Genomic DNA, 72,089 nt, shown 5'->3' with positions numbered 1-72,089 from the left:
TGTGACAGGCCCTGCCTGAGAATACAGCTGAATAATGAAACTGTGCACTCGTCCAGCAGAGAAGAGACTGATCTCTCTGTGAGAGGCCCACAGAATACAGCTGAAGGATGAGACTGTGCACACATCCACCAGAAGAGAGACTGATCTCTCTGTAAGAGGACCACAGAGTACAGCTGAAGGATGAGACTGTGCACACATCCACCAGAGAGGAGACTGATCTCTCTGTGAGAGGCCATGAGAATACAGCTGAAGGATGAGACTGTGCACACATCCACCAGATGAGAGACTGATCTCTCTGAGAGGCACACAGAGTACAGCTGACGGATGAGACTGTGCAAATATACACGAGAGTGGAGACTGATCTCTCTGTGAGAGGCCCTGATAATACAGCTGAAGGATGAGACTGTCTACACATTCACCAGAAAAGAGACTCATCTCTGTGAGAGGCCCTGAGAATACAGCTGAAGGATGAGACTGTGCACACGTCCACCAGAGTAGAGACTGGTCTCTCTGTGAGAGGCCCACAGAATACAGCTGAACGATGAGACTGTGCACAAGTCCACCATAGAAGATATGGATCTCTCCGTGAGAGGCACAAAGGGTACAGCTGAAGGATGAGACTGTCCACATATACACCAGAGAGAAGACTGATCTCTCTGTGATAGGCCCTGAGAATATAGCTGAAGGATGAGACTTTGCACACATTCAACATAGAAGAGACTGATCTCTGTGAGAGGCCCTGAGAATAAAGCTGAAGGATGAGACTGTGCACATATCCACCAGAGGAGAGACTGATCTCTCTGTGAGAGGCCCTGCCTGAGAATACAGCTGAAGGATGAAACTGTGCAATCGTCCCCCAGAGGAGAGACTGATCTCTCTTTGAGAGGCCCTGAGAATACAGCTGAAGGATGAGACTGTGCACACATCCACCAGAGGAGAGACAGATCTCAGTGTGAGAGGCCCACAGAGTACAGCTGCAGGATAAGACTGTGCACACATCCACCAGAGGAGAGACTGATCTCTCTGTGAGAGGCCCACATAGTACAGCTGAAGGCTGAGACTGTGCACACATCCACCAGAGAGGAGACTGATCTCTCTGTGAGAGACCCTGAGAATACAGCTGAAGGATGAGACTGTGTACACATTCACCAGAGAAGAGACTGATCTCTGTGAGAGGCACACAGAGTACAGATGAAGGATGAGACTGTGCACATATACACCAGAGAAGAGATTGATCTCTGTGAGAGGCCCTGAGAATACAGCTGAAGGATGCGACTGTGCACACGTCCAACAGAGAAGAGATTGATCTCTCTGTGATAGGCCCACAGAATTGAGCTGGAGGATGAGATTGTGCACACATCCACCAGAGGAGAGACTGTTCTCTCTGTGGGAGGCCCTGAGAATACAGCTAAAGGGTCAGACTGTGCAAACATCCACCAGAAGAGAGATTGATCTCTCTGTGAGAGGCTCTGAGAATACAGCTGAAGGATGAGACTGGGCACACGTCCACCAGAGAAGAGACTGATTTCTCTGTGAGAGGCCCACAGAGTACAGCTGAAGGATGAGACTGTGCACACATCCACCAGAGGAGAGACTGATCTCTCTGTGAGAGGCCCACAGAGTACAGCTGAAGGATGAGACTGTGCACACATCCACCAGTGGAGAGACTGATCTCTCTGTGAGAGGCCCTGAGAATACAGCTGAAGGATGAGTCTGTGCACACATCCACCAGAGGAGAGACTGATCTCTCTGTGAGAGGCCCATAGAAAACAGCTGAAGGATGGGACTGTGCACACGTCCAAAAAAGAAGAGACTGATCTCTCTGTGAGAGGCACACAGAGTACAGATGAAGGATGAGACTGTGCACATATACACCAGAGAAGAGATTGATCTCTGTGAGAGGCCCTGAGAATACAGCTAAAGGATGCCACTGTGCACACTTCCAACAGAGAAGAGACTGATCTCTCTGTGAGAGGCCCACAGAATACAGCTGGAGAATGAGACTGTGCACACATCCACCAGAGGAGAGACTGATCTCTCTGTGAGAGGCCGTGAGAATACAGATGAAGAATGAGACTGTGCACACATCCACCAGAGGAGAGACTTATCTCTCTGTGAGAGGCCGTGAGAATACAGCTGAAGGATGAGACTGTGCACACATCCACGAGAGAAGAGACTCTTCTCTCTGTGAGAGGCCATGGGAATACAGCTGAAGGATGAGAGTGTGCACACATCCACCAGAGGAGAGACTGATCTCTCTGTGACAGGCTCTGCATGAGAATACAGCTGAACGATGAAACTGTGCATTCGTCCACCAGAGAAGAGACTGATCTCTCTGTGAGAGGCACACAGAGTACAGCTGAAGGATGAGACTGTGCACATATCCACTAGAGGAGAGACTGATCTCTCTGTGAGAGCCCCACAGAATACAGCTGAAGGATGAGACTGTGCACACATCCACCAGAAGAGAGAATGATCTCTCTGTAAGAGGACCACACAGTACAGCTGAAGGATGAGACTGTGCACACATCCACCAGAGAGGAGACTGATCTCTCTGTGAGAGGCCATGAGAATACAGCTGAAGGATGAGACTGTGCACACATCCACCAGATGAGAGACTGATCTCTCTGAGAGGCACACAGAGTACAGCTGACGGATGGGACTGTGCAAATATACACGACAGTGGAGACTGATCTCTCTGTGAGAGGCCCTGATAATACAGCTGAAGGATGAGACTGTGTACACATTCACCAGAAAAGAGACTCATCTCTGTGAGAGGCCCTGAGAATACAGCTGAAGGATGAGACTGTGCACACGTCCACCAGAGAAGAGACTGATCTCTCTGTGAGAGGCCCATAGAAAACAGCTGAAGGATGGGAGTGTGCACACGTCCACAAAAGAAGAGACTGATCTCTCTGTGAGAGGCACACAGAGTACAGATGAAGGATGAGACTGTGCACATATACACCAGAGAAGAGATTGATCTCTGTGAGAGGCCCTGAGAATACAGCTGAAGGATGCGACTGTGCACACTTCCAACAGAGAAGAGACTGATCTCTCTGTGAGAGGCCCACAGAATACAGCTGGAGAATGAGACTGTGCACACATCCACCAGAGGAGAGACTGATCTCTCTGTGAGAGGCCGTGAGAATACAGCTGAAGGATGAGACTGTGCACACATCCACCAGAGGAGAGACTTATCTCTCTGTGAGAGGCCGTGAGAATACAGCTGAAGGATGAGACTGTGCACACATCCACGAGAGAAGAGACTCTTCTCTCTGTGAGAGGCCCTGGAAATACAGATGAAGGATGAGACTGTGCAAACACCCACCAGAGGAGAGACTGATCTCTCTGTGACAGGGCCTGCATTAGAATACAGCTGAACGATGAAACTGTGCATTCGTCCACCAGAGAAGAGACTGATCTCTCTGTGAGAGGCACACAGAGTACAGCTGAAGGATGAGATTGTGCACATATCCACCAGAGGAGAGACTGATCTCTCTGTGAGAGCCCCACAGAATACAGCTGAAGGATGAGACTGTGCACACATCCACCAGAAGAGAGACTGATCTCGCTGTAAGAGGACCACAGAGTACAGCTGAAGGATGAGACTGTGCACACATCCACCAGAGAGGAGACAGATCTCTCTGTGAGAGGCCATGAGAATACAGCTGAAGGATGAGACTGTGCACACATCCACCAGAGGAGAGACTGATCTCTCTGTGAGAGGCCCACATAGAACAGCTGAAGGCTGAGACTGTGCACACATCCACCAGAGAGGAGACTGATCTCTCTGTGAGAGACCCTGAGAATACAGCTGAAGGATGAGACTGTGTACACATTCACCAGAGAAGAGACTGATCTCTGTGAGAGGCCCTGAGAATACAGCTGAAGGATGAGACTGTGCACACGTCCACCAGAGAAGAGACTAATCTCTCTGTGAGAGGCCCATAGAAAACAGCTGAAGGATGGGACTGTGCACACATCCACCAGAGAAGAGACTGATTTCTCTGTGAGAGGCCCACAGAGTACAGCTGAAGGATGAGACTGTGCACACATCCACCAGAGGAGAGACTGATCTCTCTGTGAGAGGCCGTGAGAATACAGCTGAAGGATGAGACTGTGCACACATCCACCAGAGAAGAGACTGATCTCTGTGAGAGGCCCTGAGAATACAGTTGAGGAATGCGACTCTGAACACGTCCAACAGAGAAGAGACTGATCCCTCTGTGAGAGGCCCACAGAATACAGCTGGAGGATGAGACTGTGTACACATCCACGAGAGGAGAGACTGATCTCTCTGTAAGAGGCCCACAGAGTACAGCTGAAGGATGAGACTGTGCACACATCCACTAGAGGAGAGACTGATCCCTCTGTGAGAGGCCCACACAGTACAGCTGAAGGCTGTGACTGTGCACACATCCACCAGAGAGGAGACTGATCTCTCTGTGAGAGACCCTGAGAATACAGCTGAAGGATGAGACTGTATACACATTCACCAGAGAAGAGACTGATCTCTGTGAGAGGCCCTGAGAATACAGCTGAAGGATGAGACTGTGCACACGTCCACCAGAGAAGAGACTGATCTCTCTGTGAAGGCCCATAGAAAACAGCTGAAGGATGGGACTGTGCACACGTCCAAAAAAGAAGAGACTGATCTCTCTGTGAGAGGCACACAGAGTACAGATGAAGGATGAGACTGTGCACATATACACCAGAGAAGAGATTGATCTCTGTGAGAGGCCCTGAGAATACAGCTGAAGGATGCGACTGTGCACACTTCCAACAGAGAAGAGACTGATCTCTCTGTGAGAGGCCCACAGAATACAGCTGGAGGATGAGACTGTGCACATATCCACCAGAGGAGAGACTGATCTCTCTGTGAGAGGCCGTGAGAATACAGCTGAAGGATGAGACTGTGCACACATCCACCAGAGGAGAGACTTATCTCTCTGTGAGAGGCCGTGAGAATACAGCTGAAGGATGAGACTGTGCACACATCCACGAGAGAAGAGACTCTTCTCTCTGTCAGAGGCCCTGGGAATACAGCTGAAGGATGAGACTGTGCACACATCCACCAGAAGAGAGACTGATCTCTCTTTGAGAGGTCCTGAGAATACAGCTGAACGATGAGACTGTGCACACATCCACCAGAGGACTGATCTCTCTATGACAGGCCCTGTCTGAGAATACAGCTGAAGGATGAAATGTGCACTCGTCCACCAGAGAAGATACTGTGCTCTCTGTAAGAGGCCCACGGAGTACAGCTGAAGGATGAGACTGTGCACACATCCACCAGAGAGGAGACTGATCTCTCTGTGAGAAGCCCTGAAAATACAGCTGAAGGATGAGACTGTGCACATAACCACCAGAAGAGAGACTGATCTCTCTGTGAGAGGCCCATAGAGTACAGCTGAAGGTTGAGACTGTGCACACATCGACCAGCGGAGAGACTGATCTCTCTGTGAGAGGGCCACAGAGCACAGCTGAAGATTGAGACTGTGTACACATCCACCAGAGAAGAGACTGATCTCTCTGTGAGAGGCCCTGAGAATACAGCTGACGGATGAGACTCTGCACACATCCACCAGAGGAGAGACTGATCTCTCTGTGACAGGCACTGTCTGAGAATACAGCTGAAGGATGAAACTGTGCACTCGTCCACCAAAGAAGAAAATGATCTCACTGTGAGAGACCCTGAGAATACAGCTGAAGGATGAGACTGTGCACACATCCATCAGAGGAGAGACTGACCTCTCTGTGAGAGGCACACAGAGTAAAGCTGAATGATCAGACTGTGCACGTATACTCCAGGGAGGAGACTGACTCTCTGTGAGAGGCCCTGAGAATACAGCTGAAGGATGAGACTGTGTACACATTCACCAGAGAAGAGACTGATCTCTGTGAGAGTCCCTGAGAATACAGCAGAAGGATGAGACTGTGCACCCATCCACCAGAGGAGAGACAGATGTCACTGTGAGAGGCCCTGAGAATACAGCTGAAGGATTAGACTGTGCACACATCCACCAGAGGAGAGACGGATCTCTCTGTGACAGGCCCTGCCTGAGAATACAGCTGAATAATGAAACTGTGCACTCGTCCAGCAGAGAAGAGACTGATCTCTCTGTGAGAGGCCCTGAGAATGCAGCTGAAGGATGAGACTGTGCACCCATCCACAAAAGGAGAGACAGATGTCACTCTGAGAGGCCCACAGAGTACAGCTGAAGGATGAGACTGTGCACATATCCACCAGAGAGGAGACCGATCTCTCTGTGAGAGGCCCACGGAGTACAGCTGAAGGGTGAGACTGTGCACACATTCACTAGAGAGGAGACTGATCTCTCTGTGAGATGCCCTGAGAATACAGCTGAAGGATGAAACTGTGCAATCGTCCACCAGAGGAGAGAATGATCTCTGTGTGAGAGGCCCTGAGAATACAGCTGAAGGATGAGACTGTGCACACATCCACCAGAGGAGAGACTGATCTCAGTGTGAGAGGCCCACCGAGTACAGCTGAAGGATAAGACTGTGCACACATCCACCAGAGGAGAGACTGATCTCTTTGTGAGAGGACCACAGAGTACCGCTGAAGGATGAGACTGTGCACACATCCACCAGAGGAGAGACTGATCTCTCTGTAAGAGGCCCACAGAGTACAGCTGAAGAATGAGACTGTGCACACATCCACCAGAGGAGAGACTGATCTCTCTGTAAGAGGCTCACAGAGTACAGCTGAAGAATAAGACTGTGCACACATCCACCGAGAGGAGACTGATCTCTCTGTGAGAGGCCCTGAGAATACAGCTGAAGGATGAGACTGTGTACACATTAACCAGAGAAGAGACTGATCTCTGTGAGAGGCCCTGAGAATACAGCTGATGGATGAGACTGTGCACACGTCCACCAGAGAAGAGACTGATTTCTCTGTGAGAGGCGCCCAAAATACAGCTGAAGGATGAGACTGTGCACACATCCACCAGAGTAGAGACTGATCTCTCTGTGGGAGGGCCTGGGAATACAGCTGAAGGATGAGACTGTGCACACATCCACCAGAGGAGAGACTGATCTCTCTGTGACAGACCCTGTCTGAGAATACAACTGAAGGATGAAACTGTGCACTCGTCCCCCAGAGAATAGACTGATTTCTCTGTGAGAGGCCCTGCCAGAGAATACTGCTGAAGGATGAAACTGTGCACTCGTCCACCAGAGAAGAGACTGATCTCTCTGTGAGAGGCCGTGAGAATACAGCTGAAGGATGAGACTGTGCACACATGCACCAGAGGAGAGACTGATCTCTCTGAGAGGCACACAGAGTACAGGTGACGGATGAGACTGTGCAAATATACACGAGAGTGGAGACTGATCTCTCTGTGAGAGGCCCTGATAATACAGCTGAAGGATGAGACTGTCTACACATTCACCAGAAAAGAGACTCACCTCTGTGAGAGGCCCTGAGAATACAGCTGAACGATGAGACTGTGCACACGTCCACCAAAGAAGAGACGGATCTCACTGTGAGAGGCACACAGAGTACAGCTGAAGGATGAGACTTTCCACATATACACCAGAGAGAAGACTGATCTCTCTGTGATAGGCCCTAAGAATATAGCTGAAGGATGAGACTTTGCACACATTCAACATAGAAGAGACTGATCTCTGTGAGAAGCCCTGAGAATAAAGCTGAAGGATGAGACTGTGCACATATCCACCAGAGAAGAGACTGATCTCTCTGTGAGAGGCCCTGCCTGAGAATACAGCTGAAGGATGAAACTGTGCAATCGTCCCCCAGAGGAGAGACTGATCTCTCTGTGAGAGGCCCTGAGAATACAGCTGAAGGATGAGACTGTGCACACATCCACCAGAGGAGAGACAGATCTCAGTGTGAGAGGCCCACAGAGTACAGCTGAAGGATAAGACTATGCACACATCCACCAGAGGAGAGACTGATCTCTCTGTGAGAGGCCACAGAGTACAGCCGAAGGATGAGACTGTGCACACATCCACCAGAGGAGAGACTGATCTCTCTGTGAGAGGCCCACATAGTACAGCTGAAGGGTGAAACTGTGCACACATCCACCAGAGAGGAGACTGATCTCTCTGTGAGAGACCCTGAGAATACAGCTGAAGGATGAGACTGTGTACACATTCACCAGAGAAGAGACTGATCTCTGTGAGAGGCCCTGAGAATACAGCTGAAGGATGAGACTGTGCACACGTCCACCAGAGAAGAGACTAATCTCTCTGTGAGAGGCCCATAGAAAACAGTTAATGATGGGACTGTGCACACGTCCACAAGAGAAGAGACTGATCTCTCTGTGAGAGGCACACAGAGTACAGATGAAGGATGAGACTGTGCACATATACACCAGAGAAGAGATTGATCTCTGTGAGAGGCCCTGAGAATACAGCTGAAGGATGCGACTGTGCACACGTCCAACAGAGAAGAGACTGATCTCTCTGTGAGAGGCCCACAGAATACAGCTGGAGGATGAGACTGTGCACACATCCACCAGAGGAGAGACTGATCTCTCTGTGAGAGGCACACAGAGTACAGATGAAGGATGAGACTGTGCACATATACACCAGAGAAGAGATTGATCTCTGTGAGAGGCCCTGAGAATACAGCTGAAGGATGCGACTGTGCACACTTCCAACAGAGAAGAGACTGATCTCTCTGTGAGAGGCCCACAGAATACAGCTGGAGATTGAGACTGTGCACACATCCACCAGAGGAGAGACTCATCTCTCTGTTAGAGGCCGTGAGAATACAGCTGAAGGATGAGACTGTGCACACATCCACCAGAGGAGAGACTTATCTCTCTGTGAGAGGCCGTGAGAATACAGCTGAAGGATGAGACTGTGCACACATCCACGAGAGAAGAGACTCTTCTCTCTGTGAGAGGCCCTGGGAATACAGCTGAAGGATGAGACTGTGCAAACATCCCCCAGAGGAGAGACTGATCTCTCTGTGACAGGACCTGCATTAGAATACAGCTGAACGATGAAACTGTGCATTCGTCCACCAGAGAAGAGACTGATCTCTCTGTGAGAGGCACACAGAGTACAGCTGAAGGATGAGACTGTGCACATATCCACCAGAGGAGAGACTGATCTCTCTGTGAGAGCCCCACAGAATACAGCTGAAGGATGAGACTGTGCACACATCCACCAGAAGAGAGACTGATCTCTCTGTAAGAGGACCACAGAGTACAGCTGAAGGATGAGACTGTGCACACATCCACCAGAGAGGAGACAGATCTCTCTGTGAGAGGCCATGAGAATACAGCTGAAGGATGAGACTGTGCACACATCCACCAGATGAGAGACTGATCTCTCTGTGAGAGGCGCTGATAATACAGCTGAAGGATGAGACTGTCTACACATTCACCAGAGAAGAGACTCATCTCTGTGAGAGGCCCTGAGAATACAGCTGAAGGATGAGACTGTGCCCACGTCCACCAGAGTAGAGACTGGTCTCTCTGTGAGAGGCCCACAGAATACAGCTGAACGATGAGACTGTGCACACGTCCACCATAGAAGATATGGATCTCTCCGTGAGAGGCACAAAGGGTACAGCTGAAGGATGAGACTGTCAACATATACACCAGAGAGAAGACTGATCTCTCTGTGATAGGCCCTGAGAATATAGCTGAAGGATGAGACTTTGCACACATTCAACATAGAAGAGACTGATCTCTGTGAGAGGCCCTGAGAATAAAGCTGAAGGATGAGACTGTGCACATATCCACCAGAGGAGAGACTGATCTCTCTGTGAGAGGCCCTGCCTGAGAATACAGCTGAAGGATGAAACTGTGCAATCGTCCCCCAAAGGAGAGACTGATCTCTCTTTGAGAGGCCCTGAGAATACAGCTGAAGGATGAGACTGTGCACACATCCACCAGAGGAGAGACAGATCTCAGTGTGAGAGGCCCACAGAGTACAGCTGCAGGATAAGACTGTGCACACATCCAGCAGAAGAGAGACTGATCTCTCTGTGAGAGGCCCACAGAGTACAGCCGAAGGATGAGACTGTGCACACATCCACCAGAGGAGAGACTGATCTCTCTGTGAGAGGCCCACATAGTACAGCTGAAGGCTAAGACTGTGCACACATCCACCAGAGAGGAGACTGATCTCTCTGTGAGAGACCCTGAGAATACAGCTGAAGGATGAGACTGTGTACACATTCACCAGAGAAGAGACTGATCTCTGTGAGAGGCACACAGAGTGCAGATGAAGGATGAGACTGTGCACATATACACCAGAGAAGAGATTGATCTCTGTGAGAGGCCCTGAGAATACAGCTGAAGGATGCGACTGTGCACACGTCCAACAGAGAAGAGATTGATCTCTCTGTGATAGGCCCACAGAATTGAGCTGGAGGATGAGATTGTGCACACATCCACCAGAGGAGAGACTGATCTCTCTGTGGGAGGCCCTGAGAATACAGCTAAAGGGTCAGACTGTGCAAACATCCACCAGAGGAGAGACTGATCTCTCTGTGAGAGGCTCTGAGAATACAGCTGAAGGATGAGACTGTGCACACGTCCACCAGAGAAGAGACTGATTTCTCTGTGAGAGGCCCACAGAGTACAGCTGAAGGATGAGACTGTGCACACATCCACCAGTGGAGAGACTGATCTCTCTGTGAGAGGCCCTGAGAATACAGCTGAAGGATGAGTCTGTGCACACATCCACCAGAGGAGAGACTGATCTCTCTGTGAGAGGCCGTGAGAATACAGCTGAAGGATGAGACTGTGCACACATCCACCAGAGAAGAGACTGATCTCTGTGAGAGGCCCTGAGAATACAGCTGAAGAATGCGACTGTGCACACGTCCAAGAGAGAAGAGACTGACCTCTCTGTGAGAGGCCCACAGAATACAGCTGGAGGATGAGACTGTGCACACATCCACAAGAGGAGAGACTGATCTGTCTGTGGGAGGCCCTGAGAATACAGCTGAAGGGTGAGACTGTGCAAACATCCACCAGAGGAGAGACTGATCTCTCTGTGAGAGGCTCTGAGAATACAGCTGAAGGATGAGACTGTGCACACGTCCACCAGAGAAGAGACTGATTTCTCTGTGAGAGGCCCACAGAGTACAGCTGAAGGATGAGACTGTGCACACATCCACCAGAGGAGAGACTGATCTCTCTGTGAGAGGCCCACAGAGTACAGGTGAAGGATGAGACTGTGCACACATCCACCAGAGGAGAGACTGATCTCTCTGTGAGAGGCCCTGAGAATACAGCTGAAGGATGAGTCTGTGCACACATCCACCAGAGGAGAGACTGATCTCTCTGTGAGAGTCCGTGAGAATACAGCTGAAGGATGAGAGTGTGCACACATCCACCAGAGAAGAGACTGATCTCTGTGAGAGGCCCTGAGAATACAGTTGAGGAATGCGACTCTGAACACGTCCAACAGAGAAGAGACTGATCTCTCTGTGAGAGGCCCACAGAATACAGCTGGAGGATGAGACTGTGTACACATCCACGAGAGGAGAGACTGATCTCTCTGTAAGAGGCCCACAGAGTACAGCTGAAGGATGAGACTGTGCACACATCCACTAGAGGAGAGACTGATCCCTCTGTGAGAGGCCCACATAGTACAGCTGAAGGCTGTGACTGTGCACACATCCACCAGAGAGGAGACTGATCTCTCTGTGAGACACCCTGAGAATACAGCTGAAGGATGAGACTGTATACACATTCCCCAGAGAAGAGACTGATCTCTGTGAGAGGCCATGAGAATACAGCTGAAGGATGAGACTGTGCACACGTCCACCAGAGAAGAGACTGATCTCTCTGTGAGAGGCCCATAGAAAACAGCTGAAGGATTGGACTGTGCACACGTCCAAAAAAGAAGAGACTGATCTCTCTGTGAGAGGCACACAGAGTACAGATGAAGGATGAGACTGTGCACATATACACCAGAGAAGAGATTGATCTCTGTGAGAGGCCCTGAGAATACAGCTGAAGGATGCGACTGTGCACACTTCCAACAGAGAAGAGACTGATCTCTCTGTGAGAGGCCCACAGAATACAGGTGGAGGATGAGACTGTGCACACATCCACCAGAGGAGAGACTGATCTCTCTGTGAGAGGCCGTGAGAATACAGCTGAAGGATGAGACTGTGCACACATCCACCAGAGGAGAGACTTATCTCTCTGTGAGAGGCCGTGAGAATACAGCTGAAGGATGAGACTGTGCACACATCCACGAGAGAAGAGACTCTTCTCTCTGTCAGAGGCCCTGGGAATACAGCTGAAGGATGAGACTGTGCACACATCCACCAGAGGAGAGAGTGATCTCTCTGTGAGAGGTCCTGAGAATACAGCTGAACGATGAGACTGTGCACACATCCACCAGAGGAGAGACTGATCTCTCTATGACAGGCCCTGTCTGAGAATACGGCTGAAGGATGAAATGTGCACTCGTCCACCAGAGAAGATACTGCCCTCTCTGTGAGAGGCCCACGGAGTACAGCTGAAGGATGAGACTGTGCACACATCCACCAGAGAGGAGACTGATCTCTCTGTGAGAGGCCCTGAAAATACAGCTGAAGGATGAGCCTGTGCACATAACCACCAGAAGAGAGACTGATCTCTCTGTGAGAGGCCCATAGAGTACAGCTGAAGGTTGAGACTGTGCACAAATCGACCAGTGGAGAGACTGATCTCTCTGTGAGAGGGCTACAGAGCACAGCTGAAGAGTGAGACTGTGTACACATCCACCAGAGAAGAGACTGATCTCTCTGTGATAGGCCCTGCGAATATAGCTTTAGGATGAGACTGTGCACACATCTACCGGAGGAGAGACTGATCTCTCTGTGACAGGCACTGTCTGAGAATACAGCTGAAGGATGAAACTGTGCACTCGTCCACCAGAGAAGAAAATGATCTCACTGTGAGAGACCCTGAGAATACAGCTGAAGGATGAGACTGTGCACACATCTATCAGAGGAGAGACTGATCTCTCTGTGAGAGGCACACAGAGTACAGCTGAATGATCAGACTGTGCACGTATACTCCAGGGAGGAGACTGACTCTCTGTGAGAGGCCCTGAGAATACAGCTGAAGGATGAGACTGTGTACACATCCACCAGAGAAGGGACTGATCTCTGTGAGAGGCCCTGAGAATACAGCTGAAGAATGCGACTGTGCACACGTCCAAAAGAGAAGAGACTGATCTCTCTGTGAGAGGCCCACAGAATACAGCTGGAGGATGAGACTGTGCACACATCCACGAGAGGAGAGACTGATCTCTCTGTAAGAGGCCCACAGAGTACAGCTGAAGGATGAGACTGTGCACACATCCACCAGAGGAGAGACTGACCTCTCTGGGAGAGGCCAACATAGTACAGCTGAAGGCTGAGACTGTGCACACATCCACCAGAGAGGAGACTGATCTCTCTGTGAGAGACCCTGAGAATACAGCTGAAGGATGAGACTGTATATACATTCACTAGAGAAGAGACTGTTCTCTGTGAGAGGCCCTGAGAATACAGCTGAAGGATGAGACTGTGCACACTTCCACCAGAGAAGAGACTGATCTCTCTGTGAGAGGCCCATAGAAAACAGCTGAAGGATGGGACTGTGCACACGTCCAAAAAAGAAGAGACTGATCTCTCTGTGAGAGGCACACAGAGTACAGCCGAAGGATGAGACTGTGCACACATCCACCAGAGGAGAGACTGATCTCTCTGTGAGAGGCCCACATAGTACAGCTGAAGGGTGAAACTGTGCACACATCCACCAGAGAGGAGACTGATCTCTCTGTGAGAGACCCTGAGAATACAGCTGAAGGATGAGACTGTGTACACATTCACCAGAGAAGAGACTGATCTCTGTGAGAGGCCCTGAGAATACAGCTGAAGGATGAGACTGTGCACACGTCCACCAGAGAAGAGACTAATCTCTCTGTGAGAGGCCCATAGAAAACAGTTAATGATGGGACTGTGCACACGTCCACAAGAGAAGAGACTGATCTCTCTATGAGAGGCACACAGAGTACAGATGAAGGATGAGACTGTGCAAATATACACCAGAGAAGAGATTGATCTCTGTGAGAGGCCCTGAGAATACAGCTGAAGGATGCGACTGTGCACACGTCCAACAGAGAAGAGACTGATCTCTCTGTGAGAGGCCCACAGAATACAGCTGGAGGATGAGACTGTGCACACATCCACCAGAGGAGAGACTGATCTCTCTGTGAGAGGCACACAGAGTACAGATGAAGGATGAGACTGTGCACATATACACCAGAGAAGAGATTGATCTCTGTGAGAGGCCCTGAGAATACAGCTGAAGGATGCGACTGTGCACACTTCCAACAGAGAAGAGACTGATCTCTCTGTGAGAGGCCCACAGAATACAGCTGGAGATTGAGACTGTGCACACATCCACCAGAGGAGAGACTCATCTCTCTGTTAGAGGCCGTGAGAATACAGCTGAAGGATGAGACTGTGCACACATCCACCAGAGGAGAGACTTATCTCTCTGTGAGAGGCCGTGAGAATACAGCTGAAGGATGAGACTGTGCACACATCCACGAGAGAAGAGACTCTTCTCTCTGTGAGAGGCCCTGGGAATACAGCTGAAGGATGAGACTGTGCAAACATCCACCAGAGGAGAGACTGATCTCTCTGTGACAGGACCTGCATTAGAATACAGCTGAACGATGAAACTGTGCATTCGTCCACCAGAGAAGAGACTGATCTCTCTGTGAGAGGCACACAGAGTACAGCTGAAGGATGAGACTGTGCACATATCCACCAGAGGAGAGACTGATCTCTCTGTGAGAGCCCCACAGAATACAGCTGAAGGATGAGACTGTGCACACATCCACCAGAAGAGAGACTGATCTCTCTGTAAGAGGACCACAGAGTACAGCTGAAGGATGAGACTGTGCACACATCCACCAGAGAGGAGACAGATCTCTCTGTGAGAGGCCATGAGAATACAGCTGAAGGATGAGACTGTGCACACATCCACCAGATGAGAGACTGATCTCTCTGTGAGAGGCGCTGATAATACAGCTGAAGGATGAGACTGTCTACACATTCACCAGAGAAGAGACTCATCTCTGTGAGAGGCCCTGAGAATACAGCTGAAGGATGAGACTGTGCCCACGTCCACCAGAGTAGAGACTGGTCTCTCTGTGAGAGGCCCACAGAATACAGCTGAACGATGAGACTGTGCACACGTCCACCATAGAAGATATGGATCTCTCCGTGAGAGGCACAAAGGGTACAGCTGAAGGATGAGACTGTCAACATATACACCAGAGAGAAGACTGATCTCTCTGTGATAGGCCCTGAGAATATAGCTGAAGGATGGGACTTTGCACACATTCAACATAGAAGAGACTGATCTCTGTGAGAGGCCCTGAGAATAAAGCTGAAGGATGAGACTGTGCACATATCCACCAGAGGAGAGACTGATCTCTCTGTGAGAGGCCCTGCCTGAGAATACAGCTGAAGGATGAAACTGTGCAATCGTCCCCCAAAGGAGAGACTGATCTCTCTTTGAGAGGCCCTGGGAATACAGCTGAAGGATGAGACTGTGCACACATCCACCAGAGGAGAGACAGATCTCAGTGTGAGAGGCCCACAGAGTACAGCTGCAGGATAAGACTGTGCACACATCCAGCAGAAGAGAGACTGATCTCTCTGTGAGAGGCCCACAGAGTACAGCCGAAGGATGAGACTGTGCACACATCCACCAGAGGAGAGACTGATCTCTCTGTGAGAGGCCCACATAGTACAGCTGAAGGCTAAGACTGTGCACACATCCACCAGAGAGGAGACTGATCTCTCTGTGAGAGACCCTGAGAATACAGCTGAAGGATGAGACTGTGTACACATTCACCAGAGAAGAGACTGATCTCTGTGAGAGGCACACAGAGTGCAGATGAAGGATGAGACTGTGCACATATACACCAGAGAAGAGATTGATCTCTGTGAGAGGCCCTGAGAATACAGCTGAAGGATGCGACTGTGCACACGTCCAACAGAGAAGAGATTGATCTCTCTGTGATAGGCCCACAGAATTGAGCTGGAGGATGAGATTGTGCACACATCCACCAGAGGAGAGACTGATCTCTCTGTGGGAGGCCCTGAGAATACAGCTAAAGGGTCAGACTGTGCAAACATCCACCAGAGGAGAGACTGATCTCTCTGTGAGAGGCTCTGAGAATACAGCTGAAGGATGAGACTGTGCACACGTCCACCAGAGAAGAGACTGATTTCTCTGTGAGAGGCCCACAGAGTACAGCTGAAGGATGAGACTGTGCACACATCCACCAGAGGAGATACTGATCTCTCTGTGAGAGGCCCACAGAGTACAGCTGAAGGATGAGACTGTGCACACATCCACCAGTGGAGAGACTGATCTCTCTGTGAGAGGCCCTGAGAATACAGCTGAAGGATGAGTCTGTGCACACATCCACCAGAGGAGAGACTGATCTCTCTGTGAGAGGCCGTGAGAATACAGCTGAAGGATGAGACTGTGCACACATCCACCAGAGAAGAGACTGATCTCTGTGAGAGGCCCTGAGAATACAGCTGAAGAATGCGACTGTGCACACGTCCAAGAGAGAAGAGACTGACCTCTCTGTGAGAGGCCCACAGAATACAGCTGGAGGATGAGACTGTGCACACATCCACAAGAGGAGAGACTGATCTCTCTGTGGGAGGCCCTGAGAATACAGCTGAAGGGTGAGACTGTGCAAACATCCACCAGAGGAGAGACTGATCTCTCTGTGAGAGGCTCTGAGAATACAGCTGAAGGATGAGACTGTGCACACGTCCACCAGAGAAGAGACTGATTTCTCTGTGAGAGGCCCACAGAGTACAGCTGAAGGATGAGACTGTGCACACATCCACCAGAGGAGAGACTGATCTCTCTGTGAGAGGCCCACAGAGTACAGGTGAAGGATGAGACTGTGCACACATCCACCAGAGGAGAGACTGATCTCTCTGTGAGAGGCCCTGAGAATACAGCTGAAGGATGAGTCTGTGCACACATCCACCAGAGGAGAGACTGATCTCTCTGTGAGAGTCCGTGAGAATACAGCTGAAGGATGAGAGTGTGCACACATCCACCAGAGAAGAGACTGATCTCTGTGAGAGGCCCTGAGAATACAGTTGAGGAATGCGACTCTGAACACGTCCAACAGAGAAGAGACTGATCTCTCTGTGAGAGGCCCACAGAATACAGCTGGAGGATGAGACTGTGTACACATCCACGAGAGGAGAGACTGATCTCTCTGTAAGAGGCCCACAGAGTACAGCTGAAGGATGAGACTGTGCACACATCCACTAGAGGAGAGACTGATCCCTCTGTGAGAGGCCCACATAGTACAGCTGAAGGCTGTGACTGTGCACACATCCACCAGAGAGGAGACTGATCTCTCTGTGAGACACCCTGAGAATACAGCTGAAGGATGAGACTGTATACACATTCCCCAGAGAAGAGACTGATCTCTGTGAGAGGCCATGAGAATACAGCTGAAGGATGAGACTGTGCACACGTCCACCAGAGAAGAGACTGATCTCTCTGTGAGAGGCCCATAGAAAACAGCTGAAGGATTGGACTGTGCACACGTCCAAAAAAGAAGAGACTGATCTCTCTGTGAGAGGCACACAGAGTACAGATGAAGGATGAGACTGTGCACATATACACCAGAGAAGAGATTGATCTCTGTGAGAGGCCCTGAGAATACAGCTGAAGGATGCGACTGTGCACACTTCCAACAGAGAAGAGACTGATCTCTCTGTGAGAGGCCCACAGAATACAGCTGGAGGATGAGACTGTGCACACATCCACCAGAGGAGAGACTGATCTCTCTGTGAGAGGCCGTGAGAATACAGCTGAAGGATGAGACTGTGCACACATCCACCAGAGGAGAGACTTATCTCTCTGTGAGAGGCCGTGAGAATACAGCTGAAGGATGAGACTGTGCACACATCCACGAGAGAAGAGACTCTTCTCTCTGTCAGAGGCCCTGGGAATACAGCTGAAGGATGAGACTGTGCACACATCCACCAGAGGAGAGAGTGATCTCTCTGTGAGAGGTCCTGAGAATACAGCTGAACGATGAGACTGTGCACACATCCACCAGAGGAGAGACTGATCTCTCTATGACAGGCCCTGTCTGAGAATACGGCTGAAGGATGAAATGTGCACTCGTCCACCAGAGAAGATACTGCCCTCTCTGTGAGAGGCCCACGGAGTACAGCTGAAGGATGAGACTGTGCACACATCCACCAGAGAGGAGACTGATCTCTCTGTGAGAGGCCCTGAAAATACAGCTGAAGGATGAGCCTGTGCACATAACCACCAGAAGAGAGACTGATCTCTCTGTGAGAGGCCCATAGAGTACAGCTGAAGGTTGAGACTGTGCACAAATCGACCAGTGGAGAGACTGATCTCTCTGTGAGAGGGCTACAGAGCACAGCTGAAGAGTGAGACTGTGTACACATCCACCAGAGAAGAGACTGATCTCTCTGTGATAGGCCCTGCGAATATAGCTTTAGGATGAGACTGTGCACACATCTACCGGAGGAGAGACTGATCTCTCTGTGACAGGCACTGTCTGAGAATACAGCTGAAGGATGAAACTGTGCACTCGTCCACCAGAGAAGAAAATGATCTCACTGTGAGAGACCCTGAGAATACAGCTGAAGGATGAGACTGTGCACACATCTATCAGAGGAGAGACTGATCTCTCTGTGAGAGGCACACAGAGTACAGCTGAATGATCAGACTGTGCACGTATACTCCAGGGAGGAGACTGACTCTCTGTGAGAGGCCCTGAGAATACAGCTGAAGGATGAGACTGTGTACACATCCACCAGAGAAGGGACTGATCTCTGTGAGAGGCCCTGAGAATACAGCTGAAGAATGCGACTGTGCACACGTCCAAAAGAGAAGAGACTGATCTCTCTGTGAGAGGCCCACAGAATACAGCTGGAGGATGAGACTGTGCACACATCCACGAGAGGAGAGACTGATCTCTCTGTAAGAGGCCCACAGAGTACAGCTGAAGGATGAGACTGTGCACACATCCACCAGAGGAGAGACTGACCTCTCTGGGAGAGGCCAACATAGTACAGCTGAAGGCTGAGACTGTGCACACATCCACCAGAGAGGAGACTGATCTCTCTGTGAGAGACCCTGAGAATACAGCTGAAGGATGAGACTGTATATACATTCACTAGAGAAGAGACTGTTCTCTGTGAGAGGCCCTGAGAATACAGCTGAAGGATGAGACTGTGCACACTTCCACCAGAGAAGAGACTGATCTCTCTGTGAGAGGCCCATAGAAAACAGCTGAAGGATGGGACTGTGCACACGTCCAAAAAAGAAGAGACTGATCTCTCTGTGAGAGGCACACAGAGTACAGCCGAAGGATGAGACTGTGCACACATCCACCAGAGGAGAGACTGATCTCTCTGTGAGAGGCCCACATAGTACAGCTGAAGGGTGAAACTGTGCACACATCCACCAGAGAGGAGACTGATCTCTCTGTGAGAGACCCTGAGAATACAGCTGAAGGATGAGACTGTGTACACATTCACCAGAGAAGAGACTGATCTCTGTGAGAGGCCCTGAGAATACAGCTGAAGGATGAGACTGTGCACACGTCCACCAGAGAAGAGACTAATCTCTCTGTGAGAGGCCCATAGAAAACAGTTAATGATGGGACTGTGCACACGTCCACAAGAGAAGAGACTGATCTCTCTATGAGAGGCACACAGAGTACAGATGAAGGATGAGACTGTGCAAATATACACCAGAGAAGAGATTGATCTCTGTGAGAGGCCCTGAGAATACAGCTGAAGGATGCGACTGTGCACACGTCCAACAGAGAAGAGACTGATCTCTCTGTGAGAGGCCCACAGAATACAGCTGGAGGATGAGACTGTGCACACATCCACCAGAGGAGAGACTGATCTCTCTGTGAGAGGCACACAGAGTACAGATGAAGGATGAGACTGTGCACATATACACCAGAGAAGAGATTGATCTCTGTGAGAGGCCCTGAGAATACAGCTGAAGGATGCGACTGTGCACACTTCCAACAGAGAAGAGACTGATCTCTCTGTGAGAGGCCCACAGAATACAGCTGGAGATTGAGACTGTGCACACATCCACCAGAGGAGAGACTCATCTCTCTGTTAGAGGCCGTGAGAATACAGCTGAAGGATGAGACTGTGCACACATCCACCAGAGGAGAGACTTATCTCTCTGTGAGAGGCCGTGAGAATACAGCTGAAGGATGAGACTGTGCACACATCCACGAGAGAAGAGACTCTTCTCTCTGTGAGAGGCCCTGGGAATACAGCTGAAGGATGAGACTGTGCAAACATCCACCAGAGGAGAGACTGATCTCTCTGTGACAGGACCTGCATTAGAATACAGCTGAACGATGAAACTGTGCATTCGTCCACCAGAGAAGAGACTGATCTCTCTGTGAGAGGCACACAGAGTACAGCTGAAGGATGAGACTGTGCACATATCCACCAGAGGAGAGACTGATCTCTCTGTGAGAGCCCCACAGAATACAGCTGAAGGATGAGACTGTGCACACATCCACCAGAAGAGAGACTGATCTCTCTGTAAGAGGACCACAGAGTACAGCTGAAGGATGAGACTGTGCACACATCCACCAGAGAGGAGACAGATCTCTCTGTGAGAGGCCATGAGAATACAGCTGAAGGATGAGACTGTGCACACATCCACCAGATGAGAGACTGATCTCTCTGTGAGAGGCGCTGATAATACAGCTGAAGGATGAGACTGTCTACACATTCACCAGAGAAGAGACTCATCTCTGTGAGAGGCCCTGAGAATACAGCTGAAGGATGAGACTGTGCCCACGTCCACCAGAGTAGAGACTGGTCTCTCTGTGAGAGGCCCACAGAATACAGCTGAACGATGAGACTGTGCACACGTCCACCATAGAAGATATGGATCTCTCCGTGAGAGGCACAAAGGGTACAGCTGAAGGATGAGACTGTCAACATATACACCAGAGAGAAGACTGATCTCTCTGTGATAGGCCCTGAGAATATAGCTGAAGGATGGGACTTTGCACACATTCAACATAGAAGAGACTGATCTCTGTGAGAGGCCCTGAGAATAAAGCTGAAGGATGAGACTGTGCACATATCCACCAGAGGAGAGACTGATCTCTCTGTGAGAGGCCCTGCCTGAGAATACAGCTGAAGGATGAAACTGTGCAATCGTCCCCCAAAGGAGAGACTGATCTCTCTTTGAGAGGCCCTGGGAATACAGCTGAAGGATGAGACTGTGCACACATCCACCAGAGGAGAGACAGATCTCAGTGTGAGAGGCCCACAGAGTACAGCTGCAGGATAAGACTGTGCACACATCCAGCAGAAGAGAGACTGATCTCTCTGTGAGAGGCCCACAGAGTACAGCCGAAGGATGAGACTGTGCACACATCCACCAGAGGAGAGACTGATCTCTCTGTGAGAGGCCCACATAGTACAGCTGAAGGCTAAGACTGTGCACACATCCACCAGAGAGGAGACTGATCTCTCTGTGAGAGACCCTGAGAATACAGCTGAAGGATGAGACTGTGTACACATTCACCAGAGAAGAGACTGATCTCTGTGAGAGGCACACAGAGTGCAGATGAAGGATGAGACTGTGCACATATACACCAGAGAAGAGATTGATCTCTGTGAGAGGCCCTGAGAATACAGCTGAAGGATGCGACTGTGCACACGTCCAACAGAGAAGAGATTGATCTCTCTGTGATAGGCCCACAGAATTGAGCTGGAGGATGAGATTGTGCACACATCCACCAGAGGAGAGACTGATCTCTCTGTGGGAGGCCCTGAGAATACAGCTAAAGGGTCAGACTGTGCAAACATCCACCAGAGGAGAGACTGATCTCTCTGTGAGAGGCTCTGAGAATACAGCTGAAGGATGAGACTGTGCACACGTCCACCAGAGAAGAGACTGATTTCTCTGTGAGAGGCCCACAGAGTACAGCTGAAGGATGAGACTGTGCACACATCCACCAGAGGAGATACTGATCTCTCTGTGAGAGGCCCACAGAGTACAGCTGAAGGATGAGACTGTGCACACATCCACCAGTGGAGAGACTGATCTCTCTGTGAGAGGCCCTGAGAATACAGCTGAAGGATGAGTCTGTGCACACATCCACCAGAGGAGAGACTGATCTCTCTGTGAGAGGCCGTGAGAATACAGCTGAAGGATGAGACTGTGCACACATCCACCAGAGAAGAGACTGATCTCTGTGAGAGGCCCTGAGAATACAGCTGAAGAATGCGACTGTGCACACGTCCAAGAGAGAAGAGACTGACCTCTCTGTGAGAGGCCCACAGAATACAGCTGGAGGATGAGACTGTGCACACATCCACAAGAGGAGAGACTGATCTCTCTGTGGGAGGCCCTGAGAATACAGCTGAAGGGTGAGACTGTGCAAACATCCACCAGAGGAGAGACTGATCTCTCTGTGAGAGGCTCTGAGAATACAGCTGAAGGATGAGACTGTGCACACGTCCACCAGAGAAGAGACTGATTTCTCTGTGAGAGGCCCACAGAGTACAGCTGAAGGATGAGACTGTGCACACATCCACCAGAGGAGAGACTGATCTCTCTGTGAGAGGCCCACAGAGTACAGGTGAAGGATGAGACTGTGCACACATCCACCAGAGGAGAGACTGATCTCTCTGTGAGAGGCCCTGAGAATACAGCTGAAGGATGAGTCTGTGCACACATCCACCAGAGGAGAGACTGATCTCTCTGTGAGAGTCCGTGAGAATACAGCTGAAGGATGAGAGTGTGCACACATCCACCAGAGAAGAGACTGATCTCTGTGAGAGGCCCTGAGAATACAGTTGAGGAATGCGACTCTGAACACGTCCAACAGAGAAGAGACTGATCTCTCTGTGAGAGGCCCACAGAATACAGCTGGAGGATGAGACTGTGTACACATCCACGAGAGGAGAGACTGATCTCTCTGTAAGAGGCCCACAGAGTACAGCTGAAGGATGAGACTGTGCACACATCCACTAGAGGAGAGACTGATCCCTCTGTGAGAGGCCCACATAGTACAGCTGAAGGCTGTGACTGTGCACACATCCACCAGAGAGGAGACTGATCTCTCTGTGAGACACCCTGAGAATACAGCTGAAGGATGAGACTGTATACACATTCCCCAGAGAAGAGACTGATCTCTGTGAGAGGCCATGAGAATACAGCTGAAGGATGAGACTGTGCACACGTCCACCAGAGAAGAGACTGATCTCTCTGTGAGAGGCCCATAGAAAACAGCTGAAGGATTGGACTGTGCACACGTCCAAAAAAGAAGAGACTGATCTCTCTGTGAGAGGCACACAGAGTACAGATGAAGGATGAGACTGTGCACATATACACCAGAGAAGAGATTGATCTCTGTGAGAGGCCCTGAGAATACAGCTGAAGGATGCGACTGTGCACACTTCCAACAGAGAAGAGACTGATCTCTCTGTGAGAGGCCCACAGAATACAGCTGGAGGATGAGACTGTGCACACATCCACCAGAGGAGAGACTGATCTCTCTGTGAGAGGCCGTGAGAATACAGCTGAAGGATGAGACTGTGCACACATCCACCAGAGGAGAGACTTATCTCTCTGTGAGAGGCCGTGAGAATACAGCTGAAGGATGAGACTGTGCACACATCCACGAGAGAAGAGACTCTTCTCTCTGTCAGAGGCCCTGGGAATACAGCTGAAGGATGAGACTGTGCACACATCCACCAGAGGAGAGAGTGATCTCTCTGTGAGAGGTCCTGAGAATACAGCTGAACGATGAGACTGTGCACACATCCACCAGAGGAGAGACTGATCTCTCTATGACAGGCCCTGTCTGAGAATACGGCTGAAGGATGAAATGTGCACTCGTCCACCAGAGAAGATACTGCCCTCTCTGTGAGAGGCCCACGGAGTACAGCTGAAGGATGAGACTGTGCACACATCCACCAGAGAGGAGACTGATCTCTCTGTGAGAGGCCCTGAAAATACAGCTGAAGGATGAGCCTGTGCACATAACCACCAGAAGAGAGACTGATCTCTCTGTGAGAGGCCCATAGAGTACAGCTGAAGGTTGAGACTGTGCACAAATCGACCAGCGGAGAGACTGATCTCTCTGTGAGAGGGCTACAGAGCACAGCTGAAGAGTGAGACTGTGTACACATCCACCAGAGAAGAGACTGATCTCTCTGTGATAGGCCCTGCGAATATAGCTTTAGGATGAGACTGTGCACACATCTACCGGAGGAGAGACTGATCTCTCTGTGACAGGCACTGTCTGAGAATACAGCTGAAGGATGAAACTGTGCACTCGTCCACCAGAGAAGAAAATGATCTCACTGTGAGAGACCCTGAGAATACAGCTGAAGGATGAGACTGTGCACACATCTATCAGAGGAGAGACTGATCTCTCTGTGAGAGGCACACAGAGTACAGCTGAATGATCAGACTGTGCACGTATACTCCAGGGAGGAGACTGACTCTCTGTGAGAGGCCCTGAGAATACAGCTGAAGGATGAGACTGTGTACACATCCACCAGAGAAGGGACTGATCTCTGTGAGAGGCCCTGAGAATACAGCTGAAGAATGCGACTGTGCACACGTCCAAAAGAGAAGAGACTGATCTCTCTGTGAGAGGCCCACAGAATACAGCTGGAGGATGAGACTGTGCACACATCCACGAGAGGAGAGACTGATCTCTCTGTAAGAGGCCCACAGAGTACAGCTGAAGGATGAGACTGTGCACACATCCACCAGAGGAGAGACTGACCTCTCTGGGAGAGGCCAACATAGTACAGCTGAAGGCTGAGACTGTGCACACATCCACCAGAGAGGAGACTGATCTCTCTGTGAGAGACCCTGAGAATACAGCTGAAGGATGAGACTGTATATACATTCACTAGAGAAGAGACTGTTCTCTGTGAGAGGCCCTGAGAATACAGCTGAAGGATGAGACTGTGCACACGTCCACCAGAGAAGAGACTGATCTCTCTGTGAGAGGCCCATAGAAAACAGCTGAAGGATGGGACTGTGCACACGTCCAAAAAAGAAGAGACTGATCTCTCTGTGAGAGGCACACAGAGTACAGATGAAGGATGAGACTGTGCACATATACACCAGAGAAGAGATTGATCTCTGTGAGAGGCCCTGAGAATACAGCTGAAGGATGCGACTGTGCACACTTCCAACAGAGAAGAGACTGATCTCTCTGTGAGAGGCCGTGAGAATACAGATGAAGAATAAGACTGTGCACACATCCACCAGAGGAGAGACTTATCTCTCTGTGAGAGGCCGTGAGAATACAGCTGAAGGATGAGACTGTGCACACATCCACGAGAGAAGAGACTCTTCTCTCTGTGAGAGGCCCTGGGAATACAGCTGAAGGATGAGACTGTGCACACATCCACCAGAGGAGAGACTGATCTCTCTGTGACAGGCCCTGCATGAGAATACAGCTGAACGATGAAACTGTGCATTCGTCCACCAGAGAAGAGACTGATCTCTCTGTGAGAGGCACACAGAGTACAGCTGAAGGATGAGACTGTGCACATATCCACTAGAGGAGAGACTGATCTCTCTGTGAGAGCCCCACAGAATACAGCTGAAGGATGAGACTGTGCACACATCCACCAGAAGAGAGACTGATCTCTCTGTAAGAGGACCACACAGTACAGCTGAAGGATGAGACTGTGCACACATCCACCAGAGAGGAGACTGATCTCTCTGTGAGAGGCCATGAGAATACAGCTGAAGGATGAGACTGTGCACACATCCACCAGATGAGAGACTGATCTCTCTGAGAGGCACACAGAGTACAGCTGACGGATGGGACTGTGCAAATATACACGACAGTGGAGACTGATCTCTCTGTGAGAGGCCCTGATAATACAGCTGAAGGATGAGACTGTGTACACATTCACCAGAAAAGAGACTCATCTCTGTGAGAGGCACTGAGAATACAGCTGAAGGATGAGACTGTGCACACGTCCACCAGAGAAGAGACTGATCTCTCTGTGAGAGGCCCATAGAAAACAGCTGAAGGATGGGACTGTGCACACGTCCACAAAAGAAGAGACTGATCTCTCTGTGAGAGGCACACAGAGTACAGATGAAGGATGAGACTGTGCACATATACACCAGAGAAGAGACTGATCTCTCTGTGAGAGGCCGTGAGAATACAGCTGAAGGATGAGACTGTGCACATATCCACCAGAGAAGAGACTGATCTCTGTGAGAGGCCGTGAGAATACAGCTGAAGGATGAGACTGTGCACATATCCACCAGAGAAGAGACTGATCTCTGTGAGAGGCCCTGAGAATACAGTTGAGGAATGCGACTCTGAACACGTCCAACAGAGAAGAGACTGATCCCTCTGTGAGAGGCCCACAGAATACAGCTGGAGGATGAGACTGTGTACACATCCACGAGAGGAGAGACTGATCTCTCTGTAAGAGGCCCACAGAGTACAGCTGAAGCATGAGACTGTGCACACATCCACTAGAGGAGAGACTGATCCCTCTGTGAGAGGCCCACATAGTACAGCTGAAGGCTGTGACTGTGCACACATCCACCAGAGAGGAGACTGATCTCTCTGTGAGAGACCCTGAGAATACAGCTGAAGGATGAGACTGTATACACATTCACCAGAGAAGAGACTGATCTCTGTGAGAGGCCCTGAGAATACAGCTGAAGGATGAGACTGTGCACACGTCCACCAGAGAAGAGACTGATCTCTCTGTGAGAGGCCCATAGAAAACAGCTGAAGGATGGGACTGTGCACACGTCCAAAAAAGAAGAGACTGATCTCTCTGTGAGAGGCACACAGAGTACAGATGAAGGATGAGGCTGTGCACATATACACCAGACGAGAGATTGATCTCTGTGAGAGGCCCTGAGAATACAGCTGAAGGATGCGACTGTGCACACTTCCAACAGAGAAGAGACTGATCTCTCTGTGAGAGGCCCACAGAATACAGCTGGAGGATGAGACTGTGCACACATCCACCAGAGGAGAGACTGATCTCTCTGTGAGAGGCCGTGAGAATAAGCTGAAGGATGAGACTGTGCACACATCCACCAGAGGAGAGACTTATTTCTCTGTGAGAGGCCGTGAGAATACAGCTGAAGGATGAGACTGTGCACACATCCACGAGAGAAGAGACTCTTCTCTCTGTCAGAGGCCCTGGGAATACAGCTGAAGGATGAGACTGTGCACACATCCACCAGAAGAGAGACTGATCTCTCTTTGAGAGGTCCTGAGAATACAGCTGAACGATGAGACTGTGCACACATCCACCAGAGGAGAGACTGATCTCTCTATGACAGGCCCTGTCTGAGAATACAGCTGAAGGATGAAATGTGCACTCATCCACCAGAGAAGATACTGCCCTCTCTGTGAGAGGCCCACGGAATACAGGTGAAGGATGAGACTGTGCACACATCCACCAGAGAGGAGACTGATCTCTCTGTGAGAGGCCCTGAAAATACAGCGGAAGGATGAGACTGTGCACATAACCACCAGAAGAGAGACTGATCTCTCTGTGAGAGGCCCATAGAGTACAGCTGAAGGTTGAGACTGTGCACACATCGACCAGCGGAGAGACTGATCTCTCTGTGAGAGGGCCACAGAGCACAGCTGAAGATTGAGACTGTGTACACATCCACCAGAGAAGAGACTGATCTCTCTGTGATAGGCCCTGCGAATACAGCTGTAGGATGAGACTGTGCACACATCTACCGGAGGAGAGACTGATCTCTCTGTGACAGGCACTGTCTGAGAATACAGTTGAAGGATGAAACTGTGCACTCGTCCACCAGAGAAGAAAATGATCTCACTGTGAGAGACCCTGAGAATACAGCTGAAGGATGAGACTGTGCACACATCCATCAGAGGAGAGACTGACCTCTCTGTGAGAGGCACACAGAGTAAAGCTGAATGATCAGACTGTGCACGTATACTCCAGGGAGGAGACTGACTGTCTGTGAGAGCCCTGAGAATACAGCTGAAGGATGAGACTGTGTACACATTCACCAGAGAAGAGACTGATCTCTGTGAGAGTCCCTGAGAATACAGCAGAAGGATGAGACTGTGCACCCATCCACCAGAGGAGAGACAGATGTCACTGTGAGAGGCCCTGAGAATACAGCTGAAGGATTAGACTGTGCACACATCCACCAGAGGAGAGACGGATCTCTCTGTGACAGGCCCTGCCTGAGAATACAGCTGAATAATGAAACTGTGCACTCGTCCAGCAGAGAAGAGACTGATCTCTCTGTGAGAGGCCCTGAGAATGCAGCTGAAGGATGAGACTGTGCACCCATCCACCAGAGGAGAGACAGATGTCACTCTGAGAGGCCCACAGAGTACAGCTGAAGGATGAGACTGTGCACATATCCACCAGAGAGGAGACCGATCTCTCTGTGAGAGGCCCACGGAGTACAGCTGAAGGGTGAGACTGTGCACACATTCACTAGAGAGGAGACTGATCTCTCTGTGAGATGCCCTGAGAATACAGCTGAAGGATGAAACTGTGCAATCGTCCACCAGAGGAGAGAATGATCTCTGTGTGAGAGGCCCTGAGAATACAGCTGAAGGATGAGACTGTGCACACATCCACCAGAGGAGAGACTGATCTCAGTGTGAGAGGCCCACCGAGTACAGCTGAAGGATAAGACTGTGCACACATCCACCAGAGGAGAGACTGATCTCTTTGTGAGAGGACCACAGAGTACCGCTGAAGGATGAGACTGTGCACACATCCACCAGAGGAGAGACTGATCTCTCTGTAAGAGGCCCACAGAGTACAGCTGAAGAATGAGACTGTGCACACATCCACCAGAGGAGAGACTGATCTCTCTGTAAGAGGCTCACAGAGTACAGCTGAAGAATAAGACTGTGCACACATCCACCGAGAGGAGACTGATCTCTCTGTGAGAGGCCCTGAGAATACAGCTGAAGGATGAGACTGTGTACACATTAACCAGAGAAGAGACTGATCTCTGTGAGAGGCCCTGAGAATACAGCTGATGGATGAGACTGTGCACACGTCCACCAGAGAAGAGACTGATTTCTCTGTGAGAGGCGCCCAAAATACAGCTGAAGGATGAGACTGTGCACACATCCACCAGAGTAGAGACTGATCTCTCTGTGGGAGGGCCTGGGAATACAGCTGAAGGATGAGACTATGCACACATCCACCAGAGGAGAGACTGATCTCTCTGTGACAGACCCTGTCTGAGAATACAACTGAAGGATGAAACTGTGCACTCGTCCACCAGAGAATAGACTGATTTCTCTGTGAGAGGCCCTGCCAGAGAATACTGCTGAAGGATGAAACTGTGCACTCGTCCACCAGAGAAGAGACTGATCTCTCTGTGAGAGGCCGTGAGAATACAGCTGAAGGATGAGACTGTGCACACATGCACCAGAGGACAGACTGATCTCTCTGAGAGGCACACAGAGTACAGGTGACGGATGAGACTGTGCAAATATACACGAGAGTGGAGACTGATCTCTCTGTGAGAGGCCCTGATAATACAGCTGAAGGATGAGACTGTCTACACATTCACCAGAAAAGAGACTCACCTCTGTGAGAGGCCCTGAGAATACAGCTGAACGATGAGACTGTGCACACGTCCACCAAAGAAGAGACGGATCTCACTGTGAGAGGCACACAGAGTACAGCTGAAGGATGAGACTTTCCACATATACACCAGAGAGAAGACTGATCTCTCTGTGATAGGCCCTAAGAATATAGCTGAAGGATGAGACTTTGCACACATTCAACATAGAAGAGACTGATCTCTGTGAGAAGCCCTGAGAATAAAGCTGAAGGATGAGACTGTGCACATATCCACCAGAGAAGAGACTGATCTCTCTGTGAGAGGCCCTGCCTGAGAATACAGCTGAAGGATGAAACTGTGCAATCGTCCCCCAGAGGAGAGACTGATCTCTCTGTGAGAGGCCCTGAGAATACAGCTGAAGGATGAGACTGTGCACACATCCACCAGAGGAGAGACAGATCTCTCTGTGAGAGGCCACAGAGTACAGCCGAAGGATGAGACTGTGCACACATCCACCAGAGGAGAGACTGATCTCTCTGTGAGAGGCCCACATAGTACAGCTGAAGGCTGAGACTGTGCACACATCCACCAGAGAGGAGACTGATCTCTCTGTGAGAGACCCTGAGAATACAGCTGAAGGATGAGACTGTGTACACATTCACCAGAGAAGAGACTGATCTCTGTGAGAGGCCATGAGAATACAGCTGAAGGATGAGACTGTGCACACGTCCACCAGAGGAGAGACTTATCTCTCTGTGAGAGGCCGTGAGAATACAGCTGAAGGATGAGACCGTGCACACATCCACGAGAGAAGAGACTCTTCTCTCTGTGAGAGGCCCTGGGAATACAGCTGAAGGATGAGACTGTGCAAACATCCACCAGAGGAGAGACTGATCTCTCTGTGACAGGACCTGCATTAGAATACAGCTGAACGATGAAACTGTGCATTCGTCCACCAGAGAAGAGACTGATCTCTCTGTGAGAGGCACACAGAGTACAGCTGAAGGATGAGACTGTGCACATATCCACCAGAGGAGAGACTGATCTCTCTGTGAGAGCCCAACAGAATACAGCTGAAGGATGAGACTGTGCGCACATCAACCAGAAGAGAGACGGATCTCTCTGTAAGAGGACCACAGAGTACAGCTGAAGGATGAGACTGTGCACACATCCACCAGAGAGGAGACAGATCTCTCTGTTAGAGGCCATGAGAATACAGCTGAAGGATGAGACTGTGCACACATCCACCAGATGAGAGACTGATCTCTCTGAGAGAGACACAGAGTACAGCTGACGGATGAGACTGTGCAAATATACACGAGAGTGGAGACTGATCTCTCTGTGAGAGGCCCTGATAATACAGCTGAAGGATGAGACTGTCTACACATTCACCAGAAAAGAGACTCATCTCTGTGAGAGGCCCTGAGAATACAGCTGAAGGATGAGACTGTGCACACGTCCACCAGAGTAGAGACTGGTCTCTCTGTGAGAGGCCCACAGAATACAGCTGAACGATGAGACTGTGCACACGTCCACCATAGAAGATATGGATCTCTCCGTGAGAGGCACAAAAGGGTACAGCTGAAGGATGAGACTGTCCACATATACACCAGAGAGAAGACTGATCTCTCTGTGATAGGCCCTGAGAATATAGCTGAAGGATGAGACTTTGCACACATTCAACATAGAAGAGACTGATCTCTGTGAGAGGCCCTGAGAATAAAGCTGAAGGATGAGGCTGTGCACATATCCACCAGAGGAGAGACTGATCTCTCTGTGAGAGGCCCTGCCTGAGAATACAGCTGAAGGATGAAACTGTGCAATCGTCCCCCAGAGGAGAGACTGATCTCTCTTTGAGAGGCCCTGAGAATACAGCTGAAGGATGAGACTGTGCACACATCCACCAGAGGAGAGACAGATCTCAGTGTGAGAGGCCCACAGAGTACAGCTGCAGGATAAGACTGTGCACACATCCAGCAGAAGAGAGACTGATCTCTCTGTGAGAGGCCCACAGAGTACAGCCGAAGGATGAGACTGTGCACACATCCACCAGAGGAGACACTGATCTCTCTGTGAGAGGCCCACATAGTACAGCTGAAGGCTGAGACTGTGCACACATCCACCAGAGAGGAGACTGATCTCTCTGTGAGAGACCCTGAGAATACAGCTGAAGGATGAGACTGTGTACACATTCACCAGAGAAGAGACTGATCTCTGTGAGAGGCCCTGAGAATACAGCTGAAGGATGAGACTGTGCACACGTCCACCAGAGAAGAGACTAATCTCTGTGAGAGGCCCATAGAAAAGAGCTGAAGGATGGGACTGTGCACACGTCCACCAGAGAAGAGACTGATTTCTCTGTGAGAGGCCCACAGAGTACAGCTGAAGGATGAGACTGTGCACACATCCACCAGAGGAGAGACTGATCTCTCTATGAGAGGCCCACAGAGTACAGCTGAAGGATGAGACTGTGCACACATCCACCAGAGGAGAGACTGATCTCTCTGTGAGAGGCCCTGAGAATACAGCTGAGGGATGAGTCTGTGCACACATCCACCAGAGGAGAGACTGATCTCTCTGTGAGAGGCCCTGAGAATACAGCTGAAGGATGAGACTGTGCACATATCCACCAGAGAAGAGACTGATCTCTGTGAGAGGCCCTGAGAATACAGTTGAGGAATGCGACTCTGAACACGTCCAACAGAGAAGAGACTGATCCCTCTGTGAGAGGCCCACAGAATACAGCTGGAGGATGAGACTGTGTACACATCCACGAGAGGAGAGACTGATCTCTCTGTAAGAGGCCCACAGAGTACAGCTGAAGGATGAGACTGTGCACACATCCACTAGAGGAGAGACTGATCCCTCTGTGAGAGGCCCACATAGTACAGCTGAAGGCTGTGACTGTGCACACATCCACCAGAGAGGAGACTGATCTCTCTGTGAGAGACCCTGAGAATACAGCTGAAGGATGAGACTGTATACACATTCACCAGAGAAGAGACTGATCTCTGTGAGAGGCCCTGAGAATACAGCTGAAGGATGAGACTGTATATACATTCACTAGAGAAGAGACTGTTCTCTGTGAGAGGCCCTGAGAATACAGCTGAAGGATGAGACTGTGCACACGTCCACCAGAGAAGAGACTGATCTCTCTGTGAGAGGCCCATAGAAAACAGCTGAAGGATGGGACTGTGCACACGTCCAAAAAAGAAGAGACTAATCTCTCTGTGAGAGGCACACAGAGTACAGATGAAGGATGAGACTGTGCACATATACACCAGAGAAGAGATTGATCTCTGTGAGAGGCCCTGAGAATACAGCTGAAGGATGCGACTGTGCACACTTCCAACAGAGAAGAGACTGATCTCTCTGTGAGAGGCCCACAGAATACAGCTGGAGGATGAGACTGTGCACATATCCACCAGAGGAGAGACTGATCTCTCTGTGAGAGGCCGTGAGAATACAGCTGAAGGATGAGACTGTGCACACATCCTCCAGAGGAGAGACTTATCTCTCTGTGAGAGGCCGTGAGAATACAGCTGAAGGATGAGACTGTGCACACATCCACGAGAGAAGAGACTCTTCTCTCTGTCAGAGGCCCTGGGAATACAGCTGAAGGATGAGACTGTGCACACATCCACCAGAAGAGAGACTGATCTCTCTTTGAGAGGTCCTGAGAATACAGCTGAACGATGAGACTGTGCACACATCCACCAGAGGAGAGACTGATCTCTCTATGACAGGCCCTGTCTGAGAATACAGCTGAAGGATGAAATGTGCACTCGTCCACCAGAGAAGATACTGCCCTCTCTGTAAGAGGCCCACGGAGTACAGCTGAAGGATGAGACTGTGCACACATCCACCAGAGAGGAGACTGATCTCTCTGTGAGAGGCCCTGAAAATACAGCTGAAGGATGAGACTGTGCACATAACCACCAGAAGAGAGACTGATCTCTCTGTGAGAGGCCCATAGAGTACAGCTGAAGGTTGAGACTGTGCACAATCGACCAGCGGAGAGACTGATCTCTCTGTGAGAGGGCCACAGAGCACAGCTGAAGATTGAGACTGTGTACACATCCACCAGAGAAGAGACTGATCTCTCTGTGAGAGGCCCTGAGAATACAGCTGAAGGATGAGACTGTGCAAACATCCACCAGAGGAGAGACTGATCTCTCTGTGACAGGACCTGCATTAGAATACAGCTGAACGATGAAACTGTGCATTCGTCCACCAGAGAAGAGACTGATCTCTCTGTGAGAGGCACACAGAGTACAGCTGAAGGATGAGACTGTGCACATATCCACCAGAGGAGAGACTGATCTCTCTGTGAGAGCCCCACAGAATACAGCTGAAGGATGAGACTGTGCGCACATCAACCAGAAGAGTGACTGATCTCTCTGTAAGAGGACCACAGAGTACAGCTGAAGGATGAGACTGTGCACACATCCACCAGATGAGAGACTGATCTCTCTGAGAGAGACACAGAGTACAGCTGACGGATGAGACTGTGCAAATATACACGAGAGTGGAGACTGATCTCTCTGTGAGAGGCCCTGATAATACAGCTGAAGGATGAGACTGTCTACACATTCACCAGAAAAGAGACTCATCTCTGTGAGAGGCCCTGAGAATACAGCTGAAGGATGAGACTGTGCACACGTCCACCAGAGTAGAGACTGGTCTCTCTGTGAGAGGCCCACAGAATACAGCTGAACGATGAGACTGCGCACACGTCCACCATAGAAGATATGGATCTCTCCGTGAGAGGCACAAAGGGTACAGCTGAAGGATGAGACTGTCCACATATACACCAGAGAGAAGACTGATCTCTCTGTGATAGGCCCTGAGAATATAGCTGAAGGATGAGACTTTGCACACATTCAACATAGAAGAGATTGATCTCTGTGAGAGGCCCTGAGAATAAAGCTGAAGTATGAGACTGTGCACATATCCACCAGAGGAGAGACTGATCTCTCTGTGAGAGGCCCTGCCTGAGAATACAGCTGAAGGATGAAACTGTGCAATCGTCCCCCAGAGGAGAGACTGATCTCTCTTTGAGAGGCCCTGAGAATACAGCTGAAGGATGAGATTGTGCACACATCCACCAGAGGAGAGACAGATCTCAGTGTGAGAGGCCCACAGAGTACAGCTGCAGGATAAGACTGTGCACACATCCAGCAGAAGAGAGACTGATCTCTCTGTGAGAGGCCCACAGAGTACAGCCGAAGGATGAGACTGTGCACACATCCACCAGAGGAGAGACTGATCTCTCTGTGAGAGGCCCACATAGTACAGCTAAAGGCTGAGACTGTGCACACATCCACCAGAGAGGAGACTGATCTCTCTGTGAGAGACCCTGAGAATACAGCTGAAGGATGAGACTGTGTACACATTCACCAGAGAAGAGACTGATCTCTGTGAGAGGCCCTGAGAATACAGCTGAAGGATGAGACTGTGCACACGTCCACCAGAGAAGAGACTAATCTCTCTGTGAGAGGCCCATAGAAAACAGCTGAAGGATGGGACTGTGCACACGTCCACAAGAGAAGAGACTGATTTCTCTGTGAGAGGCCCACAGAGTACAGCTGAAGGATGAGACTGTGCACACATCCACCAGAGGAGAGACTGATCTCTCTATGAGAGGCCCACAGAGTACAGCTGAAGGATGAGACTGTGCACACATCCACCAGAGGAGAGACTGATCTCTCTGTGAGAGGCCCTGAGAATACAGCTGAAGGATGAGACTGTGCACATATCCACCAGAGAAGAGACTGATCTCTGTGAGAGGCCCTGAGAATACAGTTGAGGAATGCGACTCTGAACACGTCCAACAGAGAAGAGACTGATCCCTCTGTGAGAGGCCCACAGAATACAGCTGGAGGATGAGACTGTGTACACATCCACGAGAGGAGAGACTGATCTCTCTGTAAGAGGCCCACAGAGTACAGCTGAAGGATGAGACTGTGCACACATCCACTAGAGGAGAGACTGATCCCTCTGTGAGAGGCCCACATAGTACAGCTGAAGGCTGTGACTGTGCACACATCCACCAGAGAGGAGTCTGATCTCTCTGTGAGAGACCCTGAGAATACAGCTGAAGGATGAGACTGTATACACATTCACCAGAGAAGAGACTGATCTCTGTGAGAGGCCCTGAGAATACAGCTGAAGGATGAGACTGTGCACACGTCCACCAGAGAAGAGACTGATCTCTCTGTGAGAGGCCCATAGAAAACAGCTGAAGGATGGGACTGTGCACACGTCCAAAAAAGAAGAGACTGATCTCTCTGTGAGAGGCACACAGAGTACAGATGAAGGATGAGACTGTGCACATATACACCAGAGAAGAGATTGATCTCTGTGAGAGGCCCTGAGAATACAGCTGAAGGATGCGACTGTGCACACTTCCAACAGAGAAGAGACTGATCTCTCTGTGAGAGGCCCACAGAATACAGCTGGAGGATGAGACTGTGCACATATCCACCAGAGGAGAGACTGATCTCTCTGTGAGAGGCCGTGAGAATACAGCTGAAGGATGAGACTGTGCACACATCCACCAGAGGAGAGACTTATCTCTCTGTGAGAGGCCGTGAGAATACAGCTGAAGGATGAGACTGTGCACACATCCACGAGAGAAGAGACTCTTCTCTCTGTCAGAGGCCCTGGGAATACAGCTGAAGGATGAGACTGTGCACACATCCACCAGAAGAGAGACTGATCTCTCTTTGAGAGGTCCTGAGAATACAGCTGAACGATGAGACTGTGCACACATCCACCAGAGGACTGATCTCTCTATGACAGGCCCTGTCTGAGAATACAGCTGAAGGATGAAATGTGCACTCGTCCACCAGAGAAGATACTGCCCTCTCTGTAAGAGGCCCACGGAGTACAGCTGAAGGATGAGACTGTGCACACATCCACCAGAGAGTAGACTGATCTCTCTGTGAGAGGCCCTGAAAATACAGCTGAAGGATGAGACTGTGCACATAACCACCAGAAGAGAGACTGATCTCTCTGTGAGAGGCCCATAGAGTACAGCTGAAGGTTGAGACTGTGCACACATCGACCAGCGGAGAGACTGATCTCTCTGTGAGAGGGCCACAGAGCACAGCTGAAGATTGAGACTGTGTACACATCCACCAGAGAAGAGACTGATCTCTCTGTGAGAGGCCCTGAGAATACAGCTGACGGATGAGACTCTGCACACATCCACCAGAGGAGAGACTGATCTCTCTGTGACAGGCACTGTCTGAGAATACAGCTGAAGGATGAAACTGTGCACTCGTCCACCAGAGAAGAAAATGATCTCACTGTGAGAGACCCTGAGAATACAGCTGAAGGATGAGACTGTGCACACATCCATCAGAGGAGAGTCTGACCTCTCTGTGAGAGGCACACAGAGTAAAGCTGAATGATCAGACTGTGCACGTATACTCCAGGGAGGAGACTGACTCTCTGTGAGAGGCCCTGAGAATACAGCTGAAGGATGAGACTGTGTACACATTCACCAGAGAAGAGACTGATCTCTGTGAGAGTCCCTGAGAATACAGCAGAAGGATGAGACTGTGCACCCATCCACCAGAGGAGAGACAGATGTCACTGTGAGAGGCCCTGAGAATACAGCTGAAGGATTAGACTGTGCACACATCCACCAGAGGAGAGACGGATCTCTCTGTGACAGGCCCTGCCTGAGAATACAGCTGAATAATGAAACTGTGCACTCGTCCAGCAGAGAAGAGACTGATCTCTCTGTGAGAGGCCCTGAGAATGCAGCTGAAGGATGAGACTGTGCACCCATCCACCAGAGGAGAGACAGATGTCACTCTGAGAGGCCCACAGAGTACAGCTGAAGGATGAGACTGTGCACATATCCACCAGAGAGGAGACCGATCTCTCTGTGAGAGGCCCACGGAGTACAGCTGAAGGGTGAGTCTGTGCACACATTCACTAGAGAGGAGACTGATCTCTCTGTGAGATGCCCTGAGAATACAGCTGAAGGATGAAACTGTGCAATCGTCCACCAGAGGAGAGAATGATCTCTGTGTGAGAGGCCCTGAGAATACAGCTGAAGGATGAGACTGTGCACACATCCACCAGAGGAGAGACTGATCTCAGTGTGAGAGGCCCACCGAGTACAGCTGAAGGATAAGACTGTGCACACATCCACCAGAGGAGAGACTGATCTCTCTGTGAGAGGACCACAGAGTACCGCTGAAGGATGAGACTGTGCACACATCCACCAGAGGAGAGACTGATCTCTCTGTAAGAGGCCCACAGAGTACAGCTGAAGAATCTACTGTGCACACATCCACCAGAGGAGAGACTGATCTCTCTAAGAGGCTCACAGAGTACAGCTGAAGAATAAGACTGTGCACACATCCACCAGAGAGGAGACTGATCTCTCTGTGAGAGGCCCTGAGAATACAGCTGAAGGATGAGACTGTGTACACATTAACCAGAGAAGAGACTGATCTCTGTGAGAGGTCCTGAGAATACAGCTGATGGATGAGACTGTGCACACGTCCACCAGAGAAGAGACTGATTTCTCTGTGAGAGGCGCCCAAAATACAGCTGAAGGATGAGACTGTGCACACATCCACCAGAGTAGAGACTGATCTCTCTGTGGGAGGGCCTGGGAATACAGCTGAAGGATGAGACTGTGCACACATCCACCAGAGGAGAGACTGATCTCTCTGTGACAGACCCTGTCTGAGAATACAACTGAAGGATGAAACTGTGCACTCGTCCACCAGAGAATAGACTGATTTCTCTGTGAGAGGCCCTGAGAATACAGCTGAAGGATGAGACTGTGCACACATACACCAGATAAGAGACTGATCTCTCTGTGAGAGGCTCGGAGAATACAGCTGAAGGATGAGACTGTGCACACATCCACCAGATTAGAGACTGATCTCTCTGTGACAGGCCCTGCCAGAGAATACTGCTGAAGGATGAAACTGTGCACTCGTCCACCAGAGAAGAGACTGATCTCTCTGTGAGAGGCCGTGAGAATACAGCTGAAGGATGAGACTGTGCACACATCCACCTGATGAGAGACTGATCTCTCTGAGAGGCACACAGAGTACAGGTGACGGATGAGACTGTGCAAATATACACGAGAGTGGAGACTGATCTCTCTGTGAGAGGCCCTGATAATACAGCTGAAGGATGAGAATGTCTACACATTCACCAGAAAAGAGACTCACCTCTGTGAGAGGCCCTGAGAATACAGCTGAACGATGAGACTGTGCACACGTCCACCAAAGAAGAGACGGATCTCACTGTGAGAGGCACACAGAGTACATCTGAAGGATAAGACTCTGCACACATCCACCAGAGGAGAGACTGATCTCTCTGTGAGAGGCCACAGAGTACAGCCGAAGGATGAGACTGTGCACACATCCACCAGAGGAGAGACTGATCTCTCTGTGAGAGGCCCACATAGTACAGCTGAAGGCTGAGACTGTGCACACATCCACCAGAGAGGAGACTGATCTCTCTGTGAGAGACCCTGAGAATACAGCTGAAGGATGAGACTGTGTACACATTCACCAGAGAAGAGACTGATCTCTGTGAGAGGCCCTGAGAATACAGATGAAGGATGAGACTGTGCACACGTCCACCAGAGAAGAGACTAATCTCTCTGTGATAGGCCCATAGAAAACAGCTGAAGGATGGGACTGTGCACACGTCCACAAGAGAAGAGACTGATCTCTCTGTGAGAGGCACACAGAGTACAGATGAAGGATGAGACTGTGCACATATACACCAGAGAAGAGATTGAACTCTGTGAGAGGCCCTGAGAATACAGCTGAAGGATGCGACTGTGCACACGTCCAACAGAGAAGAGACTGATCTCTCTGTGAGAGGCCCACAGAATACAGCTGGAGGATGAGACTGTGCACACATCCACCAGAGGAGAGACTGATCTCTCTGTGGGAGGCCCTGAGAATACAGCTGAAGGGTGAGACTGTGCAAACATGCACCAGAGGAGAGACTGATCTCTCTGTGAGAGGCTCTGAGAATACAGCTGAAGGATGAGACTGTGCACATCTCCACCAGAGAAGAGACTGATTTCTCTGTGAGAGGCCCACAGAGTACAGCTGAAGGATGAGACTGTGCACACTTCCACCAAAGGAGAGACTGATCTCTCTGTGAGAGGCCCACAGAGTACAGCTGAAGGATGAGACTGTGCACACATCCACCAGAGGAGAGACTGATCTCTCTGTGAGAGGCCCTGAGAATACAGCTGAAGGATGAGTCTGTGCACACATCCACCAGAGGAGAGACTGATCTCTCTGTGAGAGGCCGTGACAATACAGCTGAAGGATGAGACTGTGCACACATTCACCAGAGAAGAGACTGATCTCTGTGAGAGGCCCTGATAATATAGCTGAAGAATGCGACTGTGCACACGTTCAACAGAGAAGAGACTGATCTCTCTGTGATAGGCCCACAGAATACAGCTGGCGGATGAGACTGTGCACACATCCACCAGAGGAGAGATTGATCTCTCTGTGGGAGGCCCTGAGAATACAGCTGAAGGGTGAGACTGTGCAAACATCCAACAGAGGAGAGACTGATCTCTCTGTGAGAGGCTCTGAGAATACAGCTGAAGGATGAGACTGTGCACACGTCCACCAGAGAAGAGACTGATTTCTCTGTGAGAGGCCCACAGAGTACAGCTGAAGGATGAGAATGTGCACACATCCACCAGAGAAAGACTGATCTCTCTGTGAGAGGCCCACAGAGTACAGCTGAAGGATGAGAGTGTGCACACATCCACCAGAGGAGAGACTGATCTCTCTGTGAGAGGCCCTGAGAATACAGCTGAAGGATGAGTCTGTGCACACATCCACCAGAGGAGAGACTGATCTCTCTGTGAGAGGCCGTGAGAATACAGCTGAAGGATGAGACTGTGCACACATCCACCAGAGAAGAGACTGATCTCTGTGAGAGGCCCTGAGAATACAGCTGAAGAAAGCGACTGTGAACACGTCCAACAGAGAAGAGACTGATCTCTGTGTGAGAGGCCCACAGAATACAGCTGGAGGATGAGACTGTGCACACATCCACGAGAGAAGAGACTGATCTCTCTGTAAGAGGCCCACAGAGTACAGCTTAAGGATGAGACTGTGCACACATCCACCAGAGGAGAGACTGATCTCTCTGTTAGAGGCCCACATAGTACAGCTGAAGGCTGAGATTGTGCACACATCCACCAGAGAGGAGACTGATCTCTCTGTGAGAGACCCTGAGAATACAGCTGAAGGATGAGACTGTATACACATTCACCAGAGAAGAGACTGATCTCTGTGAGAGGCCCTGAGAATCAAGCTGAAGGATGAGACTGTGCACACGTCCACCAGAGAAGAGACTGATCTCTCTGTGAGAGGCCCATAGAAAACAGCTGAAGGATGGGACTGTGCACACGTTCACAAAAGAAGAGATTGATCTCTCTGTGAGAGGCACACAGAGTACAGCTGAAGGATGAGACTGTGCACATATACACCAGAGAAGAGATTGATCTCTGTGAGAGGCCCTGAGAATACAGCTGAAGGATGCGACTGTGCACACTTCCAACAGAGAAGAGACTGATCTCTCTGTGAGAGGCCCATAGAATACAGCTGGAGGATGAGACTGAGCACACATCCACCAGAGGAGAGACTGATCTCTCTGTGAGAGGCTGTGAGAATACAGCTGAAAGATGAGACTGTGCACACATCCACCAGAGGAGAGACTTATCTCTCTGTGAGAGGCCGTGAGAATACAGCTGAAGGATGAGACTGTGCACACATCCACGAGAGAAGAGACTCTTCTCTCTGTGAGAGGCCCTGGGAATACAGCTGAAGGATGAGACTGTGCACACATCCACCAGAGGAGAGACTGATCTCTCTGTGAGAGGTCCTGAGAATACAGCTGAACGATGAGACTGTGCACACATCCACCAGAGGAGAGACTGATCTCTCTATGACAGGCCCTGTCTGACAATACAGCTGAAGGATGAAATGTGCACTCGTCCACCAGATAAGATACTGACCTCTCTGTGAGAGGCCCACGGAGTACAGCTGAAGGATGAGACTGGGCACACATCCACCAGAGAGGATACTGATCTCTCTGTGAGAGGCCCTGAAAATACAGGTGAAGGATGAGACTCTGCACATATCCACCAGAAGAGAGACTGATCTCCTGTGAGAGGCCCATAGAGTAGAGCTGAAGGATGAGACTGTGTACACATCGAGCAGCGGAGAGACTGATCTCTCTGTGAGAGGGCCACAGAGCACAGCTGAAGATTGAGACTGTGTACACATCCACCAGAGAAGAGACTGATCTCTCTGTGAGAGGCCCTGCGAATACAGCTGTAGGATGAGACTGTGCACACATCTACCGGAGGAGAGACTGATCTCTCTGTGACAGGCACTGTCTGAGAATACAGCTGAAGGATGAAACTGTGCACTCGTCCACCAGAGAAGAAAATGATCTCACTGTGAGAGACCCTGAGAATACAGCTGAAGGATGAGACTGTGCACACATCCATCAGAGGAGAGACTGATCTCACTGTGAGAGGCACACAGAGAACAGCTGAATGATCAGACTGTGCACGTATACTCCAGGGAGGAGACTGACTCTCTGTGAGAGGCCCTGAGAATACAGCTGAAGGATGAGACTGTGTACACATTCACCAGAGAAGAGACTGATCTCTGTGAGAGTCCCTGAGAATACAGCAGAAGGATGAGACTGTGCACCCATCCACCAGAGAGGAGACTGATTTCTTTGTGAGAGGCCCACGGAGTACAGCTGAAGGGTGAGACTGTGCACACATTCACTAGAGAGGAGACTGATCTCTCTGTGAGATGCCCTGAGAATACAGCTGAAGGATGAAACTGTGCAATCGTCCACCAGAGGAGAGAATGGTCTCTGTGTGAGAGGCTCTGAGAATAGAGCTGAAGGATGAGACTGTGCACACATCCACCAGAGGAGAGACTGGTCTCAGTCTGAGAGGCCCACCGAGTACAGCTGAAGGATAAGACTGTGCACACATCCACCAGAGGAGAGACTGATCTGTCTATGAGAGGACCACAGAGTACCGCTGAAGGATGAGACTGTGCACACATCCACCAGAGGAGAGACTGATCTCTGTGAGAGGCCCTGAGAATAAAGCTGAAGGATGAGACTGTGCACACGTCCACCAGAGAAGAGACTGATCTCTCTGTGAGAGGCCCATAGAAAACAGCTGAAGGATGGGACTGTGCACACGTTCACAAAAGAAGAGATTGATCTCTCTGTGAGAGGCACACAGAGTACAGATGAAGGATGAGGCTGTGCACATATACACCAGAGAAGAGATTGATCTCTGTGAGAGGCCCTGAGAATACAGCTGAAGGATGCGACTGTGCACACTTCCAACAGAGAAGAGACTGATCTCTCTGTGAGAGGCCCACAGAATACAGCTGGAGGATGAGACTGAGCACACATCCACCAGAGGAGAGACTGATCTCTCTGTGAGAGGCTGTGAGAATACAGCTGAAAGTTGAGACTGTGCACACATCCACCAGAGGAGAGACTTATCTCTCTGTGAGAGGCCGTGAGAATACAGCTGAAGGATTAGACTGTGCACACATCCACGAGAGAAGAGACTCTTCTCTCTGTGAGAGGCCCTGGGAATACAGCTGAAGGATGAGACTGTGCACACATCCACCAGAGGAGAGACTGATCTCTCTGTGAGAGGTCCTGAGAATACAGCTGAACGATGAGACTGTGCACACATCCACCAGAGGACAGACTGATCTCTCTATGACAGGCCCTGTCTGAGAATACAGCTGAAGGATGAAATGTGCACTCGTCCACCAGAGAAGATACTGACCTCTCTGTGAGAGGCCCACGGAGTACAGCTGAAGGATGAGACTGGGCACACATCCACCAGAGAGGAGACTGATCTCTCTGTGAGAGGCCCTGAAAATACAGCTGAAGGATGAGACTGTGCACATATCCACCAGAAGAGAGACTGATCTCTCTGTGAGAGGCCCATAGAGTACAGCTGAAGGATGAGACTGTGTACACATCGACCAGCGGAGAGACTGATCTCTCTGTGAGAGGGCCACAGAGCACAGCTGAAGATTGAGACTGTGTACACATCCACCAGAGAAGAGACTGATCTCTCTGTGAGAGGCCCTGCGAATACAGCTGTAGGATGAGACTGTGCACACATCTACCAGAGGAGAGACTGATCTCTCTGTGACAGGCACTGTCTGAGAATACAGCTGAAGGATGAAACTGTGCACTCGTCCACCAGAGAAGAAAATGATCTCACTGTGAGAGACCCTGAGAATACAGCTGAAGGATGAGACTGTGCACACATCCACCAGAGAGGAGACTGATCTCTCTATGAGAGGCCCTGAGAATACAGCTGAAGGATGAGACTGTGTACACATTCACCAGAGAAGAGACTGATCTCTGTGAGAGGCCCTGAGAATACAGCTGATGGATGAGACTGTGCACACGTCCACCAGAGAAGAGAATAATTTCTCTGTGAGAGGCGCCCAAAATACAGCTGAAGGATGAGACTGTGCACACATCCACCAGAGGAGAGACTGATCTCTCTGTGACAGACACTGTCTGAGAATACAACTGAAGGATGAAACTGTGCACTCGTCCACCAGAGAATAGACTGATTTCTCTGTGAGAGGCTCTGAGAATACAGCTGAAGGATGAGACTGTGCACACATCCACCAGAGGAGAGACTGATCTCTCAGTGACAGGCCCTGCCTGAGAATACTGCTGAAGATTGAAACTGTGCACTCGTCCACCAGAGAAGAGACTGATCTCTCTGTGAGAGGCCGGTAGAATACAGCTGAAGGATGAGACTGTGCACACATCCAACAGATGAGAGACTGATCTCTCTGAGAGGCACACAGAGTACAGGTGACGGATGAGACTGTGCAAATATACACGAGAGTGGAGACTGATCTCTCTGTGAGAGGCCCTGATAATACAGCTGAAGGATGAGACTGTCTACACATTCACCAAAAAAGAGACTCATCTCTGTGAGAGGCCCTGAGAATACAGCTGAACAATGAGACTGTGCACACGTCCACCAAAGAAGAGACGGATCTCACTGTGAGAGGCACACAGAGTACAGCTGAAGGATGAGACTTTCCACATATACACCAGACAGAAGACTGATCTCTCTGTGATAGGCCCTGAGAATATAGCTGAAGGATGAGACTTTGCACACATTCAACATAGAAGAGACTGATCTCTGTGAGAGGCCCTGAGAATAAAGCTGAAGGATGAGACTGTGCACATATCCACCAGAGTAGAGACTGATCTCTCTGTGAGAGGCCCTGCCTGAGAATACAGCTGAAGGATGAAACTGTGCAATCGTCCCCCAGAGGAGAGACTGATCTCTCTGTGAGAGGCCCTGAGAATACAGCTGAAGGATGAGACTGTGCACACATCCACCAGAGGAGAGACAGATCTCAGTGTGAGAGGCCCACAGAGTACAACTGAAGGATAAGACTGTGCACACATCCACCAGAGGAGAGACAGATCTCAGTGTGAGAGGCCCACAGAGTACAGCCGAAGGATGAGACTGTGCACACATCCACCAGAGGAGAGACTGATCTCTCTCTGAGAGGCCCACAGAGTACAGCTGAAGGATGAGAATATGCACACATCCACCAGAGGAGAGACTGATCTCTCTGTGAGAGGCCCTGAGAATACAGCTGAAGGATGAGACTGTGCACACATCCACGAGAGGAGAGACTGATCTCTGTGAGAGGCCCTGAGAATACAGCTGAAGAATGCGCCTTTGCACACGTCCAAATAGAAGAGACTGATCTCTTTGTGAGAGGCCCACAGAATACAGCTGGAGGATCAGACTGTGCACACATCCACGAGAGGAGAGACTGATCTCTCTGTAAGAGGCCCACAGAGTACAGCTGAAGGATGAGACTGTGCACACACCCACCAGAGGAGAGACTGATCTCTTTGTGAGAGGCCCACATAGTACTGCTGAAGGCTGAGAATGTGCACACATCCACCAGAGAGGAGACTGATCTCTCTGTGAGAGGCCATGAGAATACAGCTGAAGGATGAGACTGTGTACACATTCACCAGAGAAGAGACTGATTACTGTGAGAGGCCCAGAAAATACAGCTGAAGGATTAGACTGTGCACATATACAGCAGAGGAGAGACCGATCTCTCTGTGAGAGGCCCACAGAGTACAGCTGAAGGATGAGACTGGATACACATCCACCAGAGAAGAGACTGCTCTCTCTGTGAGAGGCCCTGAGAATACAGCTGAAGGATAAGACTGTGCACACATCCACCAGAGGAGAGACTGATCTCTCTGTGAGAGGCCCACAGAGTACAGCTGAAGGATGAGACTATGCACATATACACCAGAGAGGAGACTGATCTCTCAGTGCGAGGCCCACAGAGTACAGCTGAAGAATGACACTGTGCACACATACACCAGAGGAGAGACTGATCTCTCTCTGAGAGGCCCACAGAGTACAGCTGAAGGATGGGACTGTGCACACATCCACCAGAGGAGACACTGATCTCTGTGAGAGGTCCTGAGAATACAGCTGAAGGATGACACTGTGCACACATACACCAGAGGAGAGACTGATCTCTCTGTGAGAGGCCCTGAGAATACAGCTGAAGGATTAGACTGTGTAAACATTCACCAGAGAAGAGACTGATCTCTGTGAGAGGCCCTGAGAATATAGCTGAAGGATGAGACTGTGCACCCATCCACAATAGAAGAGACTGATCTCTCTGTGAGAGGCCCACAGAATACAGCTGGAGGATGAGACCGTGCACACATCCACCAGAGGAGAGACTGGTCTCTCTGTGACAGGCCCTGTCTGAGAATACTGCTGAAGTATGAAACTGTGCACTCGTCCACCAGAGAAGAGACAGATTTCTCTGTGAGAGGCCCTGAGAATACAGCTGAAGGATGAGACTGTGCACACATCCACCAGAGGAGAGACTGATCTCTCTGTGAGAGGCCCTGAGAATACAGCTGAAGGATGAGACTGTGCACATATCCACCAGAAGAGAGACTGATCTCTGTGAGAGGCCCATAGAGTACAGCTGAAGGATGAGACTGCGCACACATCGACCAGAGGAGAGACCGATCTCTCTGTGAGAGGGCCACAGAGCACAGCTGAAGATTGAGACTGTGTACACATCCACCAGAGAAGAGACTGATCTCTCTGTGAGAGGCCCTGAGAATACAGCTGCAGGATGAGACTGTGCACACATCCATCAGAGGAGAGACTGATCTCTCTGTGAGAGGCACACAGAGTACAGCTGAATGATCAGACTGTGCACGTATACACCAGGGAGGAGACTGACTCTCTGTGAGAGGCCCTAAGAATACAGCTGAAGGATGAGACTGTGTACACATTCACCAGAGAAAAGACTGATCTCTGTGAGAGGCCCTGAGAATACAGCTGAAGGATGAGACTGTGCACACATCCAACAGAGGAGAGACTGATCTCTCTGTGAGAGGCCCACAGAGTACAGCTGAAGGATGAGACTGTGCACACATCCACCAGAGGAGAGACTAATCTCTCTATGAGAGGCCCACAAAGTACACCTGAAGGATGAGACTGTGCACGCATCCACCAGAGAGGAGACTGATCTCTGTGTGAGAGGCCCTGAGAATAGAGCTGAAGGATGAGACTGTGTAAACATTCACCAGAGAAGAGACTGATCTGTGTGAGAGGCACTGTGAATACAGATGAAGGATGAGACTGTGCACACATCCACCAGAGGGGAGACTCGTATCTCTGTGAGAGGGCCTGAGAATACAGCTGAAGGATGAGACTGTCTACACATCCACCAGAGGGGAGACTCGTATCTCTGTGAGAGTCCCAGAGTACAGCTGAAGGATGAGACTGTGTACACATCCACCAGAGGAGAGACTGATCTCTCTGTGACAGGCCCTGCCGGAGAATACAGCTGAAGGATGAAACTGTGCACTCGTCCCTCAGAGAAGAGACTGATCTCTCTGTGAGAGGCCCTGAAAATACAGCTGAAGGATGAGACTGTGCACACATCCACCAGAGGAGAGACTGATCTCACTGTGAGAGGCCCACAGAGTACAGCTGTAGGATGAGACTGTGCACACATCCACCACAGGATTAATTGATCTCTCTGTGAGAGGCCCACAGAGTACAGCTGAAGGATGAGACTGTGCACACATCCACCAGAGGGGAGACTGATCTCTCTGTGAGAGGCCCACAGAGTACAGCTGAAGGATGAGACTGTGCACATATCCACCAGATGAGAGACTGATCTCTCTGTGAGAGGCCCACAGAGTACAGCTGAAGGATGAGACTGTGCACACATCCACCAGAGAGGGGACTGATCTCTCTGTGAGAGGCCTTGAGAATACCGCTGAAGGATGACACTGTGTACATATTCACCAGAGAAGAGACTGATCTCTGTGAGAGCCCCTGAGAATACAGCTGACGGATGAGACTGGGCACACGTCCACCAGAGAAGAGACTGATCACTCTGTGAGAGGCCCACAGAATACAGCTGAAGGATGAGACTGTGCACATATACACCAGAGAAGAGACTAATCTCTGTGAGAGGCTCTGAGAATACAGCTGAAGGATGCGACTGTGCACACGTGCACCAGAGAAGAGACTATTCTCTCTGTGAGAGGATCACAGAATACAGCTGGATTATGAGACTGTGCACACATCCACCAGAAGAGAGACTGATCTCTCTGTGGGAGGCCCTGAGAATACAGCTGAAGGTTGAGACTGTGGACACGTCCACCAGAGGAGAGACTGCTCTCTCTGTGAGAGGCCCTCAGAGTACAGCTGAAGTTTGAGAGTGTGCTCACATACACCAGAGGAGAGACTGATCTCTCTGTGAGAGGCCCACAGAGTACACCTGAAGGATGAGACTGTGCACACATACACCAGAGGAGAGACTGATCTCTCTGTGAGAGGCCTACTAAGTACAGTTGAAGGATGGGACTGTGCACACATCCACCAGAGAGGAGTCTGATCTCTCTGTGAGAGGCCCTGAGAATACACCGGAAGGATGAGACTGTGTACACATTCACCAGAGAAGAGACTGATCTCTGTGAGAGGCCCTGGGAATACAACTGAAGGATGAGACTGTGCATACATCCATGAGTGAGGAGACTGATCTCTCTGTGAGAGGCCCACAGAATACCGCTGAAGGATGAGACTGTGCACACGGCCACCAAGAAGAGACTGATCTCCCTGTGAGAGGCACACAGAGTACAGCTGAAGGATGAGACTGTGCACATATACACCAGACAGGAGACTGATCTCTCAGTGATAGGCCTTGAGAATACAGCTGAAGGATGAGACTGTGTACACATTTACCAGAGAAGAGACTGATCTCTGTGAGAGGCCCTGAGAATACAGCTGAAGGATGACACTGTGCACATATCCAGCAGAGAAGAGACTGATCTCTCTGTGAGAGACCCACAGAGTACAGCTGAAGGATGAGACTGTGCTCACATCCACCAGAGGAGAGACTGATCTCTCTGTGAGAGGCCCTGCCTGAGAATATACCTGAAGGATGAAATTGTGCAATCGTCCACCAGAAGGGAGACTAATCTCTCTGTGAGAGGCCCTGAGAATACAGCTAAAGGATGAGACTGTGCACACATCCACCACAGGAGAGAATGATCTCAGTGTGAGAAGCCCACAGAGTACAGCTGAAGGATAAGACTGTGCACACATCCACCAGAGGAGAGACTGATCTCTCTGTGAGAGGCCCACAAAGTACAGCTGAGGGATGAGACTGTGCACACATCCACCAGAGGAGAGACTGATCTCTCTGTGAGAGACCCAGAGAGTACAGCTGTAGGATGAGACTGTGCACACACCCACCAGAGGAGAGACTGATCTCTCTGTGAGAGACCCAGAGAGTACAGCTGAAGGATGAGACTGTGCACACATCCACCAGAAGACAGACTGATGTATGAGAGGCCCACAGAGTACAGCTGAATGATGAGACTGTGTAAACATTCACCAGAGAAGAGAATGATCTCTGTGAGAGGCCCTGAGAATACAACTGTATGATGAGACTGTGCACACGTCCACCAGAGAAGAGACTGATCTCTCTGTGAGAGGCCCTTAGAATACAGCTGGAGGATGAAACAATGCACACATCCACCTGAGGAGAGACTGATCTCTCTGTGGGACGCCCTGAGAATACAGCTGAAGGATGAGACTGTGCACACATCCACCAGAGGAGAGACTGGTCTCTTTGTGACATGCCCTGTCTGAGAATACAGCTGAAGTATGAAACTGTGCACTCGACCACCAGAGAAGAGACAGATTTCTCTGTGAGAGTCCTTGAGAATACAGCTGAAGGATAAGACTGTGCACACATCCACCAGAGGTGAGAATGATCTCTCTGTGAGAGGCCCTGAGAATGCAGCTGAAGGATGAGACTGTGCAAATATCCACCAGAGGAGAGACTGATCTCTCTGTGAGAGGCCCACAGAGTACAACTTAAGAATGAGACTGTGCACACATCCACCAGAGGGGAGACTCATATCTCTGTGAGAGTCACAGAGTACAGCTGAAGGATGAGACTGTGTACACATCCACCAGAGGAGAGACTGATCTCTCTGTGACAGGCCCTGCCTGAGAATACAGGTGAAGGATGAAACTGTGCACTCGTCCATCAGAGAAGAGACTGATCTCTCTGTGAGAGACCCTGAAAATCCAGCTGAAGGATGAAACTGTGCACACATCCACCAGAGGAGAGACTGATCTCACTGTGAGAGGCCCACAGAGTACAGCTGAAGGATAAGACTGTGCACACATCCATCAGAGGGGAGACTGATCTCTCTGTGAGAGGCCCACGGAGTACAGCTGAAGGATGAGACTGTGCACACATTCACCAGAGGAGAGACTGATCTCTATGTGAGAGGCCCACAGAGTACAGCTGAAGGATGAGACTGTGCACACATTCACCAGAGGAGAGACTGATCCCTCTGTGAGAGGCCCTCGGAGTACAGCTGAAGATGGCACTGTGCACACATCCACCAGAGAGGAAACTGATCTCTCTGTGAGAGGCCCTGAGAATACAGCTGAAGGATGAGACTGTGTACACATTAACCAGAGAAGAGACTGAACTCTGTGAGAGGCCCTGAGAATACAGCTGAAGGATGAGACTGTGCACACGTCCACCAGAGGAGAGACCGATCTCTCTGTGAGAGGCCCACAGAGTACAGCTGGAGGATGAGACTGTGTACACATCCACGAGAGGACAGACTTATCTTTCTGTGAGAGGCCCTGAGAATACAGCTGAAGGATGAGACTGTGCACACGTCCACCAGAGGAGAGACTGATCTCTCTGTGAGAGGCCCACAGAATACAGCTGAAGGATGAGACTGTGCACATATCCACCAGAAGAGAGACTGATCTCTCTGTGAGAGGCCCTGAGAATATAGCTGAAGGATGAGACTCTGTACACATTCACCAGAGAAGAGACTGATCTCTGTGAGAGGCCCTGAGAATACAGCTGAAGGATGAGACTGTGCACACATCCACCAGAGAAGTGACTGATCTCTGTGAGAGGCCCTGAGAATACAGCTGAAGGATGCGACTGTGCACACGTCCACCAGAGAAGAGACTGATCTCTCTGTGAGATGCCCACAGAATACAGCTGGAGGATGAGATGTGCACACATCCACCAGAGGAGAGACTGATCTCTCTGTTGGAGGGCCTGAGAATACAGCTGAAAGATGAGACTGTGCACACATCCACCAGAGGAAAGACGGATCTATCTGTGACAGGTCCTCTCTGAGAATACAGCTGAAGGATGAGACTGTGCCCAACTCCACCAGAGGAGAGACTGATCTCTCTGTGAGAGGCCCTGAGAATACAGCTGAAGCATGAGACTGTGCACATATCCACCAGAAGAGAGACTGATCTCGGTGAGAGGCCCATAGAGTACAGCTGAAGGATGAGACTGTGCACACATCGACCAAAGGAGAGACTGATCTCTCTGTGGGAGGGCCACATAGCACAGCTGAAGATTGAGACTGTGTACTCATCCACCAGACAAGAGACTGATCTCTCTGTGAGAGGCCCTGAGAATACAGGTGCAGGATGAGACTGTGCATACATCCACCAGAGGAGAGACTGATCTCTCTGTGACATGCCCTGCCTGAGAATACAGCTGAAGGATGAAACTGTGCACTCGTCCACCTGAGAAGAGACTGATCTCACTGTGAGAGGCCCTGAGAATACAGCTGAAGGATGAGACTGTGCACACATCCATCAGAGGAGAGTCTGATCTCTCTGTGAGAGGCACACAGAGTACAGATGAATGATCAGACTGTGCACGTATACACCAGGCAGGATACTGACTCACTGTGAGAGGCCCTGAGAATATAGCTGAAGGATGAGACTGTGTACACCTTCACCAGAGAAGAGACTGATCTCTGTGAGAGGCCCCGAGAATACAGCTGAAGGATGAGACTGTGCACACATCCACCAGAGGAGAGACTGATCTCCCTGTGAGAGGCCCACAGAGGACAGCTGAAGGATGAGACTGTGCACACATCCACCAGAGGAGAGACTGATCTCTCTATGAGAGGCCCACAGAGTACAGCTGAAGGATGAGACTGTGCACACATCCACCAGAGAGGAGACTGATCTCTGTGTGAGAGGCCCTCAGAATACAGCTGAAGGATGAGACTGTGTAAACATTCACCAGAGAAGAGACTGATCTCTGTGAGAGGCCCTGAGAATACAGGTGAAGGATGAGACTGTGCACACGTCCACCAGAGAAGAGACTGATCTCTCTGTGAGAGGCCCACAGAATACAGCTGGAGGATGAGACAGTGCACACATCCACCAGAGGAGAGACCGATCTCTCTGTGGGACGCCCTGAGAATACAGCTGAAGGATGAGACTGCGCACACATCCACCAGAGGAGAGACTGATCTCTCTGTGACAGGCCCTGTCTGAGAATACAGCTGAAGTATGAAACTGTGCACTCGTCCACCAGAGAAAAGACAGATTTCTCTGTGAGAGGCCCTGAGAATACAGCTGAAGGATGAGACTGTGCACACATCCACCAGAGGAGAGACTGATCTCTCTGTCAGAGGCCCACAGAGTACAACTTAAGAATGAGACTGTGCACACATCCACCAGAGGGAGACTCGTATCTCTGTGAGAGTCCCAGAGTACAGCTGAAGGATGAGACTGTGTACACATCCACCAGAGGAGAGACTGATCTCTCTGTGACAGGCCCTGCCTGAGAATACAGCTGAAGGATGAAACTGTGCACTCGTCCACCAGAGAAAAGACAGATTTCTCTGTGAGAGGCCCTGAGAATACAGCTGAAGGATGAGACGGTGCACACATCCATCAGAGAAGAGAATGATCTCTCTGTGAGAGGCCCTGAGAATACAGCTGAAGGATGAGACTGTGCACATATCCACCAGAGGAGAGACTGATCTCTCTGTGACAGGCCCTGCCTGAGAATACGGCTGAAGGATGAAACTGTGCACTCCTCCATCAGAGAAGAGACTGATCTCTCTGTGAGAGGCCCTGAAAATACAGCTGAAGGACGAGACTGTGCACACATCCACCAGAGGAGAGAGTGATCTCACTGTGAGAGGCCCACAGAGTACAGCTGAAGGATAAGACTGTGCACACATCCACCAGAGTACAGACTGATCTGTCTGTGAGATGCCCACAGAGTACAGCTGAAGGATGAGACTGTGCACACATACACCAGAGGAGAGACTGATCTCTCTGTGAGAGGCCCACGGAGTACAGCTGAAGGATGAGACTGTGCAAACATTCACCAGAGGAGAGACAGATCTCTCTGTGAGAGGCCCTCGGAGTACAGCTGAAGGATGGGACTGTGCACACATCCACCAGAGAGGAGACTGATCTCTCTGTGAGAGGCCCTGAGAATACAGCTGAAGGATGAGACTGTGTACACATTAACCAGAGAAGAGACTGATCTCTGTGAGAGGCCCTGAGAATAAAGCTGAAGGATGAGACTGTACACATATCCACCAGAGGAGAGACTGATCTCTCTGTGAGAGGCCCACAGAGTACAGCTGAAGGATGAGACTGTGCACACATTCACCACAGGAGAGACTGATCTCTCTGTGACAGGCCCACAGACTAGAGCTGAAGGATGAGACTGTGCACACATCCACCAGAGGAGAGTCTGATCTCTCTGTGAGAGGCCCACGGAGTACAGCTGAAGGATGAGATTGTGCACACTTCCACCAGAGAGGAGACTGATCTCTCTGTGAGAGGACCTGAGAATACAGCTGAAGGATGAGACTGTGTACACATTCACCAGAGAAGAGAATGAACTGGGAGAGGCCCTGAGAATACACCTGAAGGATGAGACTGTGCACACGTTCACCAGAGAGAAGACTGATCTCTCTGTGAGAGGCCCACAGAGTACAGCTGAAGGATGAGACTGTGCACACATTCACCACAGGAGAGACTGATCTCTCTGTGACAGGCCCACAGACTAGAGCTGAAGGATGAGACTGTGCACACATCCACCAGAGGAGAGACTGATCTCTCTGTGAGAGGCCTACTGAGTACAGTAGAAGGATGAGTCTGTGCACACATCCACCAGAGAGGAGACTGATCTCTCTGTGAGAGGGCCTGAGAATACAGCTGAAGGATGAGACTGTGTACACATTCACCAGAGAAGAGACTGATCTCTGTGAGAGGCCCTGAGAATACAGCTGAAGGATGAGACTTTGCACCCATCCACCAGAGTAGAGACTCATCTCTCTGTGAGAGGCCGACAGAATACCGCTGAAGGATGAGACTGTGCACACGTCCACCAAAGAAGAGACTGATCTCCTTGTGAGAGGCACACAGAGTACAGCTGAAGGATAGGACTGTGCACATATACACCAGACAGGAGACTGATCTCTCAGTGATAGGCCCTGAGAATACAGCTGAAGGATGAGACTGTGTACACATTTATCAGAGAAGAGACTGATCTCTGGGAGAGACCGTGAGAATGCAGCTGAAGGATGAGACTGTGCACACATCCAGCAGAGAAGAGACTGATCTCTCTGTGAGAGACCCACAGAGTACAGCTGAAGGATGAGACTGTGCACACATCCACCAGAGGAGAGACTGATCTCTCTGTGATAGGCCCTGCCTGAGAATACACCTGAAGGATGAAACTGTGCAATCGTCCACCAGAAGGGAGACTGATCTCTCTGTGAGAGGACCTGAGAATACAGCTAAAGGATGAGACTGTTTACACATCCACCACAGGAGAGAATGATCTCAGTGTGAGAGGCCCACAGAGTACAGCTGAAGGATAAGACTGTGCACACATCCACCAGAGGAGAGACTGATCTCTCTGTGAGAGGCCCACAGAGGACAGCTGAAGGATGAGACTGTGCACACATCCACCAGAGGATAGACTGATCTCTCTGTGAGAGGCCCACAGAGTACAGCTGAAGGATGAGACTGTGCACACATCCACCAGAGAGGAGACTGATCTCTGTGTGAGAGGCCCTGATAATACAGCTGAAGGATGAGACTGTGTAAACATTCACCAGAGAAGAGACTGATCTCTGTGAGAGGCCCTGAGAATACAGCTGAATGATGAGACTGTGCACAGGTCCACCAGAGAAGAGACTGATCTCTCTGTGAGAGGCCCACAGAGTACAGCTGAAGGATGAGACTGTGCACACATCCACCATAGGAGAGACTGATCTCTCTGTGAGAGGCCCTGCCTGAGAATACAGCTGAAGGATGAAACTGTGCAATTGTTCACCAGAAGGGAGACTGATCTCTCTTTGAGAGGTCCGGAGAATACAGCTAAAGGATGAGACTGTGCACACATCCACCACAGGAGAGAATGATCTCTCTGTTACAGGCCATGTCTGAGAATACAGCTGAAGTATGAAACTGTGCACTCGTCCACCAGAGAAGAGACTGATCTCTCTGTGAGAGGCCCACAGAATACAGCTGGAGGATGAGATTGTGCACACATCCAGCAGAGAAGAGACTGATCTCTCTGTGAGAGGCCCACAGAGTACAGCTGAAGGATGAGACTGTGCACACATCCACCAGAGGAGAGACTGATCTCTCTGTGACAGGCCCTGTCTGAGAATACAGCTGAAGTATGAAACTGTGCACTCGTCCACCAGAGAAGAGACTGATCTATCTGTGAGTGTCCCACAGAGTACAGCCGAAGGATGAGACTGTGCACACATCCCCACAGGAGAGATTGATCTCTCTGTGAGAGTCCCAGAGTACAGCTGAAGGATGAGACTGTGTACACATACACCAGATAAGAGACTGATCTCTCTGTGAGAGGCACTGAAAATACAGCTGAAGGAAGAGACTGTGCACACATCCACCAGAGGAGAGACTGATCTCTCTGTGAGAGGCCCTGAAAATAGAGCTGAAGGATGAGACTGTGCACACATCCAACAGAGGAGAGACTGATCTCACTGTGAGTGGCCCACAGACTACAGCTGAAGGATAAGACTGGGCACACATCCACCAGAGGAGAGACTGATCTCTCTGTGAGATGCCCACAGAGTACAGCTGAAGGATGAGACTGTGCACACATACACCAGAGGAGAGACTGATCTCTCTGTGAGAGGCCCACGGAGTACAGCTGAAGGATGAGACTGTGCACACATCCACCAGAGGAGAGACTGATCTCTCTGTGATAGGCCCTGCCTGAGAATACACCTGAAGGATGAAACTGTGCAATCGTCCACCAGAAGGGAGACTGATCTCTCTGTGAGAGGACCTGAGAATACAGCTAAAGGATGAGACTGTTTACACATCCACCACAGGAGAGAATGATCTCAGTGTGAGAGGCCCACAGAGTACAGCTGAAGGATAAGACTGTGCACACATCCACCAGAGGAGAGACTGATCTCTCTGTGAGAGGCCCACAGAGGACAGCTGAAGGATGAGACTGTGCACACATCCACCAGAGGATAGACTGATCTCTCTGTGAGAGGCCCACAGAGTACAGCTGAAGGATGAGACTGTGCACACATCCACCAGAGAGGAGACTGATCTCTGTGTGAGAGGCCCTGATAATACAGCTGAAGGATGAGACTGTGTAAACATTCACCAGAGAAGAGACTGATCTCTGTGAGAGGCCCTGAGAATACAGCTGAATGATGAGACTGTGCACAGGTCCACCAGAGAAGAGACTGATCTCTCTGTGAGAGGCCCACAGAGTACAGCTGAAGGATGAGACTGTGCACACATCCACCATAGGAGAGACTGATCTCTCTGTGAGAGGCCCTGCCTGAGAATACAGCTGAAGGATGAAACTGTGCAATTGTTCACCAGAAGGGAGACTGATCTCTCTTTGAGAGGTCCGGAGAATACAGCTAAAGGATGAGACTGTGCACACATCCACCACAGGAGAGAATGATCTCTCTGTTACAGGCCATGTCTGAGAATACAGCTGAAGTATGAAACTGTGCACTCGTCCACCAGAGAAGAGACTGATCTCTCTGTGAGAGGCCCACAGAATACAGCTGGAGGATGAGATTGTGCACACATCCAGCAGAGAAGAGACTGATCTCTCTGTGAGAGGCCCACAGAGTACAGCTGAAGGATGAGACTGTGCACACATCCACCAGAGGAGAGACTGATCTCTCTGTGACAGGCCCTGTCTGAGAATACAGCTGAAGTATGAAACTGTGCACTCGTCCACCAGAGAAGAGACTGATCTATCTGTGAGTGTCCCACAGAGTACAGCCGAAGGATGAGACTGTGCACACATCCCCACAGGAGAGATTGATCTCTCTGTGAGAGTCCCAGAGTACAGCTGAAGGATGAGACTGTGTACACATACACCAGATAAGAGACTGATCTCTCTGTGAGAGGCACTGAAAATACAGCTGAAGGAAGAGACTGTGCACACATCCACCAGAGGAGAGACTGATCTCTCTGTGAGAGGCCCTGAAAATAGAGCTGAAGGATGAGACTGTGCACACATCCAACAGAGGAGAGACTGATCTCACTGTGAGTGGCCCACAGACTACAGCTGAAGGATAAGACTGGGCACACATCCACCAGAGGAGAGACTGATCTCTCTGTGAGATGCCCACAGAGTACAGCTGAAGGATGAGACTGTGCACACATACACCAGAGGAGAGACTGATCTCTCTGTGAGAGGCCCACGGAGTACAGCTGAAGGATGAGACTCTGCACACATCCACCAGAGGAGAGACTGATCTATGTGAGAGGCCCTGAGAATACAGCTTAAGGATGAGACTGTGTACACAAACAGCAGAGAAGAGACTGATCTCTGTGAGAGTCCCTGAGAATTCAGCTGAAGGATGAGACTGTGCACACATCCACAAGAGAGGAGACAGATCTCTCTGTGAGAGGCCCTGAAAATACAGCTTAAGGATGAGACTGTGTACACAATCAGCAAAGAAGAGACTGATCTCTGTGAGAGGCCCTGAGAATACAGCTAAAGGATGAGACTGTGCACCCATCCACCAGAGAAGAGACTGATCTCTCTGTGAGAGGCCCACAGAATACAGCTGAAGGATGAGAATGTGCACACGTCCACGAGAGGAGAGATTGATCTCTCTGTGACAGGCCCTGTCTGAGAATACAAATGAAGGATGAAACTGTGCACTCGTCCACCAGAGAAGAGACTGATCTCTCTGTGAGAGGCCCTGAGAATTCAGCTGAAGGATGAGACTGTGCACACATCCACCAGAGGACAAACTGATCTCTCAGTAAGAGGACCACAGAGTACAGCTGAAGGATGAGATTGTGCACACATCCACCAGAGGAGAGACTGATCTCTCTGTGAGAGGCCCACAGAGTACAGCTGAAGGATGAGACTGTGTACACATCCACCAGAGAAGAGACTGATCTCTCTGTGAGAGGCACTGAGAATAGAGCTGAAGGATGAGACTGTGCACACATCCACTAGAGGAGAGACTAATCTCTCTGTGACAGGCCCTGCCTGAGAATACAGGTGAAGGATGAAACTGTGCACTCGTCCACCAGAGAAGAGACTGATCTCTCTGTGATAGGCCCTGAGAATAGAGCTGAAGGATGAGACTGTGCACACATCCACCAGAGGAGAGACTGATCTCACTGTGAGAGGCCCACAGAGTACAGCTGAAGGATAAGACTGTGCACACATCCACCAGAGGAGAGACTGATCTCTCTGTGAGAGGCCCACAGAGTACAGCTGAAGGATGAGACTGTGCACACATCCACCAAAGGAGAGACTGTTATCTCTGTGAGAGGCCCACAGAGTACAGCTGAAGGATGAGATTGTGCACACATCCACCATAGAGGAGACTTATCTCCCTGTGAGAGGCCCTGAGAATACAGCTGAAGGATGAGACTGTGTGCACATTCAGCAGAAAAGAGACTGATCTCTGTAAGAGGCCCTGAGAATAGAGCTGAAGGATGAGACTGTGCACACGTCCACCAGAGAAGAGACTGATCTCTCTGTGAGAGGCACACAGAGTACAGCTGAAGGATGAGACTGTGCACATATACACCAGAGAAGAGACTGATCTCTGTGAGACGCCCTGAGAATACAGCGGATGGATGCGACTGTGCACACGTCCACCAGAGAGAGACGGATATCTCTGTGAGAGGCACACAGAATACAGCTGAAGGATGAGACTGTGCACACATCCACCAGAGGGGACACTGATGTCTCTGTGACAGGCCCTGCCTGAGAATACAGCTGAAGGATGAAACTGTGCAATCTTTCACCAGAGAAGATACTGATCTCACTGTGAGAGGCGAACGGAGTACAGCTGAAGGATGAGATTGTGTACACATCCACCAGAGAAGCGACTGATCTCTCTGTGAGAGGTCCTGAGAATACATCTGAAGGATGAGATTGTGCACACATCCACCAGAGGAGAGACTGATCTCTCTGTGACAGGCCCTGCCTGAGAATACAGCTGAAGGATGAAACTGTGCACTCGTCCATCAGAGAAGACACTGATCTCTCTGTGAGAGGCCCACAGAATACAGATGAAGGATGAGACAGTGCACACATCCACCAGAGGAGAGACTGATCTTTCTGTGAGAGGCCCACAGAGTATAGCTGAAGGATGAGGCTTTGTAAACAATCAGCAGAGAAGAGATTGATCTCTCTGTGAGAGGCCCTGAAAATACAGCTTAAGGATGAGACTGTGCACACATCCACCACAGGAGAGAATGATCTCAGTGTGAGAGGCCCACAGAGTACAGCTGAAGGATAAGACTGTGCACACATCCACCAGAGGAGAGACTGATCTCTCTGTGAGAGGCCCACAAAGTACAGCTGAGGGATGAGACTGTGCACACATCCACCAGAGGAGAGACTGATCTCTCTGTGAGAGACCCAGAGAGTACAGCTGAAGGATGAGACTGTGCACACATCCACCAGAAGACAGACTGATGTATGAGAGGCCCACAGAGTACAGCTGAAGGATGAGACTGTGTAAACATTCACCAGAGAAGAGAATCATCTCTGTGAGAGGCCCTGAGAATACAACTGTATGATGAGACTGTGCACACGTCCACCAGAGAAGAGAATGATCTCTCTGTGAGAGGCCCTTAGAATACAGCTGGAGGATGAAACAATGCACACATCCACCTGAGGAGAGACTGATCTCTCTGTGGGACGCCCTGAGATTACAGCTGAAGGATGAGACTGTGCACACATCCACCAGAGGAGAGACTGGTCTCTTTGTGACATGCCCTGTCTGAGAATACAGCTGAAGTATGAAACTGTGCACTCGACCACCAGAGAAGAGACAGATTTCTCTGTGAGAGTCCTTGAGATTACAGCTGAAGGATGAGACTGTGCACACATCCACCAGAGGTGAGAATGATCTCTCTGTGAGAGGCCCTGAGAATGCAGCTGAAGGATGAGACTGTGCAAATATCCACCAGAGGAGAGACTGATCTCTCTGTGAGAGGCCCACAGAGTACAACTTAAGAATGAGACTGTGCACACATCCACCAGAGGGGAGACTCATATCTCTGTGAGAGTCACAGAGTACAGCTGAAGGATGAGACTGTGTACACATCCACCAGAGGAGAGACTGGTCTCTTTGTGACATGCCCTGTCTGAGAATACAGCTGAAGTATGAAACTGTGCACTCGTCCATCAGAGAAGAGACTGATCTCTCTGTGAGAGGCCCAGAGAATACAGCTGGAGGATGAGACAGTGCACACATCCACCAGAGGAGAGACCGATCTCTCTGTGGGACGCCCTGAGAATACAGCTGAAGGATGAGACTGCGCACACATCCACCAGAGGAGAGACTGATCTCTCTGTGACAGGCCCTGCCTGAGAATACAGCTGAAGGATGAAACTGTGCACTCGTCCACCAGAGAAAAGACAGATTTCTCTGTGAGAGGCCCTGAGAATACAGCTGAAGGATGAGACTGTGCACACATCCACCAGAGGAGAGACTGATCTCTCTGTCAGAGGCCCACAGAGTACAACTTAAGGATGAGACTGTGCACACATCCACCAGAGGGAGACTCGTATCTCTGTGAGAGTCCCAGAGTACAGCTGAAGGATGAGACTGTGTACACATCCACCAGAGGAGAGACTGATCTCTCTGTGACAGGCCCTGCCTGAGAATACAGCTGAAGGATGAAACTGTGCACTCGTCCACCAGAGAAAAGACAGATTTCTCTGTGAGAGGCCCTGAGAATACAGCTGAAGGATGAGACTGTGCACACATCCACCAGAGAAGAGAATGATCTCTCTGTGAGAGGCCCTGAGAATACAGCTGAAGGATGAGACTGCGCACATATCCACCAGAGGAGAGACTGATCTCTCTGTGACAGGCCCTGCCTGAGAATACGGCTGAAGGATGAAACTGTGCACTCCTCCATCAGAGAAGAGACTGATCTCTCTGTGAGAGGCCCTGAAAATACAGCTGAAGGACGAGACTGTGCACACATCCACCAGAGGAGAGAGTGATCTCACTGTGAGAGGCCCACAGAGTACAGCTGAAGGATAAGACTGTGCACACATCCACCAGAGTAGAGACTGATCTGTCTGTGAGATGCCCACAGAGTACAGCTGAAGGATGAGACTGTGCACACATACACCAGAGGAGAGACTGATCTCTCTGTGAGAGGCCCACGGAGTACAGCTGAAGGATGAGACTGTGCAAACATTCACCAGAGGAGAGACAGATCTCTCTGTGAGAGGCCCTCGGAGTACAGCTGAAGGATGGGACTGTACACACATCCACCAGAGAGGAGACTGATCTCTCTGTGAGAGGCCCTGAGAATACAGCTGAAGGATGAGACTGTGTACACATTAACCAGAGAAGAGACTGATCTCTGTGAGAGGCCCTGAGAATAAAGCTGAAGGATGAGACTGTACACATATCCACCAGAGGAGAGACTGATCTCTCTGTGAGAGGCCCACAGAATACAGCTGGAGGATGAGACAGTGCACACATCCACCAGAGGAGAGACCGATCTCTCTGTGGGACGCCCTGAGAATACAGCTGAAGGATGAGACTGCGCACACATTCACCAGAGGAGAGACTGATCTCTCTGTGACAGGCCCTGCCTGAGAATACAGCTGAAGGATGAAACTGTGCACTCGTCCATCAGAGAAGAGACTGATCTCTCTGTGAGATGCATACAGAGTACAGACGAAGGATGAGACTGTGCACATATACACCAGAGAGGAGACTGATCTCTTTGTGATAGGCCCTGAGAATACAGCTGAAGGATGAGACTGTGTACACATTCACCAGAGAAGAGACTGATCTCTGTGAGAGGCCCTGAGAATACAGCAGAAGGATGAGACTGTGCACACATCCATCAGAGAAGAGACTGATCTCTCTGTGAGAGGCCCACAGAGTACAGCTGAAGGATGAGACTGTGCACCCATACACCACAGGAGAGACTGATGTCTCTGTGACAGGCCCTGCCTGAGAATACAGCTGAAGGATGAAACTGGGCAATCGTCCACCAGAGAAGATACTGAACTCTCTGTGAGAGGCCCACGGAGTACAGCTGAAGGATGAGATTGTGCACACTTCCACCATAGAGGAGACTGATCTCTCTGTGAGAGAACCTGAGAATACAGCTGAAGGATGAGACTGTGTACACATTCACCAGAGAAGAGAATGAACTGGGAGAGGCCCTGAGAATACACCTGAAGGATGAGACTGTGCACACGTTCACCAGAGAAAAGACTGATCTCTCTGTGAGAGGCCCACAGAGTACAGCTGAAGGATGAGACTGTGCACACATTCACCACAGGAGAGACTGATCTCTCTGTGACAGGCCCACAGACTAGAGCTGAAGGATGAGACTGTGCACACATCCACCAGAGGAGAGACTGATCTCTCTGTGAGAGGCCTACTGAGTACAGTAGAAGGATGAGTCTGTGCACACATCCACCAGAGAGGAGACTGATCTCTCTGTGAGAGGGCCTGAGAATACAGCTGAAGGATGAGACTGTGTACACATTCACCAGAGAAGAGACTGATCTCTGTGAGAGGCCCTGAGAATACAGCTGAAGGATGAGACTTTGCACCCATCCACCAGAGTAGAGACTCATCTCTCTGTGAGAGGCCGACAGAATACCGCTGAAGGATGAGACTGTGCACACGTCCACCAAAGAAGAGACTGATCTCCTTGTGAGAGGCACACAGAGTACAGCTGAAGGATAGGACTGTGCACATATACACCAGACAGGAGACTGATCTCTCAGTGATAGGCCCTGAGAATACAGCTGAAGGATGAGACTGTGTACACATTTATCAGAGAAGGGACTGATCTCTGTGAGAGACCGTGAGAATGCAGCTGAAGGATGAGACTGTGCACACATCCAGCAGAGAAGAGACTGATCTCTCTGTGAGAGACCCACAGAGTACAGCTGAAGGATGAGACTGTGCACACATCCACCAGAGGAGAGACTGATCTCTCTGTGATAGGCCCTGCCTGAGAATACACCTGAAGGATGAAACTGTGCAATCGTCCACCAGAAGGGAGACTGATCTCTCTGTGAGAGGACCTGAGAATACAGCTAAAGGATGAGACTGTGTACACATCCACCACAGGAGAGAATGATCTCAGTGTGAGAGGCCCACAGAGTACAGCTGAAGGATAAGACTGTGCACACATCCACCAGAGGAGAGACTGATCTCTCTGTGAGAGGCCCACAGAGGACAGCTGAAGGATGAGACTATGCACACATCCACCAGAGGATAGACTGATCTCTCTGTGAGAGGCTCACAGAGTACAGCTGAAGGATGAGACTGTGCACACATCCACCAGAGAGGAGACTGATCTCTGTGTGAGAGGCCCTGATAATACAGCTGAAGGATGAGACTGTGTAAACATTCACCAGAAAAGAGACTGATCTCTGTGAGAGGCCCTGAGAATACAGCTGAATGATGAGACTGTGCACAGGTCCACCAGAGAAGAGACTGATCTCTCTGTGAGAGGCCCACAGAGTACAGCTGAAGGATGAGACTGTGCACACATCCACCAGAGGAGAGACTGATCTCTCTGTGGGAGGCCCTGAGAATACAGCTAAAGGGTGAGACTGTGCAAACATCCACCAGAGGAGAGACTGATCTCTCTGTGAGAGGCTCTGAGAATACAGCTGAAGGATGAGACTGTGCACACGTCCACCAGAGAAGAGACTGATTTCTCTGTGAGAGGCCCACAGAGTACAGCTGAAGGATGAGACTGTGCACACATCCACCAGAGGAGAGACTGATCTCTCTGTGAGAGGCCCACAGAGTACAGCTGAAGGATGAGACTGTGCACACATCCACCAGAGAGGAGACTGATCTCTGTGTGAGAGGCCCTGAGAATACAGCTGAAGGATGAGACAGTGCACACATCCACCAGAGGAGAGACTGATCTCTCTGTGGGAGGCCCTGAGAATACAGCTGAAGGGTGAGATTGTGCACACATCCACCAGAGGAGAGACTGATCTCTCTGTGACAGGCCCTGTCTGAGAATAGAGCTGAAGTATGAAACTGTGCACTCGTTCCCCAGAGAAGAGACAGATTTCTCGTGAGAGGCCCTGAGAATACAGCTGAAGGATGAGACCGTGCACACATCCTCCAGAGGAGAGAATGATCTCTCTGTGAGAGGCCCTGAGAATACAGCTGAAGGATGGGACTGTGCACACATCCACCACAGGAGAGACTGATTTCTCTGTGAGAGTCCCAGAGTACAGCTGAAGAATGAGACTGTACACATCCACCAGAGAAGACACTGATCTCTCTGTGAGAGGCCCTGAGAATATGGCTGAAGGATGAGACTTTGCACACATCCACCAGAGGAGAGACTGATCTCTCTGTGACAGTCCCTGCCTGAGAATACAGCTTAAGGATGAAACTGTGCACTCGTCCATCAGGGAAGATACTGATCTCTCTGTGAAAGGCTCTGAAAATAAAACTGAAGGATGAGACTGTGCACACATCCACCAGAGGAGAGACTCATCTCACTGTGAGAGGCCCACAGAGCACAGCTGAAGGATGAGACTGTGCACACATTCACCAGAGGAGAGACTGATCTCTCTGTGAGAGGCCCTCGGAGTACAGCTGAAGGATGGGACTGTGCACACATCCATCAGAGAGGAGACTGATCTCCCTGTGAGAGGCCCTGAGAATAGAGCTGAAGGATGAGACTGTGTACACATTAACCAGAGAAGAGACTGATCTCTGTGAGAGGCACTGAGAATACAGCTGAAGGATGAGACTGTGCACTCGTCCACCAGAGAAGACACTGATCTCTCTGTGGGAGGCCCACAGAGTACAGCTGAAGAATGAGACTGTGCACACGTCCACCAGAGAATGACTGATCCCTCTGTGTGAGGCACACAGAGTACAGCTGAAGAATGGGACTGTGCACATGTACACCAGAGAAGAGACTGATCTCTTTGAGAGGCCCGGAGAATACAGCTGAAGGATGCGACTGTGCACACGTCCACCAGAGAAGAGACTGATCTCTCTTGAGAGGCCCACAGAATAGACCTGGAGGATGAGACAGTGCACACATCCACCAGAGGAGAGACTGATCTCTCTGTGGGAGGCCCTGAGAATACAGCTCTAGGATGAGATTGTGCACACATCCACCAAAGGAGAGACTGATCTCTCTGTGAGAGGCCCACAGAATACAGCTGAAGGATGAGACTGTGCACACATCCACCAGAGGAGAGACTGATTTCTCTGTGACCGGCCCTGCCTGAGAATACAGCTGAAGGAGGAAACTGTGCACTTGTCCACCAGAGAAGACACCGATCTCTGTGAGAGGCCCACAGAGTACAGCTGAAGAATGAGACTGTGCACACATCCAGCAGAGGAGAGACTGATCTCTCTGTGATAGGCCCACAGAATACAGCTGGATTATGAGACTGTGCACACATCCACCAGAAGAGAGACTGATCTCTCTGTGGGAGGCCCTGATAATACACCTGAAGGATGAGACTGTGCACACATCCACCAGAGGAGAGACTATTCTCTCTGTGAGAGGCACACAGAGTAGAGCTGAAGGATGAGACTGTGCACATATACACCAGAGAGGAGATGATCTCTCTGTGAGAAGCCCTGCGAATACAGGTGAAGGATGAGACTGTGCACACATCCACCAGAGAAGAGAATAATGTCTCAGTGAGAGGCCCACACAATACCGCTGAAGGATGAGACTGTGCACACGTCCACCAAAGAAGAGACTGATCTCCCTGTGGGAGGCACACAGAGTACAGCTGAAGGATGAGACTGTGCACATATACACCAGACAGGAGACTGATCTCTCAGTGATAGGCCCTGAGAATACAGCTGAAGGATGAGACTGTGCACACATTCAGCAGAGAAGAGACTGATCTCTCTGTGAGAGGCCCACAGAGTACAGCTGAAGGATGAGACTGTCTACACATCCACCATAGGAGAGACTGATCTCTCTGTGAGAGGCCCTGCCTGAGAATACAGCTGAAGGATGAAACTGTGCAATTGTTCACCAGAAGGGAGACTGATCTCTCTTTGAGAGGTCCGGAGAATACAGCTAAAGGATGAGACTGTGCACACATCCACCACAGGAGAGAATGATCTCTCTGTGACAGGCCCTGTCTGAGAATACAGCTGAAGTATGAAACTGTGCACTCGTCCACCAGAGAAGAGACTGATCTCTCTGTGAGAGGCCCACAGAATACAGCTGGAGGATGAGATTGTGCACACATCCAGCAGAGAAGAGACTGATCTCTCTGTGAGAGGCCCACAGAGTACAGCTGAAGGATGAGACTGTGCACACATCCACCAGAGGAGAGACTGATCTCTCTGTGACAGGCCCTGTCTGAGAATACAGCTGAAGTATGAAACTGTGCACTCGTCCACCAGAGAAGAGACTGATCTATCTGTGAGAGTCCCACAGAGTACAGCTGAAGGATGAGACTGTGCACACATCCCCACAGGAGAGATTGATCTCTCTGTGAGAGTCCCAGAGTACAGCTGAAGGATGAGACTGTGTACACATACACCAGATAAGAGACTGATCTCTCTGTGAGAGGCACTGAAAATACAGCTGAAGGAAGAGACTGTGCACACATCCACCAGAGGAGAGACTGATCTCTCTGTGAGAGGCCCTGAAAATAGAGCTGAAGGATGAGACTGTGCACACATCCAACAGAGGAGAGACTGATCTCACTGTGAGAGGCCCACAGACTACAGCTGAAGGATAAGACTGGGCACACATCCACCAGAGGAGAGACTGATCTCTCTGTGAGATGCCCACAGAGTACAGCTGAAGGATGAGACTGTGCACACATACACCAGAGGAGAGACTGATCTCTCTGTGAGAGGCCCACGGAGTACAGCTGAAGGATGAGACTGTGCACACATCCACCAGAGGAGAGACTGATCTATGTGAGAGGCCCTGAGAATACAGCTTAAGGATGAGACTATGTACACAATCAGCAGAGAAGAGACTGATCTCTGTGAGAGTCGTGAGAATTCAGCTGAAGGATGAGACTGTGCACACATCCACAAGAGAGGAGACAGATCTCTCTGTGAGAGGCCCTGAAAATACAGCTTAAGGATGAGACTGTGTACACAATCAGCAAAGAAGAGACTGATCTCTGTGAGAGGCCCTGAGAATACAGCTAAAGGATGAGACTGTGCACCCATCCACCAGAGAAGAGACTGATCTCTCTGTGAGAGGCCCACAGAATACAGCTGAAGGATGAGACTGTGCACACGTCCACGAGAGGAGAGATTGATCTCTCTGTGACAGGCCCTATCTGAGAATACAAATGAAGGATGAAACTGTGCACTCGTCCACCAGAGAAGAGACTGATCTCTCTGTGAGAGGCCCTGAGAATTCAGCTGAAGGATGAGACTGTGCACACATCCACCAGAGGACAAACTGATCTCTCAGTAAGAGGACCACAGAGTACAGCTGAAGGATGAGATTGTGCACACATCCACCAGAGGAGAGACTGATCTCTCTGTGAGAGGCCCACAGAGTACAGCAGAAGGATGAGACTGTGTACACATCCACCAGAGAAGAGACTGATCTCTCTGTGAGAGGCAATGAGAATAGAGCTGAAGGATGAGACTGTGCACACATCCACTAGAGGAGAGACTAATCTCTCTGTGACAGGCCCTGCCTGAGAATACAGGTGAAGGATGAAACTGTGCACTCCTCCACCAGAGAAGAGACTGATCTCTCTGTGATAGGCCCTGAGAATAGAGCTGAAGGATGAGACTGTGCACACATCCACCAGAGGAGAGACTGATCTCACTGTGAGAGGCCCACAGAGTACAGCTGAAGGATAAGACTGTGCACACATCCACCAGAGGAGAGACTGATCTCTCTGTGAGAGGCCCACAGAGTACAGCTGAAGGATGAGACTGTGCACACATCCACCAAAGGAGAGACTGTTATCTCTGTGAGAGGCCCACAGAGTACAGCTGAAGGATGAGACTGTGTGCACATTCAGCAGAAAAGAGACTGATCTCTGTAAGAGGCCCTGAGAATAGAGCTGAAGGATGAGACTGTGCACACGTCCACCAGAGAAGAGACTGTTCTCTCTGTGAGAGGCACACAGAGTACAGCTGAAGGATGAGACTGTGCACATATACACCAGAGAAGAGACTGATCTCTGTGAGACGCCCTGAGAATACAGCGGATGGATGCGACTGTGCACACGTCCACCAGAGAGAGACGGATATCTCTGTGAGAGGCACACAGAATACAGCTGAAGGATGAGACTGTGCACACATCCACCAGAGGGGAGACTGATGTCTCTGTGACAGGCCCTGCCTGAGAATACAGCTGAAGGATGAAACTGTGCAATCTTTCACCAGAGAAGATACTGATCTCACTGTGAGAGGCGAACGGAGTACAGCTGAAGGATGAGATTGTGTACACATCCACCAGAGAAGCGACTGATCTCTCTGTGAGAGGTCCTGAGAATACATCTGAAGGATGAGATTGTGCACACATCCACCAGAGGAGAGACTGATCTCTCTGTGACAGGCCCTGCCTGAGAATACAGCTGAAGGATGAAACTGTGCACTCGTCCATCAGAGAAGACACTGATCTCTCTGTGAGAGGCCCACAGAATACAGATGAAGGATGAGACTGTGCACACATCCACCAGAGGAGAGACTGATCTTTCTGTGAGAGGCCCACAGAGTATAGCTGAAGGATGAGGCTTTGTAAACAATCAGCAGAGAAGAGACTGATCTCTCTGTGAGAGGCCCTGAAAAGACAGCTTAAGGATGAGACTGTGCACACATCCACCACAGGAGAGAATGATCTCAGTGTGAGAGGCCCACAGAGTACAGCTGAAGGATAAGACTGTGCACACATCCACCAGAGGAGAGACTGATCTCTCTGTGAGAGGCCCACAAAGTACAGCTGAGGGATGAGACTGTGCACACATCTACCAGAGGAGAGACTGATCTCTCTGTGAGAGACCCAGAGAGTACAGCTGTAGGATGAGACTGTGCACACATCCACCAGAGGAGAGACTGATCTCTCTGAGAGACCCAGAGAGTACAGCTGAAGGATGAGACTGTGCACACATCCACCAGAAGACAGACTGATGTATGAGAGGCCCACAGAGTACAGCTGAAGGATGAGACTGTGTAAACATTCACCAGAGAAGAGAATGATCTCTGTGAGAGGCCCTGAGAATACAACTGTATGATGAGACTGTGCACACGTCCACCAGAGAAGAGACTGATCTCTCTGTGAGAGGCCCTTAGAATACAGCTGGAGGATGAAACAATGCACACATCCACCTGAGGAGAGACTGATCTCTCTGTGGGACGCCCTGAGAATACAGCTGAAGGATGAGACTGTGCACACATCCACCAGAGGAGAGACTGGTCTCTTTGTGACATGCCCTGTCTGAGAATACAGCTGAAGTATGAAACTGTGCACTCGACCACCAGAGAAGAGACAGATTTCTCTGTGAGAGTCCTTGAGATTACAGCTGAAGGATGAGACTGTGCACACATCCACCAGAGGTGAGAATGATCTCTCTGTGAGAGGCCCTGAGAATGCAGCTGAAGGATGAGACTGTGCAAATATCCACCAGAGGAGAGACTGATCTCTCTGTGAGAGGCCCACAGAGTACAACTTAAGAATGAGACTGTGCACACATCCACCAGAGGGGAGACTCATATCTCTGTGAGAGTCACAGAGTACAGCTGAAGGATGAGACTGTGTACACATCCACCAGAGGAGAGACTGATCTCTCTGTGACAGGCCCTGCCTGAGAATACAGGTGAAGGATGAAACTGTGCACTCGTCCATCAGAGAAGAGACTGATCTCTCTGTGAGAGACCCTGAAAATCCAGCTGAAGGATGAAACTGTGCACACATCCACCAGAGGAGAGACTAATCTCACTGTGAGAGGCCCACAGAGTACAGCTGAAGGATAAGACTGTGCACACATCCACCAGAGGGGAGACTGATCTCTCTGTGAGAGGCCCACGGAGTACAGCTGAAGGATGAGACTGTGCACACATTCACCAGAGGAGAGACTGATCCCTCTGTGAGAGTCCCTAGGAGTACAGCTGAAGATGGCACTGTGCACACATCCACCAGAGAGGAAACTGATCTCTCTGTGAGAGGTCCTGAGAATACAGCTGAAGGATGAGACTGTGTACACATTAACAAGAGAAGAGACTGAACTCTGTGAGAGGCCCTGAGAATACAGCTGGAGGATGAGACTGTGCACACGTCCACCAGAGAAGAGACCGATCTCTCTGTGAGAGGCCCACAGAGTACAGCTGGAGGATGAGACTGTGTACACATCCACGAGAGGACAGACTTATCTTTCTGTGAGAGGCCCTGAGAATACAGCTGAAGGATGAGACTGTGCACAAATCCACCAGAGGAGAGACTGATCTCTCTGTGAGAGGCCCACAGAATACAGCTGAAGGATGAGACTGCGCACATATCCACCAGAAGAGAGACTGATCTCTCTGTGAGAGGCCCTGAGAATATAGCTGAAGGATGAGACTCTGTACACATTCACCAGAGAAGAGACTGATCTCTGTGAGAGGCCCTGAGAATACAGCTGAAGGATGAGACTGTGCACACATCCACCAGAGAAGTGACTGATCTCTGTGAGAGGCCCTGAGAATACAGCTGAAGGATGCGACTGTGCACACGTCCACCAGAGAAGAGACTGATCTCTCTGTGAGATGCCCACAGAATACAGCTGGAGGATGAGATGTGCACACATCCACCAGAGGAGAGACTGTTCTCTCTGTTGGAGGGCCTGAGAATACAGCTGAAAGATGAGACTGTGCACACATCCACCAGAGGAAAGACGGATCTATCTGTGACAGGTCCTCTCTGAGAATACAGCTGAAGGATGAGACTGTGCCCAACTCCACCAGAGGAGAGACTGATCTCTCTGTGAGAGGCCCTGAGAATACAGCTGAAGCATGAGACTGTGCACATATCCACCAGAAGAGAGACTGATCTCTGTGAGAGGCCCATAGAGTACAGCTGAAGGATGAGACTGTGCACACATCGACCAGAGGAGAGACTGATCTCTCTGTGGGAGGGCCACATAGCACAGCTGAAGATTGAGACTGTGTACACATCCACCAGACAAGAGACTGATCTCTCTGTGAGAGGCCCTGAGAATACAGGTGCAGGATGAGACTGTGCATACATCCACCAGAGGAGAGACTGATCTCTCTGTGACATGCCCTGCCTGAGAATACAGCTGAAGGATGAAACTGTGCACTCGTCCACCTGAGAAGAGACTGATCTCACTGTGAGAGGCCCTGAGAATACAGCTGAAGGATGAGACTGTGCACACATCCATCAGAGGAGAGTCTGATCTCTCTGTGAGAGGCACACAGAGTACAGATGAATGATCAGACTGTGCACGTATACACCAGGCAGGATACTGACTCACTGTGAGAGGC

This window comes from Megascapheus bottae, unplaced genomic scaffold (assembly GCF_031878675.1).
Source record: "Megascapheus bottae isolate mThoBot1 unplaced genomic scaffold, mThoBot2.hap1 HAP1_SCAFFOLD_65, whole genome shotgun sequence".
In the NCBI taxonomy this organism is placed as follows: domain Eukaryota; kingdom Metazoa; phylum Chordata; class Mammalia; order Rodentia; family Geomyidae; genus Megascapheus; species Megascapheus bottae.
This window is presented reverse-complemented; position numbering follows the sequence as displayed.